The sequence below is a fragment of the Bidens hawaiensis genome, unplaced genomic scaffold (genome assembly GCF_021521415.1).
Source record: "Bidens hawaiensis isolate Kalapana, Puna unplaced genomic scaffold, B.hawaiensis_p1.1 tig00014233_1, whole genome shotgun sequence".
Taxonomy (NCBI): Eukaryota; Viridiplantae; Streptophyta; class Magnoliopsida; order Asterales; family Asteraceae; genus Bidens; species Bidens hawaiensis.
Genome location: NW_027492227.1, coordinates 356,468 through 420,897, shown reverse-complemented (window position 1 = coordinate 420,897; position 64,430 = coordinate 356,468). Strand labels below are relative to the sequence as shown.

At 36.2% G+C, this 64,430-nt stretch overlaps 1 protein-coding gene and 1 pseudogene across 2 annotated transcripts; one reads left to right on the top strand and one right to left on the bottom strand.

The window, feature by feature from the left end:
• Positions 1-29,540: 29,540 nt before the first annotated feature.
• Positions 29,541-32,955, top strand: LOC143546141 (proteinaceous RNase P 2-like; annotated as a pseudogene). Its single transcript, XR_013137562.1, has 6 exons — positions 29,541-30,438; positions 31,249-31,350; positions 31,475-31,647; positions 31,742-31,862; positions 32,183-32,250; positions 32,466-32,955. The product of XR_013137562.1 is annotated as a proteinaceous RNase P 2-like (transcript).
• A 3,875-nt stretch (positions 32,956-36,830) lies between these two features.
• On the bottom strand, positions 36,831-40,723 carry LOC143546140 (alcohol-forming fatty acyl-CoA reductase-like). Its single transcript, XM_077037866.1, has 10 exons — positions 40,397-40,723; positions 40,132-40,235; positions 39,806-40,008; positions 38,980-39,080; positions 38,675-38,870; positions 38,338-38,499; positions 37,978-38,059; positions 37,624-37,893; positions 37,407-37,534; positions 36,831-37,310 (listed from the first exon to the last, which is right to left on the bottom strand). Exons 1-10 carry the CDS (start codon positions 40,473-40,475, stop codon positions 37,157-37,159), a joined length of 1,479 nt encoding a protein of 492 aa, XP_076893981.1. The 5' UTR covers positions 40,476-40,723; the 3' UTR covers positions 36,831-37,156.
• Positions 40,724-64,430: the final 23,707 nt, after the last annotated feature.

Genomic DNA, 64,430 nt, shown 5'->3' with positions numbered 1-64,430 from the left:
TAGAGGGTTTACTTTGTAAACACTGAACCAACATACATCTTGAAGGTTGCCTTATATTGGCATAAATTCTGTATGAAAATCTGGATCAAATACATTTTATTCTTAACATGAAAACGGAGAGAACCAATTTGTTGTTATGATTAGGTTTATTTTTATAGGTGTTTGCTGCTATTTTTTGTTCGTACTTGCTAATTTTCGATTATGAGACTTTATAAGTATTTGCTTATTTATATTTTGTTGTTATTATTAGATGTTTTCTTTTGTTGTTATAAGTATTTGCTGGTATATGCTGTTATTATTTTGTTCTTGATTTTAATTCTTTTGTTGTAATTTTTAGGTTCTTTTCTTTGTTATTATAAGTCATTGCTTATGTAGATTGGTATTGTAGTTTGTATTATTTCTTACGTTCGCATTTTTAAATAAATTGGCATTATTTCCTACGTACTCATGTTAAGATCAAAATGTACATGAACTTTCCCCGTGAAAATATAGCACGTACAAAAATTTGTATAACTTGATTTCAACAATTAACTAAACATATCCCTGGACACATTTATATACAAAAAGAACATAATCCAATTTCACGAAGTGTGTTCGTGTTTAGTCTCGAGCACTTGATCGTCATACGTACACTATCCTATCCATAGACTAACATATGAGGCATATACAAGTTTGATATAATCATGTAATGCTGTATTAGCATGTACTAGCTTTTGAACCCGTATATTACACGGGATTTGTCAAGTGATAAAAATAATAAGGTCGTTATTTCAATTGTCTCAAAATATTTACGAATTAATTTAATGTACGAAGTAAATTATAAATTATTATTTTTTTTAGTTCACGATTTATGAAATATATCTTTTCCATATTTCACTCCATGTACTACACATGATCAAAAATTTGAACTTAATGTAATTTCTCGTGTAACAATATTTAAAAGATAATAATTAATGTGTATAGACAATAATCTAGATCATAATGTCATTAAACAATATAAATGCATACCTTAATATATATTTTCTACGGTTCTAAAAACAACCACCAACTCAATAATTGATTATATTTAGCATCAATTGTTTTAAAGGTGATTATAAATATGAAATTTACAAATCTTTAAACAATGAAGAATTAAGTGTCATTGTTTGTTTATCTTTTTTGTTAACAAAAGTGAATTGGTTCGCTTATTTTTGCTAAAAAAGTGGCTCGGTTTATTTATTTTTGTCAAAAAAAAAGTGGTTCGATTTGTTTGCATGTTCAAGTAGTTCAATTCGTTTGTTTTTGTTAAAAAGGTAGTCCAGTAAGTTTATTTTTTGTTAAAACTGGTTCGGTTCGTTTCTTTTGGTTAAAAAAAGTGATTCGGTTTGTGTTTTTATTAAAGTAGTTTGGCTCATTTATATTTGACCAAATGGTTAAATAAATAAGATAAACAAACACTATTTTATCCCTAATTGAAAAAACAAAAAGGTTAATAAAAAGTACTAAAATATCATGATTTCGGAAACATCGGATGTTTATTTGCATGAAATTTAAAAAAAAAAATATACTAAAGTTGCATAGTTGGTCAAACCCCGGGTATGAAAAGGCACTCAACTCAATGATGAATTAAATCCACACTATGTTATAACCCAATTAACAAAATGATTTTGACCTATGATCCATGAATATCTAGAATGAATGAGATAAGAGATTAGAAATTAAAAGAAATGTAGGGTTAACACATAAACTTCAACATTTTCTTTTATTAGTATCGTAAGATTTGCGAATAAAGATTGCAAACTAAATCAACAATATTTGAAAAGTCAAAGATCAGCCCATAAGTGCTAAAGTGCATATTTAATGTCAATCGTGTAAAATTTGGTGTCCCCTCCGGTCACCATTTTCGGACAGAGAAAATTTAGAAGTAGTTTTTACTTTTTCTTACATCATGTGTAATTAACTCTATAATAAATTATATTGCTTTTTAATTCGTTTTTTAAATTGATTTTTTTATTAAATTATGAATTATCCACTATATATGGTGGCTGTTTTAACAAAATAATTAATTTACGGGCGCCACCGATTATCTGGATACCAGTTTTCCCAACTGTCAATGAGCATGACCCATGTATCTGGATGTCCAAATATGTGACCAGTAGACTCGTCAGTCCACATTTAGCAGCTGATTTCTTTGGTTTAGTCAACATTACATAATAATAATAATAATAATAATAATAATAATAATAATAATAATAATAATAATAATAATAAAAATTATGCACATGTTAATTGTGTTAATTGTGGGTTATAAATCTACAGACGCATTAGTGGTTTGGCAAAACATTAATTAGTGCTTGATGTGATATCCTAGGGGTGTGTTTTTTAACCTACCCGAATAAGGAACTCGAACTGAAGGGGCCTGAGACCCGAATAACCCGATACGAATTCATCCGAACCAATTAAACTCATAACCCAAACCCGAGATAAAATATTCGGGTCGGTGTTTGGGTTGAAATACCCAAATTCGGGTTAACCCGAAGTATAATACATCGATGTATGTATCCCTAATTTTTATATGGTAGTTTAGCGGTGAAGTAACATAGTGATCATATGTATTCTTGTTCGGCTGTTCTCAAGACTCCAATTAATATTAGATCTATCACATTGGATCCCAATGTATTAATTACTATATTCAAAAAACTTAAATAGTATAGTATTTAAACCAATATGTATTGAGCATATTTCTTCAATCTACACAAGTATTGATCCACATGCTACAACACATCATCCTGTTTAATGCATGCTTGCATGATAAATTTCATGATTTGCTAAATATTATAAGTTATTGTTGAATATGGCTGTATATTACAGTTTTATAACGCATTGGAATATGGTGTTTTTTATATTGTTAAAGGTGGATAATTTTTTTTAATTTGTTAAAACCGAAACCCGACCCGTTTAACCCGAACAAACCGAACTTATTTGGGTCGGTTCTTGGGCTAATTTGTTTTGAGCACAAACCCAAACAACCTGACCCAAACAACCCGAAATCCGAATAAATAACCCAAAGAACACCCCTATGATATCCCCTCATTTATAGTTTTCCTGTTCAAGATGTATTTAATTTTCATAAACACACCTCTAGTGCGGAGAATAACAAGAAGACGGTGGGGTTTGTTATGATGATGACGTGTTGGTGTGCTTAAATAGCCCGAAACAATATTATCTTCTCTAATATGCTGCCACCATAGGCAATCGCTAATAATTTGTATTCAATTGCCTTTTCATGTTAGAATATTTAACACAATGAAATATTCTTTTATTTGTTGCTCGATGTGTAAATTTTTGGATTGCACCTTATTAGAAGCAGAAGTGTCGTTAAATGTTGCTAGACATATATGAAACATGCTCTCACTTGCGCGAGTCTCAATTACGTCTTCCATGTACTTCCGATGCCCTTTCTCCATGCAAAAACTCCAAAAGGACATTTGACCTATTATTTTTCTTATGAACGCGTATACGCTCTTCAATTGCATCAACCCAGCCATCACAAGAAAATAGTACAACTCCTTTCCATGGTTGTTGACTACTGCTGCATACGGACAATATATGTTTACACGGTTTGTCAAATAGAGAGAGATATATGACACGACACGAAGAGAGTAGGACCGGGAAATTGCAAATGGATGGAAGGGCTAGGCCGCTTAAGGGTTATGTGGTGACAATTGGCGAAGAACAAAGAGTTATAAAAATTAAACAAATTATTTAGATAATCTAAATAAGAGTTTTCATATGTTGAGTAATGTTGCTAGGCCGGCCCGTAGGCTAGTGAAACCAAGTGAAGGACCGAGGGCTTAAGCGTTCCAAATCCAAAAATTTATATATATATATATATATATTATAATATGCAAACTAAACACAAAATTATGCATTAGTTTGATGGTAACTTGATTGTTGCTAGCTAAGCTACAGGTCACGAGTTTGAGACCTATAATAAGCGTGAGTCCTTCACATACCTACTATATATGTAGGTTTACACAATTTGACAAATAGAGGGAGGTATACGGGAAGACGCGAAGCGAAGAGAATGGGACCGGGAAAGTGCAAATGGAAGGAGGAGCTATGGCGCTTGCGAGTTATGTGGTCGAGGGCGATCATTAGTTTCTTCTGAGGTGACGATCAATCAAAAAGAAACACACGAGGAGGGGTACATGTACAATTTTAAGTATAAAATGTAAGAAGACTATTTTCTAAAAATTAAACAGATCTTTAGATCATTTTGTTTTAAGGACTCAATGTGTAGCTAATAGCTATATTGAATGAAAATTAAAGATTCTTAGTAAATACTGATTTTTTTTATTTTTTATTTTGAAGGGCAAAATATTGTCACCTTGATCATTTAAATAAGAATATATAAATTGCAGAAAAGTCTAGAGTTTAGTATTTAACTGTCAAGTGTCAAACCTACATGTTGCATATTTAAAAGATGCAATTTATTTTAAAGTTGTTGCCAAGAGACTATACGACGGCGATGGAAACCTTCAACAGGAAACCACTGACAAGAAACCACGAACAGGAAACAGCCATAGTTTTCAAACATAAATATACTAGCCAGTCAATGCGTCATATTCCCTAATAAAATAAAGAAAAATCATAAAAGTAATCGATTTAATAGTATTATAATATACGACAAATCTTGTATGTTTAGTTTTATTCATGTTCTAAAATTTAACACGTATCAACTTTCCACATCATTCTATCGTATTCTTTTGATATATAGCCGTTTGTTACTTTGTTTTGATTAATATACAACATGATGCCGCACTGGTTTATTAGTAAAGACAAAACGTTTAAACATCTAGGTTTAAAATGAGAGGTCTTGGATTCGATTCTCAGAGATGATAATCATTAAACGAAATTAATCGTTCAAAAATATATATATCTATACTATATATAAAGTATGAGTGAAGGACCTCTAAAATTTTAAGAGGTACAATTACTAATACATAATATACAATCACTAATGCATAAGATTTTGAAATTTTGAGGGCAATATAGTAGTTTTGACTATGTACGGTTAAGAATATTTACTTTAGAAAATAGTTACAAAAATAACCCTTCAACTTCAATATAACTTTGTTAATTTGTAAAGTAGTTACACATAAACCCTTTATCTTTACCCATTTAATTGACAAATTCATTTTAATTTTTTATTTATTCAATATCTTTTAATATATTGTGTTTTAAACAAAAACGAACTTACCATTGCAATATGTTTATTTTTGTTGAAGTTTCGATATAAATTTTGTTTTATTTTGATGTGTTGATTATAATGTACAAGTCAATTAAGCATAAAGTACAACTCAAATATGCAATTATGAACCTAAAATATAATTACAAATTTCACCCTTCAACTAAACTCAAGTTTTGTAAATTTAATCAGTAATTACTCTTTCATCCCCCTTAAATTTATCCATATAATAATCTATATTCTTTTTCTTTGTTTTTCATTTATATATTTGACTATAATACGTTTTAATAAATTTCAAACATGCAATCACAACGTGTTAATTTTTGTCGGCGTTTCAATGTAAGAATAATTGTGCGCGTGTTATAAACTTATACCAAAATGATTTCGTTTCAATTAAAAAATATATCAATTTTGATTCAAGTCAAAATAACATCAAAATGAGTTTTGATCATTTTCTTTAAAATACTTTTATTGTTTCAGGTCAACGATTGAGGACTTTGACAGGTCGAAACGCCTTCGAGTTATAACTGGATGTAAGCCAAATGAGTTTATGTCAGTATAAAAAAAGTTTAAAATATTGCTTAGGCCAAAACAGACAATAAGTAAAATGAGTTTGAGTCATTTAAGAAAAAAAAGTTGTCAATTTTGGTTATGGTTAAAAAATGTTATAAGCATAATGAGTTCGAGTCATCTTAAAAAATGGTTTTGGTTTGCGTCAAAACAATTATATGCAAAATGAATCCAAGTCATTTAAAAAAAAATTCTGCTTTGGGTAAACATTAAATCATTGGTCGTTTATGAAGGTTTCAAAAGACTCCCTAATAAATGTGACTAACATATAGTAGAATTGGTTCATGTCAAAATGCCTAGCAAAATGAGTTTTCATCATTTTTTTAATATTTTGAATTAACGATCGAGGATTTTAATATGTTAAAATGCGTTCGAGTTATAATGGGATGTAAGCCAAATGGATTTAAGCCATTATAAAAAAAATTAAAGTTTTGTTCAGATTAAGATGGATAATAAGTAAAATTAGTTTGGGACATTAAAAATAAACTGCCAACTATGATTCTGGTTAAAACATGTTATAAGCATAATGAGTTCGATATATCTTAAAAAAAAAGTTTTGGTTTGCGTCATAATAATTATATGCAAAACGAATTTGTATCATTTAAAGGAAATATCAATTTTGCCTATGGGTAAACATTAAATCTTTGGTCGTGCATGAAAGTTTCAAAAAACTTCCCAAATAATCGTGACAACCAGTCTACCATAATAGATTTGGTTCAGGTAAAAATGTTCAGCAAAATGAGTTTCGATCATATAAAACTTATTTTTTTATGATTCGTATAGTAATTGTAAAGTACAAAAAACAACATTTATTTTTTGAAAAAACCGTATCGTGCCATATGTTTAAAAAGTTGTAACTATTAAAAATCTTTTTAAATATATTGTCATCACCGCAACATCGCGCGAGTAAACTACTAGTATATATATACACATGACTTCAAATGATACTCGTTTAATTTCTCAGTGTATGCAAACAGAATTGATACACATAATATTTTAATGTGATATCTAAGACCACTCAAAATTTAAACCAGACTCGCTAAAATTAACCTTCCATTGCTTTTGATTCAAGAATTTCGTTGGTGTGACAGTTTTAGATTATCTCAACTATTAATCTTCTTTAATCAACAGTCTATAACTTCTCTCATATTTCTAAAATAATTTCTTTTATAAATGAAATAATAACAAAAGGAAAACTCTCAAAATGTCCTTTTTAATGAGAGAGAATCCCTATTTTTTTTAGTATCCCCAAAAGATCCATTTAAAATCCGTCGGCGAGACAAGTTTTGAACGAAATCCGTCTTCACATACGAGTTTTGTTTGAGCCAATCAAACATGTTCGTAAGTTGTCTTCGCTGGCAAGTTTTGATCGAAATTTGTTTTGGACAATCATACTTATTTTTTTTCTTTAATATTTCATCATCACGTACTCAGTAAATTATTATTATTTAGTTTTCTTTTATAATATTTAAAATTTAAGATTTTACAAAACTTCGAATATATCGTTGAAACGTGCTTATTTTTAACTACGTGCCGATATATATTTTACTTAAAACCGAGTCAGGTCAAATTTGAATTAAAGAATCTCGGGAACACATTTTTTTTTATTTACGTGCTTATATATCTTTCCCTTAATTTCCTTAAATGAATCTTGGAACACCCATTTTTTTCTTTCCTTCTTTTAATGAAATTCGAGAATACAACAATTTCTTTCCATCCATTCCTTTCTTTTCCATTCCTTCCTTAAATGAAACTCGGATTAGGTTCGGATTTAAGTTCATTTGTATTCGATGGGTGTTTGGGTGAGCTTTTAATTAAAACTTGTTTATTTACTTGTTGAAAAGCAAGATGTGTTTCACAAAATTATTCCAAAAGCTTCAAATTAGAGTTTTTCAAAATGTGATTTTGTTTTTCAAAAAATAAATAAGCAAAAAAACAAATTTAAAAGTTCACCTAAACACCCCCTCAATTCTTTAATTATCTCTTACCAAATCGCTTAAACTTGTGTTGAATTTGAAGTATTAGGTGTTGATTTTAAGTTTCAATAATGGTTGATTTAACAATGATTATGATTTTGATGTAAAGATTAATGAAATTTAAGTTTGTGTATTTCAGTCTTCTTGAGCTCTATAAAATTTAGGTTTAAAAATAAACAAACATTCCTAAGTGAAGAAAACAAGAATATTTTGAACATCTACTTAAACAGTAAACACATATAGTAACCAGTGAAAGTAATTATGACCACTTTCAAGAAGTCCCTATATCGACGATCTTCCATAAGACCATAGGCTTCAATATTAATTTATGAACTTATCCTTAATCTTGTTTGCCACAAACGTAAAGATCCTTTTAATTGTTAAATTAAATAAAAGTATCATTTTCACTATAAATTCTTAACATTTTTGCTCAGCTAGATCATTACAATCGGATGAAAACTTTCAAAGTCTTGGTTTACACCCCAATATAAGAAGCGCTAGTTATCATGATTTCTATAATTCAAGTACTACAAAGTATCTTTACATCTAAACTTTTTCCACCTTTAAAAAACTTATTCATCTTTGTATTTCTCTCTATTCAAGTATTTGTCTCCATTCAACTAAGATAACGTCAAATCATTCTTTATATCTTTCCATTTCCCATTTTTTCTTCCATATTTATGAACTCTTAAAAATATGAGGAGTGGAGTGCCAAAATCCCTAAATTTAGTCTTTTAAATTTCTAAAATGAGAGATGGATAGCCAAATTAGATGAAAAAACATTGTTTTTTTTTCAAGTTGTAGGGATACGGTTGATATCGGGAAAGAGATGATATTATGATGATCCTCGTAACATTCTAGCTCCAGTTGGTTCTATCCACAGTTGCAGACACCAACGATTTGACTTCACGCTTGCATCAATAATAGATATGTTCGTTTCATCACCATAAAAGATAATTAAACGTACGAGGAAGACGACTATATAAAATACTTAAACATTTAAATTAAGACACTTTTTATAGATGTATTAAGTTAAAAATCAAACTTAGTTTTAGGATTTAACTATAGGAACTCACTTTAAAGAAATAGCCGTCAAGTGAAGAGAATTATCTTCAAACTTTGCTCTAATATTATACAAATGATCAAGAAAACATCATTTTTGTTCAAACCACCTGAAATAAATCATAGTTGATGCAATGATGAAAATGATTATTACTTAAAAAGCACCTTGCCAAGTGCATGTGAGCAAGGTGATTGAACCATTACTAAAAGTTAATTTGTTATTAAAAAAGTACTAACTCAAAGGATTATGATTGAGATCATGATCAAGATATATATTTGTATTTTAATCTGATGTGCTAAATACTGTTTTATATGATTCTAAATCTAATCATAACACTTGGTTCATTGAATAAGCATGTTGTTTATTATTTCGATATTATGTGTTCCATTTGGTGTTATTTTCTTATGTTAGGGATAAGTTACTTGGCTGAATATATAGAACGTCTTAAAAGTGTATGGGAAAGCGTTTACTAGCATAGACTTTAAATAATGGACATCTTATTAATCCATTGATCGATAATAATTTATATTAATAATGTAATTAACGATATATAGCCCTAACATTCACTTTTATTGGCAAAGACAATCGATTGTAAATGAGAAGTAACTTTGTGAAAATAAGGTGGGAAGCATCAGCAAACTTCGGTTATTTATTTGTTATCATATTCTAAAATGAAAACGACATTTAAAAAAAAGGTTGAAACACCACAAATTAAAAACGAAGGGAGAAAAACTAATATCATTAGTTGTTACATCAATTAATTAGGTTTTGAAAATAATAACAATAATAATAACTAGGTTATTAACTCGTGCACGACACGGGTGGAAATATAGAAATCGTCAACTAAAGACATATTTAAGATGATAAAAGTTTGTTTCATATGTTTATTGGGAGAATTATTTGATATAATTGCAATTCATATTACTATGTATACAAAGTATTTAAAAACATAATCTTACTAAAAAAAAGATTCATAGTAAATTGTTTGGAAACATAATTTAAAACTTTAAAAATTACAAATATTTTCTTATAAACCATGTTTGTTGTCTTCTTTGTAACTTTATCTTGCTCATACAAAATATGCATTTTAATACAATCTCTACTCTTCACTCTTGATAACACAAAATATAGTTGACCATAAATAAAAACGGGTCTCTCATATATATTCCAACTCTTGCTAGAGATCTGCTTTGAGTTGTTACAATTATATCCACTTATCTTTTGTGTCACAAATATCACCAACGATTAACGCTACAACTTTAGAAGTTTTTGGCATATTGTATGTCGTTGCATCTTTTTGTCTTGTTCCAATAATGCACAACTTTAAATCCATACCGATATCGTTTTTAAAACAATTACTTATCATTCGATATCCTTGAACTATAAGATTTTGAGAATCCAACATTGTCTTCAAGTAATTCATTATTTTTTTTATCTAACACTACCGAAATTGATTCTGAGTCGTTGTGTAAGAAAATGGTTATGTGTTAAAAATAATTTAATTAAATTACTCATAATTTAGATTGTTCATAAAAAATATTAAAAATAGTAAATGATGTTTTAAAGATCCACCTTGAGTCGTGACAATTATGATATAATACATAAATTCAGTTATTTCATATAATAATCTTTATTTATGACCTTTTTAATAAGTTTTTGATATATTTATGCGCTATTAATTTAAAATGACAAACCAAAATTTGATATGATTTATTTTAAAAATAAAACATTCATAACGATATTATTGTATTACATTTTGCGTGTATAAAAATGATGTTTAGAAAAAAAATGTTGTCACGGATTTAAAATATAAATTTACAAAAACAAAGTTTTGGTTGTAAAAAAATAAATTACCTTAAAATAAAAGGAGAAATGTTCAACACGAGTTAGTAAATCAAATAATCGTTTACCACGCATGTGTAAAATATATAATATGTCATATATATATATATATATATTATACACTATAATGAATTGTAAAAAATTTCTAAACAAAATATAATTCTATATGAAATATTAGGTATTTATAAGACTAAAATTACAAGTTCAAATATCTTTATAACTTAAACATGAAACAAAAAATACATTAAGAAAAACATGCAAAATCTATTTAATTCATATGTTACATGCCCAAAAACTTTGTAACATTAAGAAAACGTTCGAAAATATATGCTTTAATATGTTATAGGTTAGTGACATGTGTATTACACTGGAAAAAATAATATAAAAAAACATCAATTATAAATATATGTTAATATATTGAAATATTGTAAATTTTGTATTTATATGAACGAATAATTTTATATAAATGTTATGTTTTTGAAATGTATTCAAAAAATGAAATGCGTAGAAAGCCATGCCTAATAATTATAATATTATGAAACTATTTCATTTACTAAACTACTCACTAAACTTTCTTTAAGAATGATCAAATAAGAATGAAAGCATTGTTATGATCCTTAAACTCTTATTGTTTTAGCCTATCACATTTAAATACAATCGCAGAAAATAATATAAAGAAAGTCAATTTAATGTTTATGAATCCACTTGTTGACCCTGTTACCATGAAAAGAAAATATCAACCACAGAGTAAAAAAATAAAATTAGAAATAAAAAATATATATGTGTCTCAAATTTTGAGAAATTTTAAAATGACTTAATAATTTAATTAATTTTATTTTAATTTTTCTAGAAAGTATTAAAATCCCATGACAATAATATTACATAAGGCGTTTATTAACGTATTAAAAGACGATGACTCAAATATTGATATTGATATATAATTAAGGAAATCATTATTGTTAGTCAATTCAATTATTAAATGCTTGACATAATCACATTAATTATACGTATATATACCTATAAAGAACTACATAGTTATGGTAATAATTTGAATAATTGTCAGAATGTTTAAAAGTTGCAATATAACTTGTTAGTCATTCAAAAAATAACTACAATATAATAAAATTTTATAAGACGTAAAAACAAAATATAAATAATAACGCGATAGTAGCCAAGTTACAAACTCCACATATTGGCTCAAGAGACAAATTTGTTAGCTATACAGTTTGAGAAAATCTTTACTAAATAATTTACATATAATTACAAAATTTAAAATCAAATCGGCTATTTATAAAACTTTCACAAATTATGAAAACGTTTTTGATTTTTGAAACATTAAAATGGGGGGGGGGGGGTTATTTTAGACATTAATTTTGACATTTATGAATGATTAAAAAATGGTTAAATATAAAAAATACAAACTTTTATAAGATTGAAGATATGGAAACTTTTATGAGATTGAAGATACGGAAACCTTTAAAGGTTTGTTTTAGAGTGGTCAAATTCTAAATTTAAAATGTGTTTAATTTTGTTATAAATAATAAGAATAAAGTAACTGTATTATAAAAAAAAGAAAAAATAAATAGATGTACATTTTATTATAAAGGAATTTTTAATTTAACTTTTGTTTTAGATACATTCAATGGCTTTTTAGTTAGATATGTTAAATCAAAACAATAAAGTTATATTCTACTAATATTACTAAATAATTTAGACATAATTACAAATTTAAAATTAAATTGGTTAATTAGAAAACTTTCAAAAATTATAGAAATGTTTTTTTACTTATGAAACATTAAAACGAGGGGTTTATTTTAGACATTAATTTTGATATTTAGGGATAATTAAATAATAGTGAAATAACAAAAATGGAAATCTTGATAAGATTGAAGAGTGTGGAAACCTTTAAAGGTTTGTTGCAAGATTGGTCAAATTTCGTATTTAAAATGAGTTTAAATTTGTTATGAATATTAAGAATAAATTAAGGATATTATATAAAAACAAAAATAAATAGAAGTCGGTAATAAACTGTAAACAAGTTATGCAAAAAGAAAATAAAATAAAATTAACACATACGTGAACAATTGATAGAAGTTTCAAGAGAAGATTCACACGTGCTAACAGTTAAAATAAAGATTGATCATATAAAAATGATTTAATTTACATAAATTGTGTAACCTACATAAATACATAAATAATCGTAACTTAATATCCATGTTGTACAAAAGCAAAACCATTTTTCCAGCAAATACTCCTTCCAGGCAATTTGCTATTTTACAAGTTGGGCCGCTATAAGCTGAAATGAATAAAATTAAATTAATGTTACATGATATATTATTGCGGCTAAATTAAAAATAAAAAAATATATTTTAGTTTAGTAAGAATTACCAATGGCGGATAGATGCAATTAGAGAAATAATCACAACCTAATAAACCATTCATTGTATGGAAGATAAAGCAGTTAGAAAACTTCAACATGTTCATTGAATCTTAGATTTTGATGTAAAACCTAAAACCTATCCGGGCTTTGAATTGTCCTTCAGCCGCCAAAGTTTCAAAATACGCACCTTTAGGATACACTCACTGTTAAGACTATCTGCTATCACAACCCAAACCAACCCAATCATTTATTAAAAAACTAATTTTTTTCTCTTCCACCTATACAACCCAACCCAATTCAATATTTCACTCACTATCACAACCCAACCTAAACCAATATTTTATTAAAAAAATATGCTTCATTTTTTTATCAAATTTATATCAAAATGTTCAATATTTTTTTATAAATAAAACCATGCTGTTACATTTTTTAAAAAAATGTTAAAAATTGTAATTTTTATGAAAAAACCAAGTTAGATGTAAAAGTTTGGTTGCAAACTTAGGTTGCTAGAACAACCTAGGTTGCAACCGGTTGTGGACAAAAATGAATTTACAATTATTTAATTAAAATGTTTTTTTGTCATTTTGTGCCACCTTGCAACCGGTTGTGAGAAATGGTCACCATAGTGGATAGTCTAAGAACATCCAATTGGTTCAACATGGTAATGTTTGTTGGCTCCATCTTGCTAGCTGTGAAAAAAAAATCATTTAGGAACAATATCACTTTAAAGCCAAAAAATGAATACAAAAATGGACGATACACAAACAACACAAATAAAAACCTTAGACACAAAGATAATCGTTTTTGTTAAAGATGGTTTGATGGTGTAAGAATTAAGATCATGATCAAGATATATATTTGTATTTTAATCTGATGTGCTAAATACTGTTTTATATGATTCTAAATCTAATCATAACACTTGGTTCATTGAATAAGCATGTTGGTTTATTATTTCGATATTATGTGTTCCATTTGGTGTTATTTTCTTATGTTAGGGATAAGTTACTTGGCTGAATAATAGAACGTCTTAAAAGTGTATGGGAAAGCGTTTACTAGCATAGACTTTAAATAATGGACATCTTATTAATCCATTAATCGATAATAATTTATATTAATAATGTAATTAACGATATAGCCCTAACATTCATTTTTATTGACAAAGACAATCGACTGTAAATGAGAAGTAACTTTGTGAAAATAAGGTGGGAAGCATCAGCAAACTTCGGTTATTTATTTGTTATCATATTCTAAAATGAAAACGACATTTAAAAAAAAGGTTGAAACACCACAAATTAAAAACGAAGGGAGAAAAACTAATATCATTAGTTGTTACATCAATTAATTAGGTTTTGAAAATAATAACAATAATAATAATACGAGTTCATCATTAATCTTTGACTCAAAAAAATCAACACATAGTCAAACAGTGAAACTATATTTAATGGAATTACTAGAGTACACAGCTGAAATAAGAACAGAAGAAATATTATTATTATTATTATTATTATTATTATTATTATTATTATTAATCCCATTATGTGGTTTTGTATGGTTTAATTTAAATTTGGTTAAGAGGGCAAAGAGTGTTACCGAATTCCCCAATTTCTCATGTTTTCCCCAAAATCAGATGAGAACCCACGGACCACTCCCGACTTCCCATTTTTCTTCACTCTTCTATGCAATCCGGGGAGTAGACCGTTGATCAAACATTTTTAACAGTCAAGATTGCGACAACATTAAGAAGAAGCAAAACTATAGTGTTATTTTTTTAACCGAAACTTCTGAAATTATAGTTTGCTAAAAAGAAAATATTATATTGAATAAGCATAGTCGATATTTTACTATAATGCAAAACTACTATTGAGCCGGGGGTCTCACCGGAAGCAGCCTCTCTATCCCTATAGGGTAGAGGTAAGGTTGTCTACATCTTACCATACTCAGACCCTGCTATAGCTTTGCTATTGGTGAGATATACTGAGTACGATGATAATGATGATGATGATATTTTACTATAATAAAACTTAATTTGAGGTTTAAATATGGGTACAACTTATATTTGAAGAATATATTATGGATGTTAATAAACCATTGAAAGGAAAATTAATTCTTAGATTACATACCATATCAATATTAAGTTAGGTACCATTAATATCAAAGTCAGGCCACTTCGAGCATGATTCATATATGGAAAGAGAAACCAGTAAGTTAACAACCAGTCGGTATAAATACATATGCAATTGGATAGTGAGTAGAATTAGTGGATATGAAGATGTCCTAGCTATGTAACCTTTTTAATAATAAAGTGGAAGTGCATGTACGTGTTTTGTACGGGCGTCTAAGACAAGAGTAGCACCAAGAGTGTTGCTTTGATATTATTTCAGCTGGGGCTTTTGATGAAACTCACAGCATCTTTTATCGGTACCGAGAGACTGTATAACTACCAAAATGATGCTAGGACAAGACAACATATATTATATATGATATAATAAAGAGCCTTGATAACCTGAATATACTTGATCGGGTCCAAGAATGCCACATTGTCGTTTGCAACATAAACAATGATAACATTAAGAGATAAAGTGGTTTAGTGTCAAAGAGATCCACTTCCTTTAAAACCTCCATATATATATATATATATATATATATATATATATATATATATATATATTCTCTAGAAGGTAAGATACTTAAGGTTGATGGCATAACTTCTACACCAACAAATTAGTCAAAAGGATTAAGACCTATTAGTGCTAAAACAATGATGATGATGGTGTGACCATAATTAGTAGCGCAAATCATGTCATCATCATAAACGAACGTGTTTAAAAAAAGTAATACCATTTAGAGTAAATTAATAATGAAGGATTTCTTGTGAATCCTTTAAACCCAAAGTTGTGAAAGTGTGAAGAAGTTTCTAAACCAAACTCTAGTGATCTGTTTGACTTTATGGTTAATTTAAAGAAGAAAAACATGGTAAGGAAAGAAGGAACGAAAAAAATTAAATGTTTATATTAGGTAAACTGTGTGCCATGTGATATACTTTCAGATCAAATTATTTCGATAGTTAACATAAAAATTAAATTGGATACAGCATAATTTGATAGGAACTTAGTATGACGATCATGAGAATTTTGAGAACCAGCAATGCCTTTCGAATGACAAAACGATGAAAACATTCAATGAACGAGATTAGGGTTTGTGCCTTTTGCAAATATCTTTTTTTAATTGCAGTTCTAATTAAAATTGTCCCAACTTTAATGAAGCAACCTATATCGAAATAAAGTGCAAGAAGGATTTTGGACTCTCAAATTAACAAATCAATAGAAATGATAAAGAAGGACGGTATATTATTTTTTAAGTGTGAAATGGTTGGGGTGGGGGGGGGGGGGGTAAAATTGATATAAGACAGAATTACAAATTTTATCATTTAAAAAAAGTCAAATTACGGTTAACGTCCTTTTTTTAGTTTCTTTGCAGACGGTGTCCTTTAAACATTTTTTTCCTACACGTTATATCCTTTACGCTAACTGGGTTAGAAAAACTCAGTTAAATACCCTCACGTGAGGCGCATGTGAGGGCATTTTTGTCTTTTCACACTGCCTCTGTATCTTTCTTTCTTCTCTCTCATAAATTAAAGAAACCAAACCAAACCTGCAACTTTTTGTCCCCATCAAACCCAAACCCTAATTCCAAAAATGACGAAATTCTTGCTGGGTTTTTAAATTCACCCTCGATTACACCCATTCATCATTCATCATCATCATCACCCTAATTCCAAGCTTCCAATATTCACCTTCACTTTCGTATATTCTTCTTAATCTTCAGATCTGATTTCAATTTATTATTATCATTATCATTAGTATCCTATAACTGTACGGAACGTGACACAACAGCTTCCAATCTCGTCGTGTTCTTCTTCAGCATAACGAGCGTCGGCGCCGGTGACCAAAACCGACAAGCTGTTTTTCCGGCGAATCTCCGCCGAGGAAAGAACCTTTTTCTCCTAGTGGGCCCCACGGAACAAGTACTTGTTACCGGAGGCTAAGAAGCTTAAATACGACGCCGTTAAGGCGATTAAGAACAAAGCCCGTAAGAACATGGTGCTTGTGGAGGCGTAACACTGGTGGAAAGTCCGGCGATCAGACTTGATCTTGCCCGGAGTTGACGCCAGCAACTGATTTTCTATTGTTGGTGAAATTGAGAACTGGGTTTTGCAATGGAGGTGTTGAATTGAAGGAAACTGGGTTCAATTTTGGAAATTGGTGGTGATTTGATGGAAAATTTGGTAAGATCGAATTAGGGTTTTCGAGCGTACCTAAAGGAAGAAGAAGATGGTGCGAGATTATATAGGTGGCCGGAAACGGAAGAAGGTGGCCGGAATCCGGAGGTGGGGTTGGTGGTGGATTTTAGGGTTTTGCAAGTGGTGGGAGGGTGATAAACTTTTTGCAGGTGTAGACGAAAAGGCAAAATGCCCTCACATGCGCCTCACGTGAGGGTATTTAGCTGAGTTTTTCTAACTCACGTGAGTTATTCTAACTCAGTTAACGTAAAGTACATAACGTGTATGAAAAAAATGTTTAAAGGGCACCACCTGCAAACCTGCAAAGAAACTAAAAAAATGACACGAACCGTAACTTAGTTTTTTTAAGGACAAAATTTGTAATTCTGTCTTGATATAACCTATAGTTGTTAACTTTTTGAAAGTTCCCTAATTTGTTACACGTTCATAAATTTATTACATGATATATTTTTTTATAAATTACCTATTAAGGATTCAATACAATGTTCTTATAAACAATGTTAAAAAGTTATGAATGTTTAAAAAGTGAGTGAATTTGAAAAAATAAAAGGTAATTGTCACAACCCCATCTAAGGCCTAGGAGCGTGACCCAACAGTTGGTATCGTAGTTGTAAATAAATCAGAGTTATGTTAATTTACGGAATACATATAAAACTTTAAGGGTCGAAAGTGTAATTTATATGTATACATTCAAAAGACGGGATTATAAAATACCCGTTTAAGTTATTACAAAAAATTTATGTGTTTATAATTTACAAACCACCATATTAAGTTATTACAGAATAATCCGAGCCATCGGATATTAGTAGCACTTCGACACTCAAAGTGCTAAACTTGTTCACCTGCAAAATGTAAGAAAATACGTCAGCAACGAATGCTGGTGAACACGCTGACGCAAAAATAACTCTTTTACTTTATTACCCCTCGAGACTACGCCTGCCTCGGCCCAACGTGGCTTAGGAATAACAAATTCAAATAACACATTATAAACTAGAGCCTCTACACTAGGTCACCTAACAAACACCGCAGCGTTCGACTTCATTAAGTACCCGTAAATATACACATACGGTCGTACTCCCTGCAGGAGAGCGTCCTACGACCAAGGGTGGTGCGATCATGCCCATACATCGCATAGTACCACCTATGTAAGGATCCAGACATATGTATACCACAGCCTGAGGGCTAGGTTTATACCCATAGTTATAATGGTTTTAGGAACATATAGTTCCTTGTAAACAATTTCATATAACAAGTTGACTCATTTTGAAAACAAGTTTAAAAGTTTGGGGGCGTATTCACCTTATCTCTTTAGGATCGGCTTCACTCACCGTCCAAGGGTCTTTCCCTTTTCTTTATCTCGAACCTATAGTTGGAGTATAAATATTTGTTAGTCGGATACACGATCCGGCTTAAGAGCTTTAGTCTTATATCTCAATCCTCGATTGAACCTCTAGTTCAATTCTTATTTACTTGGAAACCTCTTGTTTAAAAGTAAATTATAAACCTTTAGTTTATATTCAAAACTCGACGTTTCTTCTTCTCCAAGAAACGTAATCTTTTATTTTATTATTTAAGATTACTCTTTATTCATTAAATAATAATTTCATAACAAAGAATATAATCATATATACTTACACACATATATATGAATTCACAATATTCAATAATAATACTTTTATTCATTTCTTTGTTATGTTTTCTTTTCTTTTATCGAGGTATCGAGTATAACATCAACTTAAGGACAAAGCTTTGAATACAATATTCAATTATATTGAATTCGATATTACGCCTAACCTTAGTGGCGCACCGAAATCCTAAGGACTTGAGCAGCACTCCGACGCCGCTTTACTTCTCGATCGTCAAATGAGTACACCAAACTTCAATACTCGTTGACACGCTTATCGAGATTCATTGCCATTTCAACAACACATTCTTGGTATGTGGGTGGAGGGTGGCACAATTTCTAAAGGAAACGTTGGTACACAAACGATGTGGGATGTGGGATGTGAGAGAGGCTAGAGAGAAGTGAGAGAGCAGATGTGGGATGTGGAAATGATATTCCCTTGGCCGCTATTTATAGGCCTCAAATTGGTTCCCATCGCGGTACGCGATGGGTCCCTCAGCAGACCTATCGCGTACCGCGATATAGTTCTGCTGACGCACAGCGTAGACCTGCCACGTGTTAACACGTGGCTGGCGCCGCTCCACGTGGCGGCAGTGTTGCCACGTGGTGACACGTGGTGCCACTGTGTGCCACGTGGCACACATGTCACAATGTGTCAGGTACCCCATCGCGGTGCGCGATGGGGTTCTCCTCTGACTCATTGCGTAGCGCGATGGGTCAGGAAATCAGAATTTTCAATTTAAACCCTCAAGTTTGGATTTTGGCAAATTTTAGTCCATAAACTTTGGAAAGTTGATACTTTGAACTCGAAATTTTCACGGTGTTACATCCTCCCCACCTTGAAACAAATCTCGTCCTCGAGATTGCTTTACAAGAATAGTTGGGGATATTTCTTTTTCATTTCTGATTCGAGTTCCCAAGTATATTCGGGCCCTCTACGCGAGACCCATTTAACTTTCACAATTTTCAAAGTTCTTCTTTTCAATTTCTATGTTTTCGAATCTTCAATTTTAATTGGACGTTCTACGAATTTTAAATTTTCGTTTATTTCTACGTCTTTCAATGGCATAGCCAAAGATTCATCGGTCAAACACTTACGCACATTCGAAATGTGGAACACATCATGTATTCCTTGCATTTTCTCGGGCAGTCGCAATCGGTATGCAACAATGCCGATTCGTTCGAGTACCTCAAAAGGTCCAACGAATCGAGGACTCAGTTTTCCTTTTTTACCGAAGCGAACAACGCCTTTCTAAGGCGAGACTTTCAACAGAACTTTGTCACCGACATTAAATTCTAACGGCTTACGCCGAACATCGGCGTAACTCTTTTGGCGGTCACGTGCCGTCTTAAGTTGTTCTCGGATTTAGAGAATCTTGTCTGTTGTTTCTTGGACAATATCAGGTCCAGACAACTGATTGTCTCCGGTTTCAGACCAGCACACAGGCGTTCGACATTTTCGTCCATATAATGCCTCGAATGGTGCAGCTTGAATACTTGTGTGATAACTATTATTATACGAGAATTCCATTAGGGGTAAGTGGTCGTCCCAACTTCCACCTAGATCGATCACACAAGCGCGAAGCATATCTTCCAACGTTTGAATAGTCCTTTCGCTTTGCCCATCGGTTTGTGGATGATAGGCGGTTCTAAGGTTCAACTTCGTACCCAGAGCTTGTTGGAAGTTTTTCCAAAAATGAGACGTAAAACGACTGTCTTGATCAGATATTATAGACAACGGTACTCCATGTAAAGCAACAATGTTGTTCACATAAATACGCGCTAGTTTATCCATTGAGTACGACTCATTGATGGGTATAAAGTGTGCGGATTTCGTCAATCGATCCACAATCACCCATATAGCATTGTGTTGTCGAGTCGTTTTCAGGAGTTTAGTAATGAAATCCATAGTTATTAACTCCCACTTCCATACGGGAAGTTCGGGTTGCTGAAGCAATCCTGAAGGCTTTTGATGCTTTAACTTTCAAACAAGTTAAACATTTCGCAACATGCTAAGCGACATCCCTTTTCATTCTATTCCACCAATAGTTCGTCTTTAGATTGTGATACATCTTATCACTTCCGGGATGCATCATGTATTTCGACTTATGAGCTTCATTCAAGATTTTCTTACGCAAACCTCCAATGCTTGGTACCCAAATCCTATTTCCGAGTCTAAGGATACCATCGTCACCCTTGACTAACGAGTCAATGGTGCCATTACGCTTTTCGTCGGAGATTTGGTTTTCTTTGATAGCTTGAGTTTGAGCTAACTTGATTTGTTCAATGAGATCTATTTGGAGTTCTAGACGTAACGCTCGGACTCTTTTGGGCTTCTCATGCTCTTTACGACTTAAGGCATCGGCCACAACGTTTGCCTTACCTTCATGATAAACAATTACGCAATCATAGTCGTTTAGAGTTTCCATCCAGCGTCGTTGGCGCATATTAAGCTCTTTTTGATCAAAGATATGTTTCAAGCTCTTATGATCAGTGTACACAGTAAATCTTACTCCATAGAGATAGTGCCTCCATATCTTTAGTGCAAAGATTATGGCGCCTAACTCTAGATCGTGAGTTGTATAGTTCTTTTCGTGTATTTTGAGTTGTCGAGAGGCGTAAGCAATTACTTTCTTTCGTTGCATTAGTACATATCCCAAGCCTAAGTGAGATGCGTCACTAAAGACAACAAAATCCTCAGTACCTTCTGGCAAAGCCAAGATAGGTGCTTGAGTGAGCTTTTGTTTAAGTATATCGAATGCCTCTTGTTGCTTCGTTCCCCATTCATACTTGATGTTCTTACGAGTTAAGAAAGTTAGAGGAACGGCGATTCGAGAAAAGTTCTCGATGAATCTACGGTAATAGCCAGCCAAACCTAAGAAACTTCGGATCTCGGTTGACGACTTCGGGACCTCCCACTTAGAGATAGCTTCAATCTTAGCGGGGTCTACTTCAATACCGTTAACGTTAATGATGTGACCAATAAATTGCACTTCGTGTAACCAGAACTCACATTTTGAGAACTTGGCGTACAACTTCTCGGTTCTAAGGATTTCAAGTAGGGTTCGAAGATGAATTTCATGATCTGCCTTTGACTTAGAATAAATAAGTTTATCGTCAATAAATACGATAACAAATTTATCCAAGTAAGGCTTGCAAATACGGTTCATCATGTCCATGAACGCGGCCGGAGCATTAGTAAGTCCAAACGGCATAACCATGAACTCATAATGTCCATACCTTGTTCGAAAAGCAGTCTTCGGAATGTCTTCGGATTGAACTTTGAGTTGGTGATAGCCAGAACGAAGATCGATTTTTGAAAAGAAGCTAGCACCTTGAAGTTGGTCGAAAAGATCATCGATACGAGGGAGTGAATATCGGTTTTTGATTGTGACTTTGTTCAATGCACGATAATCGATACACATTCGCATGGATCCGTCCTTCTTCTTGACGAATAAAATTGGCGCTCCCCACGGCGACGAACTCGGTCGAATGAAACCTTTATCCAAAAGCTCATCGAGCTGTTTCTTCAACTCTTTCATTTATGTTGGCGCTAAACGATACGGAGCTTTGGCGATCGGAGCAGTACCAGGAATAAGATCAATTCTAAATTCTACTTCACGATCGGGAGGGATTCCGGGAAGTTCATCAGGAAAGACGTCAGAAAAGTCAGAAACGATAGGGACGTCTTTGATTTCTTTTGGCTTTGATTTTTCAGTGACGTAGGCCATGAATGCGAGGCATCCTTGATTCAAACATTTGTTAGCCCTAATCATGGAGATTATGCTAACTTGGCCAGCGTCTTTGTCCCCTTCACTTTGAATTGTTCGTTTATCGGGGGCTTGGAGTTCAACAGTTTTGCTATTGCAGATGATACGAGCATGGTTATCGGATAACCAATCCATACCAAGTACAATATCAAAACCTGCCAGACTCATGGGTAACAAACAAATAGGCAGAATATAACCAGATAGAAGTATTTTTCCGTTTTCAAGGGATTCGGAGATTTTAACGATTTCGCCACTAGCAGTCTCGACGCTTAGAGTTTTATCTAATTTTGTTAATGGTTCGTTTAATAGACTACAGAAACTATAATCTATGAAACTTAGATTTGCACCAGAATCAAACAAAACTCTAGCATATGTTTCATTGACTGGAAACGTACTGGTTATGGTTTCCGGCATGTCAGCGGCCTTCTTTGTGTTGAGTACAAAGACTCGAGCGTTTCCTTTCTTGTTTTGGCCACTTCCACCCGCACCACCAGCAGCAGGCTTGTTCTTTGGGCATTCAAAACTCAAATGGCCCATTTCCTTGCAATTAAAGCAAGTCATTTTCTTCTTCTAGCAATTAGCAGCATCATGTACCGTACGATTACAGGACTCACAGACTTTAGGAGATGGGGCGAAGTTGCATCGGCCCTTGTGGTATCTCCTACAAGTCTTGCATGGCGTAGAGTTGTTTCGGTTTACGCCTTTGCCTTTAAAACTAGAACTTCCTCCAGTCTTTCCTTGAGCAGCCGTTGGTGTCACCTTCTTATCCTCTTCTTTGTTGTGGACCATGCCGCTCATCAAGTAACCGGACAACTCCATAGCAGAGTCAGCGGTTTGAGGTAGGTGAGACCTTACCATGCCGCGGATTTCCCGCGGCAGTCCCCATATGTATCTTGTGACTTTGCTGGACTCAGGGTTAACCAGCTGGGTAACTAGGCGACAATACTCAAGGAACTTGGTATTGTACTCTCGGAGATTTGTTCCTATGACCTTATGGTTAAGGAACTTGGTTTGAATCTGATCAGTCTCATGCATAGGACAAAATTTCGCCATCACCATGGCCTTAAACTCATCCCAACTCAGACTATACATCTTGTCTATTCCCTTGCTCATCAACAGAGCATTCCACCATTCGTGTGCTTCACCCTTGAACATGAGAGCGGAGTATTGAATTTTCTCCTCCTCAGAACACTTGCTTGTGATAACAAGAGTTTCCATTTCCTCGAGCCACCTCACGGTTGTGATGGTTCCCTTGTCACCATGGAACTCTTTAGGTCCATAGTATTTGAAATCTTTAAACGTACAACCACTAATCTTGAGTTTCTTGAACTCACGTCTAATTTCGCCATTGGTGTTAGATTCATGAACACTCTCTTCAACACGAGATGGGTTTGGATGAGATTTTTCGGATTTTTGAGAGGGATGAACTGAATGATTAACAGTTCGGGAATGCCTAGATTGTCTAGATTGAGATCTAAACGCAGATTCTTCCCTAACCGTATCTTTAATCATCTTTTGGATTCTAGTCATGTATTTCTCAGGAATTTCTTCCTCTCGCTCGTTCTCGGGGCCTTTCCCCTTATCTCTCATCTCTCTTTTTTTTCGAGCGTTATCATTGTTGTTACTTTGTTCAGACATATTTTTCTTTTTCTTTTCAATTTAAGTCTGAAATTTTTAACAATATTTCTTTATTAAACACACATTTTATTTCATATATACATATCTCAAATGGATATGTATATTTCATATTACACACATATATATATATATATATCGTCTCAAAGATATATATAATTCGTCCTTCATTACAAGAGAACGTTTCAGACGTTCTTTATTTATACTTATATTACACATAACAGACAGGACTATTTTACACACAGTCTTCATATGGCCACCATCTTCAGTTCTTCAAGAACTTCTTCACAACCTTCGAAATCTTGTTGCACTTTCGAAGGAGTGTTTCTCCAACTTTCTTCTTTTTCTTCTCTTCCTTGTCTACCTTCTTCCTCCAGTCATCGGTCTCGTGCAATGCGCGATCCAGGTGTTCTTCATATGACTGTGGGATTATGTTTGGGTATCCATACTGCGGAGGTGGGTCACGTTAACCTAGAGTCACCATTTCGTAATGATTCCTCGGTTCTGGATACGGAACATAATCCATGGTGGATGAAAGGTAGAGGTAGGTCTTGGCAGCTTGATTCTGCTCATGGATCTCATCAGCTTGTTCTTGGATTGACGGAATCTCACCTTGAAATGGTGGGAAGCTTGATGAAGCTTGCTTCCTAAGTTTCTCAAGGTGCTGGACATAAGGATCCACAGAACCATAGCTCGCGTTTGGGAAGTGAGTGATCCTTCCATTGGGCTTGCCATTTCGTTGGAGTTCTCAGGATTCTCTTCTTCCGGTTCTTCCTCAGACTCTTCCTCGGGTTCCTCTTCTTCTTCAGGATCTTCCTCCCCTTCTGGTTCCTCCTCTTCCTCTGGTTCCTCCTCTTCTGGTTCATCTTCCTCCATGGGTTGTGTGGTTTCATTGTTTACTGAGATCATTTGGAAGGTCTCATAAGGCATCATTACTCTCATCTTGGGTCTATGGGACGACCCTTCATAGTTGGTTGGTTGGGAGTTAACTTCATTGAGAGTGGAGCTTCCGGCATGCCACTCTTGTTGTTCAGAGAGATACTTCATCCACTCGGAGGATGGTTGAGAGTTTGGTAGGTATCCGGCTGGATAGCATTGTGGTATTTCCGTGGGTTGGTAAGTCGGTACTTCAGATGGTTGATACATTGGTAGGGTTGGTGGATGGTAGCTTGAGTGTCTTGGTGGTTCAATTCCTTGTTTTGGTGGACTATCGGGAACATCTATCGGATAGTGTCGACTTCCGGGGTAGTACACGGGTTTGGACAAGTCTTGTTCCACATCTTGGTTGAAGTATGCTTCTAGTAACCATCGCTCATGTTGTCTTCGGCGTAGGGTTTGGCAATTCCGGCCTCCTTTGCCTTGCGTATAAAGTCTTCAATGTGAGCTTTGAATGACATCTAATATTAGGGGTGGTTTAGAATGTAGAGTGGGAAAGAAAGGTTACCAGCCTATCTTATCCCTAAAACACATAATCAATTATTTCCTAAACTTGGATCGAAGCTTGGGTATTGTTTTGTGATACCCAATTCGCTAAGATCGATGGCTCTGATACCAACCTGTCACACCCCCATCTATGGCCTAGGAGCGTGACCCAACAGTTGGTATCATAGTTGTAAATAAATCAGAGTTATGTTAATTTGCGGAATACTTATAAAACTTTAAGGATCGAAAGTGTAATTTATATGTATACATTCAAAAGACGGGATTATAAAATACCCGTTTAAGTTATTACAAAATATTTATGTGTTTATAATTTACAAACCACCATATTAAGTTATTACAGAATAATCCGAGCCATCGGATATTAGTAGCACTTCGACACTCAAAGTGCTAAACTTGTTCACCTGCAAAATGTAAGAAAATACGTCAGCAACGAATGCTGGTGAACAGGCTGACGCAAAAATAACTCTTTTACTTTATTACCCCTCGAGACTACGCCTGCCTCGGCCCAACGTGGCTTAGGAATAACAAATTCAAATAACACATTATAAACTAGAGCCTCTACACTAGGTTACCTAACAAACACCGCAGCGTTCGACTTCATTAAGTACCCGTAAATATACACATACGGTCGTACTCCCTGCAGGAGAGCGTCCTACGACCAAGGGTGGTGCGATCATGCCCATACATCGCATAGTACCACCTATGTAAGGATCCAAACATATGTATACCACAGCCTGAGGGCTAGGTTTATACCTATAGTTATAATGGTTTTAGGAACACATAGTTCCTTGTAAACAATTTCATATAACAAGTTGACTCATTTTGAAAACAAGTTTAAAAGTTTAGGGGCGTATTCACCTTATCTCTTTAGGATCGGCTTCACTCACCGTCCAAGGGTCTTTCCCTTTTCTTTATCTCGAACCTATAGTTAGGAGTATAAATATTTGTTAGTCGGATACACGATCCGGCTTAAGACCTTTAGTCTTATATCTCAATCCTCGATTGAACATCTAGTTTAATTCTTATTTACTTGAAAACCTCTTGTTTAAAAGTAAATTATAAACCTTTAGTTTATATTCAAAACTCGACGTTTCTTCTTCTCCAAGAAACGTAATCTTTTATTTTATTATTTAAGAATACTCTTTATTCATTAAATAATAATTTCATAACAAAGAATATAATCATATATACTTACACACATATATATGAATTCACAATATTCAATAATAATACTTTTATTCATTTCTTTGTTATGTTTTCTTTTCTTTTATCGAGGTATCGAGTATAACCTCAACTTAAGGACAAAGCCTTGAATATAATATTCAGTTATATTGAATTCGATATTACGCCTAACCTTAGTGGCGCACCCAAATCCTAAGGACTTGAGCAGCACTCCGACACCGCTTTACTTCTCGATCGTCAAATGAGTACACCAAACTTCAATACTCGTTGACACGCTTATCGAGATTCATTGCCATTTCAACAACACCATCTTGGTATGTGGGTGGAGGGTGGCACAACTTCTAAAGGAAACGTTGGTACACAAACGATGAAACGTGGCACGCTTATCGAGGCAAATCGCTTATAGGTTTTAGAGAGAGGCTAGATAGAAGTGGAGAGCAGACGTGGGATGTGGAAATGATCTGCCCTTGGCCGCTATTTATAGGCCTCCAATTGGTTCCCATCTCGGTACGCGATGGGTCCCTCAGCAGACCTATCGCGTACCGTGATATAGGTCTGCTGAAGCACAGCGTAGACCTGCCACGTGTCGCGGTACGCGATGGGTCCCTCAGCAGACCTATCGCGTACCGCGATATAGGTCTGCTGACCCACAGCGTAGACCTGCCACGTGTTGACACGTGGCAGCACATGGTGCCACCGTGTGCCACGTGGCATACGTGTCACAATGTGTCAGGTACCCCATCGCGGTACGCGATGGGGTTCTCCTCTGACTCATCGCGTAGCGCGATGGGTCAGGAAATCAGAATTTTCAATTTAAACCCTCAAGTTTGGATTTTGACAAATTTTAGTCCCTAAACTTTGGAAAGTTAATACTTTGAACTCGAAATTTTCACGGTGTTACAGTAACAAAAGTGGCTATTTCAATAATACCCAACCTCCACCTTTTTTTTGAAACTTGTATTTTAATGATTCAAATTATCCCAATTAACAATGTAACCGATAACAATCCCAACTTTAGTTTCACCATCAATAACAATCTTTGTCTAACAAAGTGTTAACTCGACTGGTATTTCTTTTTAAATTATTGTCAACATAACTAGAATACCTTCATGCAAATAACCAAATTACCTTTACATTAAATATATATAATAAAAAATAATAAATTATTATATTACATGCCGCTTATATAATTAAAGAGACAAACAACCCGAGCCACCCTTCGGAACCCTTCATCGCCTCATCGAAGCACATGCAACACCACTGACCGCCGTCGTCCGGCTATTTGCACCAACATTGGGTATGTCCACCTCCACTTGCAACAACTCCACGACGACCAACCGTCGGGAGGTAACTTAAAAGAAATAACTAATGAAGTTAACCCTCTGAGACAAAGACTGTTATTGATAATGAAAATAAAAATTGAGATTGTTGCCGGTCACATTGTTAGTTGAAATTAATATTAGCTAATGCTTAACAGTTTTTATTATTAAAATCAGTTTTTCCTCTTCTTTTTTTACACTTTGAGCTCAACCATATATTAAACAAAAATGAAAGTATTAATCCCTTTTAGCCTACTTTAGATATAATACAATTTTTAAAGATACCCGTATTTTATAAATTTGGTGTCGGGCTAAAAGTGAGAAAATGCTTTATCTTAGGCTTCTAATAACTAAGGTAAAAAAAGCCCAAGTCTTGAAAATGATCGACATTTTAAGGCTTTAGTGCTTCACAATCTATTCCTTCTCAATCGCAAACCCTACTACCCTAGCAGCCATAGTCAAACGTCAAAGCCAATTCGGTTAAGTCAGCCGAATCACACCGTTCGCCCTCATAATCATCCCATTAAGGGGTCAAGAAACCGAAAAACCAAAAAATCCAAACCGTAAATACTGATTCGAAACAAAAACCGATGGTTTGGTTTTGTGTTTTTATAAAAACCGAACTTCCGGTTAGGTTTTGGTTGTAATAAAACCGAAAAAACCGAACCGAACCGAATTTCTAGATTTTTATATTTTATTCTAAGTAATTTATAAAAATTTGATAAATACGTAACTCGTATATTTTTGGCCAGATATATAATAGTCAATTAGTTAATTATTAACCAAATTATTTTACATCTATATACATTATTTTCGGCATAAAATTTTCAAGTTCAAATGGTAAAAATCGAAACCAAACAGTTTCAAAAATCCAAAAACTGAAGTTTTGGCTTGGTTGTAACCTAAAACCGCACCATGCATACCCTACATTCCACCACTCAAGCGTCGGTGCTTCATAACTCTTCTAGTTAAGCGTCTTCACAATCGCAAACCCTAGTTTCCACACGTTGAATCCGAATCCATTTTCAACATTTTGAATCCGAACCGATTCAAATCTGAACACACTTTCCAAAAATCTCAAACCCGAATAACCCGGTTGCAGCCGCACATAAACCTCTAACTATGCACATTTACTAATAGTCAAGGGACTCCATTTCACCATTTTCACTTCTTAATGGGTTTTTCCGTCTCACGTTAATCACAACAATGAAGAAGAATCCGATCAAAACCCCCAAAAAACCCCAAACTCCGGCATCCAAATTCAACTCTGATTTCAGCATCTGCTCAAAAGCCAAAGACTTCACCGGTTCAATCACTCTATTCGAATCAGCAGTCACCCAAAACCTCAAACTCAATCTCCACCACTTAAACTGCTTCCTATACATATGCTCAAACTCAATCGAATCATACCCAGACATTGCAATTAATAAAGGGTTTGAAATATTCAATCATATGGTGTCGAGTAACATAAACCCTAATGAAGCTACCATTACTGCTGTTTGTAGATTAGCTGCTGGTAAAAACGATGCTGATTATGCGTTTGAGTTGGTTAAGAGTTTGGTTAAGTATAATGACAAACCCAGGTTGAGAACTTACGACCCGTGTTTGTTTTGTTATGTGAAGAATTTGGTGCCGAAAACGCGTATAATGTGGAAAAGGATATTTTGAGTTACGGGTTGTGTTTGGAAGAACCCGAGATTGCGGCGTTGTTGAAGGTGAGTGCGGAAGTTGGGAATGCAGATAAGGTGTATGATTATATGCTTAAGTTGAGAGCGTGTGGGAAATGCATTAGTGAATCGACGGCGGAGGTTGTTGGGAATTGGTTTGGTGGAGAGTTTGGGGAGAGAGTGGTGGGAGAGTTGGATGTGGGTCGGGTTAGAGATGTGGTTGTGAAGAATGGAGGTGGGTGGCATGGGCTCGGGTGGATTGGGAACGGGAAGTGGGTGGTGCGGAGGACGAGTGTGGGTTCGGGTGGTGGGTGTTGTGGGTGTGGAGACGGTTGGCGTGTGTTGATATTGGGAAGGATGATGCGGAGAAGTTTGCTCGGTCGGTTGTTGCGTTGACGGTTGAAAGGGAAAAGAGATGTAATTTCACTCAGTTTCAGGTATATCATGTTTATAAATTAGTCTTTTTGATGTAGTCTGTCGTTGCATATATTTAGTTTGAAGGGTATGTTAGAGCAGAGCAGTTAGCAGTTATAGTTTCTGTTATTATAATCGGTTAATTTGTTCATTTAGTTGGTTTGTTTAGACACCTCTATACATAAGACGTGTCATGCTTCATTTTGACATGTTTAGTAGTTTTTGTAGACCCAATATTACATTTTGACCCATTGATTAACCCGTCACCCGTGTACGTTTTTTCCCCAAAGCAGCCTATTCTTTCAAGAATGGGTCATGATTGCTACCACTAAATTTTTTTCGCAAAATATTTAGTTTTTTTACACTCTTTGGTCCAAACGCCGTTCAGTTTTTTCCAAATGTTGAATTGATGTTTTAGGGCTTTTGATCGGAATGAGGACACGAGTCGATTGATGTAAAACTTACCTCGAAATGGTGCTCCAAACGGCTTGATTTTTGTTAATTGGAAGTTTAAACACCCGAATTGAAGCACTGTCTTGTCGTTTGAACCACAGTTTCGAGGTTAGTTTTACATAAATCGACTCATATCCTCATTCCGATCAAAAGCCCTAAAACATCAATTTAAAATTTGAAAAAAACTTTACCACGTTAAGTGTTTTTTTTAACGGTGGTCCAATGAAAACAATTAGTGTGAAAGTTGGGACCGGTGACATCTATTTATTAAGGTGGGATTATTATCGGTCAACTACAAAAAGGCGGGATTATTAAAATCCAATTTGCCTTCTTTTTACTGGTCGTAAAATGATGAATGTAGTTTTTTTTAATTGTTTTAGAACTGGTTGGATGAACATAATGATTTTGAAGCTATAGTGGATGGTGCAACCGTTGGACTCTACCAGCAAAACTTTGCAGATGGTGGATTTAGTGTTCCTCAGGTTGTGTACGTCTCTAATTTTTTTTAATGCTTATTATGCTTTTTGTTTTCTTTTTTTGAAAAAAAATTAGAAGCCACTTGTTCTAACAATTGAATTTTGTTTTCTGGAAATTGCTATAAAGCAGCTTGAAGCTGTTGTTAACGAACTACATAACCGAAGCAATAAATGGCCACTAGTTATTCTACACGAGAAACGGATAAATGCACTTTTAGCTAATCCGTATAATCGAGGTATACTGGAGGAGTGGATTGAAAAGGGGATTCTCTATGGAACACCGGTTGGTTCAAATGATGATTGGTAAGACCGTATAAGTTATCTTATATCCCATGGTGGTTAAGATGTTAATTCAATTTAAGATATGCTTTCTTATATTTTTTGGTTCTCTGTATAGGTATTGGATTTATGCTTGTGTAAAACTCAATTGTATGCTTGTGACAAATGATGAAATGAGAGATCATATTTTTGAACTTTTGGGGAGTAGTTTTTTTCCTAGATGGAAAGAAAGACATCAGGTATGTGCTATGTATAAACCTTGTTGATATTTAGTTTTATTCTAAGGTTTTAACTATCTATGCATTTTGTAATTCTGTCCATTTTGGGCTTCTTTAGTTGTAGCACATTAACATGTTTTAATTGCCTATTGAAAGGTTTGAACAAACACACAGTTAACCTATAGGGGGTGACACTATGAATCACATAACTTGAGTCGTGTAATCAAACAAAAACAAAATGCCGGTCCTTGATGCTTATTCGGTCTGTCGTTTGTAAATAAACATCATAATAAGGTAACATTAAAGTCAACTTCGTGATGCTATTGCTGTCCACATTGCAGGTTCACTACACATTTTCAAAAGGTCAACTTAAACTCGAGATGCCACCTCATATTCCCTTGTTATTCAGGTATTTTGCTCTCTTAGTTTCATTTTCTTGCTACTTACGATGAAAAAAGAACATTTGTGGCAATTTTCACTAAACAAGTTTTTTTGACCTGTTTGGGATAAAGCGCAAAGTCGCAAACCAAATCAACCCATTCATAATAAATGGGTCGAAATTATGTATAAGCAACAGTATCATGAGGACCAAAATCAGAATATAAAATTTATTAATTTGATCAGGAATCGGAGAGAGGGTCGTGGCATGTACCTATAGCGGGTGAATATTACGATGAGTCGTTAAGACCATGGCTTTGTATCACCCGTCCTGAAATCTGTAAAGATTCTGATGAGTTCTCCAAGTGTGAAGAATCTCGGGAATCTGGGAAGATGATTAACGGAAAAGTTATAAACCCGTGTTCCAATTCTTCAAATAACTCTGAAACTATTTCTATAACGGGTAAAAGAAAGGAAAGATCTGACTGACTTCTGAGACTCCAACCAAGTAGCACTTTCTTGAGATTCACTTGCAAGAGTTAACCCCTAAAGTTTGTTAAATGTTTCAAAATTTTGGTGACCCTGCTGTTGTCTGTCTGATATTGTTATATAATTAAAAAGTAGTATTTAAATTGTTTTCTGTTTTCTTTATTTATGTTAGCGGGTTGGTTTTTATTGATGTTTACAGTTTGCCTGGTTAGTTGCGTCATACACGTCTTTATAACAATATTCGTTTTGCTTACGCCTTATAAGACGTGTTCATTTTTCTCATGACACTACCATTATATAAATGACAGTACGTATGTCTAGTAGTGTGTAGTTGAAACCAAAAGATGATTTACGCAACTTTTTAATTGTATGATTTGTATCAGTTGTCTTAATTCGTAAGTCCCCGATAAGCAAGATACATGAATGATCACAAGATACATGAATGATCACTATATGTGTATAAAACTAACTTGAGAATGATCAATCGGTTTGTTAAAGAATTATTTTGTTGAGATTTCCAAATATTATTTTTACTCTTAGTTTTTATTTAGTTTTACAATTCAAGGAAATTAGAAATATTAAAACCCGCATGCTATTTCCATTGACCTTGAATGTTTCAAGTTTTGATGTGCACTCAGTTTTAAGGTTAGTTTGCCATCACATCAAAGTTAACAATGCACAAACATATGTATATTAGTGGTGTTCATGATTCAGTATAAATCCGTGAACGTGTTCAAATCGGATATCAATTTGGTTTCACGATCGGTCATTCCTTTTTTAATTTTGGCTTTCGGCTTAAAAAATTTCAATTGAACATTTGAACGCTTAGGTTTACGCTTTAGAGTCGAAACTAGTATGAAAATTCCGAACCGGACCGCGAGATGCTGTGCTGCATAATTTTTAATTTTTATTTGTGCTGCAAATATTTTTGAGTTTTTATTTAAGCCACATAAGTTATACTGCTTTAGTTATTACAATGGGGCACTCTACCATAGGACCACTACCACGTAGCCATGTAGGCTTTGGAGAAGAGTTTTTATTTGGGCTTTAATAATTCATAATGGACTAGTACCATTTATAATGGTAGGGAAGCCTGAAGTGAAATACTTCTTTTTTTTGTTTCTTTTTTTTTTGGATAAGGGAAGTGGAGTGGAATGGAATGAAGAGATGGCTATTAAAAGAAAAAGTAAGATTAAATTACAGTGTTTTTCTTTAAACATAGTCAAATTTAAAGATTGAATCGTTTAAAAAGTTAATTTTCACTCTATCATTTAAATGAGACAGTGTCTTGTTTTTTTGGTTCTTTTTTTACTAACAACCATCCATTTTATCTAGAGGTGCATAAATCGGGTATTTTAAGGAAACAGATCCGGGTAGGAACCGGTTCAGTGTATAGTCAACAAAAGTTAAAACTGGGTAGGATAGGAACTGGTTCCGGGTAACGTTAGGTAGTTGACCGGGTTTTCCGTGTTTTTTCTTGGTTGGGTCGGGTATGGTGGAACTGGTTCCAGCATGTCTGAGTCGGTTCAGGTTCCGGGTAGAAACCAAAAGCCCGTCCCTACCCGCAGGTAGTGTAGGGTCAGGACCGGTATTGAATAGGAAACAAAAGTAAACATTTTAAAGATTCTGATTCATAAATTGACTACGTTTAAAACAAATTGTAATTTATTCCAAAAAGAAAAGAAAAAAAAAAGTAATCATGCAAATAGCTTTATTATAAAAAGACGCCAAACGTCCCGTACGTCGATGTCGAGCTATATAGTTGTAGTTGTACTAAGAATAATGACCGCCAAAACAATGTCACTTAAATTAATATTTAATAGCATCACAGTAATATAATTATGGATTTATGTCATAAATAGTGACTTAGATAGAGACAATCCAACAGAAAAATCAACGCACATTGGTATCTTTCAAAGACTAATTAAGCAAATAGCATCACTCGAATACAACAATGCAAATGGCATTGATCTTTAGTAGAATAGACTTTACGATTTAAAAGGGGATAACAGCGTAACTTGTTGCTTGCTTACCCATTATACAAATATAGTTCGGTTTGTGTTTATATGTGTAAGAAATATATTATTAATGCTTTAATGTATAAACACAAACGAGCCATTGTATCAAGTAAAGGATCCATATATAAAAAAAAGTAGCAACACAAATAGCGACAATATTTTACGACGAAAGGCGTCTCCATAGACAAATTTTTAGGTGTTACATGACCTGCTTATACGATTTTAACTTGTGCTAAAATTATTAAACATGACGTTGTAATTGTGTGTAGCATACTAAAATTCTCTCCTTTTAAATCTTTCGCACTTACCGTTTTATGCGCTATTAACCAAAGCAGGAAATTTCTAACTAGATTGTGATTTTAAAACCAAAATGCATTATACATCTCTTCCCCCATCCCAATTCCATCTCATCCCCTATCCCCAATTTCAATCTTAAATAGTTCAATGTAAAAAAAAAAAAAACTAATCTAGAAAGTTAAGTGCTTGATAATTTATGGAAAACAAACTAATCTCCAATATATAACTTCTAGAAAGATAAGAAATAAATTACGAAATTGTAATTTATAGTTAACTTATAGGGTTGCTTGATTGTGATTTTAATAATATAAAAAAAACTTATTAAAAATAGTAAGTGGTTAACTATTAGTAGCTTTAGTCACTAGATATATAAACAAAACTTACGGGTTTGATATATTTAAATGAATAAATTTGAAATGTTGCACGCAAGGGTACATGCTACGTATACAAGAAAGTGCGTGGTGAGCCCAACCCTAAATGGTAACCCTGCCCTAAGTCGGCCCCTATTTTTTTTTCTCCAAGAACTGGGGCCATCCCCTAAATAAGTCCTCGAATTACAAAACACACATGTATAAGTTTACGATATATTTTAAGGAGTTTGGGGGGTGTTTTTGAAGTATACTGTAGGGTTATTCACAGTTCGTTTTCAAGCTGTGAAAACGTCTAAACTGTTCATCGGTTTGGATTCACGGTTGGTTTTTTCAACTACCTTATGATCGGTTGGTTCTTAATATTTTCAAACCGTAATGCACGGATTGGTTTACGGTTTATACCGAAACAAACCGTATAAACCGGGCCGAACCGTAAAATATATTATATTAAAGTTTTGAAATATTTCATATATTAAAATAATTAAAATTGTTTTAAATATATTTTTAGTCAAATTAAATCAAAAGTAAGCAATCCTAGTTTCTTATTCTCATTTCTTATTTCTCAATACAATAAGTAGACTTGCTACGTGTTTAATTTGCAGGTTTTCAAAGTTGTAAATCTCTTATGTTCATGTTATAAAATCCTTATAGACTGTTAATGCCCATAGATTTTGTTTTATGTTATCAGTGTTGAAATCATCTCTCTTCTTTTTGAAATCTCTTATGTATAGCTTATTTTGGACATCTTGTATCAAAGGACAACGAGCCCAAATCGTGAAATGGTTTGGTTTGGTTTGGTTTGGTTCAGTTTAAGAGTAATGGTTTGTTTTTGGTTTACAAAAATAAAAAACCCGTCATAATAGTTTGTTCACGGTTGGACCTAAAAATTGAAACGTGAACACCCCTAGTATACGGTGCATTGTAATTTAATACAATAAGTATAGCCTTGGAAACTTTCTTATTATTTTTTTAAACACAAAAAATGTTTTGCCAATAAAAGTTCAGCTAGCATTAACCATCCTAGCTCAACTATGTGGATGTACCATACACAGTGTATATAGTGTGGCCCTCAGTGGTCGCTATGACATAAGTTGCCATGAAAATTAAATGCATTCTTATGCTATATTAAATACGATTTGATTTATGATACCGGGGGTATAGTGCAATTATTACTTTCTGTATTGGAGTTTCTATATTCATCTATAGAAAATAATCTCTTACAAAATTTATTTATACATATATATATTTCTTTCTATAGTAAAATCTCTGAAATAATTTAGAGATAGATCGAGATAGGAATATGGATGTAGAAGAAAAATAAAAGAAGTCTCTAAAATTTAAAGATGGAGAAGAAAAGAGAAACTCTAGTATGAGTGCTCCTACAATGTGTACCAGACCTTCTAAAACTTATATTTATTACAGAGCAATAACTTTTGTTTTTAAAGAAATGTGATTCAAAAGCATTGAGTTGAAACCTTTTGTGGTAATAGATCGTTTGGTTGAAGTGATCATCAAGGTATTTGAGTGTAAAACATTCAGTTGGTAGTCCTTGTCAATCTACGACTCGAGTTTTGTTTCAAGAGATTTTTTTTAACGATCAACAAAATCCGGCCACCAGGATACACCCGATATTGTTACAAGTGAATTAACTGAAAAATAGAATTTTGATCCACAAAGAAAAGTAACTATATGGCTTGATATATATAAAAAGTTCATAGATCCATTGTTGTTTTGAACTCATCCAGTTTTGACGTCACCCTGATCATTTGAATCCGCGTTCTCTTACTCCAGGAAGGTGTGTATGCTCGAAGTACTCGTTCCAATCGATTATCCTTGGATCAAAATAGAATATATTCTCTTCCTCTCCGCTCTCTCTAACCACTCTCCGTAGCTTTTCAGTATTCATATCATCATAGCTGGCACGTACACATCAGGTTTAATTTGTAACTTAGACGAAAATACAAGGTGAAAAGTTACTAAATAATTTAAACCAAGATTTAGAAGCTACTTACAAGCTTTTAGTGAACAAGTATGGTTTGTAAAGGTCCACTAAACGTAACACAAAGTCGATCTTATATTTAAGATTCTTGTATGTGCCTTCAAAAGCGCGGAAAAGTATAAAATTCACAAGTTGGAGCACCTAATTAATTAAGGAAAATGTAAAATAATTGGTCCCTATATAGATGAGATCAGAATTAGTGACTGAAATGAAAAGATATTAAGACAAACCATGAGCGGAAGCAAATAACGAAGAGCAATGTATCTATGGAAGCTAGCCATTGAATTCAACACGGTAACTTCACCAACAATGATCGGCTTGCCATTCTTTCCTATGCATGGATAATTGGTAAAATACCGGTAGCTACATCTTTGAATTGTGTTGAACTGAAATGGATTTGATACCGAAGATCCAACATGGTAAATTGTTTCAGAACAAGCTAGATTTGCGTGAGCAGCTATTGCTGCAATCATAGCATTCACTACCATATCCGCCGGCACCTAACAGTTTTCAACTCCTCGTCGTTAATTGTTCCAAAAACTTATTCGTAAATGTATATATAGTTTTAAGGAAATGAAACGCACCACATCGTATATACCCTCAGGGTTTCCGAGGAAACATGTCAAACGACCTTTGCCATAACCGAGAACCAAGCTATCAATGGTCCTGTTAATTTGAAATCAGGCTGTTACTGGATCATGAAGTCAATTTTATCATATTTCTTCGAGACACATTCTTATAATAGTAAATTAAATATACCATACTTTTTTGCCAAATTTTTTATTAAGGGTGGAGAAAAGGTATTAAGTTGTGGTTTTACTAGCACCATTAGCTACTCGATTATACACTTATGAACACTTCTAGCTAGTGTAATATATAGGACATTGCTTGTTTGTAGTTGAGTCACGTCTTCTAAAATGAAAAGAAACCCAAGAGTCGTTTACCTGATTCCTTCAACCCAGCCGGGGAAGGGTTCTTTGAAAGTACTAGTGACGATTGTTGGACGAATAATAACCACTGGCATGTCTCCTTTTAAGTGCCCTATAATCATCTCCCCTAGTGCCTTGGTGAAGACATATGTATTTGGCCAACCATAGTGATGCGCCCTATAATAAAAACTTTTATTATCAAGTCCAACACTACTTAAATTTGTGTTAAAAATTTTAATAAATACAAAATGCACTACAATAAGAAGGAATAGTTACGGACGAATGGTTGTTGTCAAAAACAGTCTTTTAAGTGATACTTCTTTGTTTAGTAGTGATGAACAGAGTAAAATACCTTTGCATTCCCAAATCTTTCATGGCTATCTTAATTGATTTATGGCTAGAATTATTATCAGATTTGAGTTCTTTCAGTTTATCTTCAACAATCTTCCTCTCTTCATCTATGTCTAGACCGGGTGTTCCATTGAGTGACTCTCCCAAGTGGTATGGAGTTTCAAGCATCAATCCAGGCTTCTCACCGGAGACATAGGCTGAATATACGCAGTTTTAATTAGACAGTCATTGTACCATAAAAATAAAAGAGATAAATGTCTTTTTTCCTCATGAATAATTCAAAATAATTAGGGTTGGAAAAATAACCAGTGGAAATATGGAGAAGTAGCTTTATGTTGACACACTTCTGAGCGAACTTCAAAACGTTCTTAGCGCCAAATGTATTAATATTTAGGGCTAAGTCATAACTACAACAAACCAAGTAAGCATCAGTACGTTTGTGTTCCAAAGATTAATAACAATATATGCAATATAATAAGAAAACTTGAATTAAGTTCAGATTTTTTGGGTTTTTAGTTAGGAAATGGCCTAAATATCACATTAAGTCGCAACCACGTAAGAATCCTTTTAGATTAACTACTTTGTATTACATAGATAATCTTTAATCAGATGCTTTAATGAGAAAAAAATGAGTATATAATTCTGTCATAACCGTATACTAGAAATTAAGTCAAGACTTGCGTTTTATAGTTGGGAATGATCACAACGTTTTGTTGAAACGATACAAATTTTCTTAATAGAGTATTTTTGTTGATGGTTAGAATTGGTTTCTGAGGCAAGCTTATTGTCAATAGCAGTTGCTAGTGCTAGCTCTCACTTGTTAGTGCTCACAGTTGTTGCTGATTGCATAATTTTAATTGACGAACCAAGTTGCTATATATCATAGTTACCACTAACGATCAGCTAACATAGATGATCAGTTACTACTGACAACAAGTTATTCTTCCTTTGAACTCTTGGGACCGGGTTCGTTGGTGCTAGAAATAACAATATTCCGGAACAAGCATGTAGCACGCATATCTTATCGATCGAGCTTGTATTAATGCTAATTGTGGTTCAACTTTGATGCTAAAGTAAATCAACTAAATTAAAATGTCTTGATAATAATAACAATATATGATCATATATATACCTTTCATCAAAGTTGGTGGTGGCGGCGGCATTGACAACAATATCAACATCTCTCCACATTTCGTCTTTCAAAGTGGAGTCTTGTACTCCCAAATCCTCACAAGTGATGTCTCCGCCAACAGGCGTAACCTTTTCGGACAAAAATTTCTTCAGGTTTGTACCATGTTTCTCTTTCAGAAGCTTAAACAAGTCCTTCCCCACTGCCTATATATACATATTCATGTGAAAAACCTTTCAGCATTTATGACATTATAAAAAAAACATTGACATAAAGAATTTAAGCAAGATAGATAAATAATATGCATGCCACAAAGACATGAATACTACCTCGGTGTTAAACCGTTGCAACGCAGACTTGCCATCCGGAGCTCTAATGAGAAGATAGAGTTTCTTCACATTTGGTTGAACTCTTAATACCTTCTCCACAAAAACTGCATTTATATGTAGGTATCACTAGCCAATTAATACACATGAAAGTATATATATATATATATATATTTATATATATATATATATATATATATATATATTTATATATATATATATATATATATATATATATATATATATATATAGTTCAAAAGATCCTTACTTTTGGCAAGAAAACCAGTGGCACCAGTGATTAATATGACTTTGTTCTCAAGATAGTCAACAATGCTACCCAATTCCATTATTATACAATTAGATGGTAATCAATATAGGCTTAAGTTTGAATATAAGCACTCTATTTCTTGTTCTGGAGATATATAGAGATTTTCAAGGAGTAGTAGGATATGATGGATGAAAATTATACAAATAGTACTATGGTCTAATACTAGAAAAAATATGTGAAATGGAAAGGGTGAAAAGTTGAATAGTGATAGAGAACAAGAAACCGAGTTTTTCTCTTATCGGTCTCTTGTCTTACATATTAATTATATATGTATAAATAGAGAGACCAACCCTTTGGTTGTATTTATTTTTCACAGCATTTTAGTTGGGCATTAATGATAGGTCACTAGCCATAAACCTCTAGTCAGTGTCGAGCCTCTTGTTAGATATATATTCTTGAATCAAGCTTGCTAAAAGTGTGATTTGAGTTGAGCTTATACAAAGTTTGAGCCAAGAAGTAACCTTGTTTAATAAGCAAGTCCGGACTTAAGCATGTATACCATACTAGGCTAGACTCGAGACACTCCTAGAATAAGGGTGACCTAGACACTCATTGTGGGTTTATGTAGCCAAACCAATCACCAACACACGGCAAAGGCTTACTTGTTGTAACCTAAAGCAAAGTACTAAGGTTGAATAAGGTCCTAAAATACAAATACACACACACCAAACCGTCATTAAAGACAGATTACCGACGACTTAAGAAGCCATTGTTAATCTGTCATCAAACACCTACGAATAACCAAAGCAACCAACTGTGGCAATAATAATTCGGTAAGGTCTTATAATAATAATAATTACGATAATGTTACTAACAACTATTACTATTAATACTGTAATTGGTTTTATGTTACTTATGAGAAGTTCTTCAATAAATATAGCTGTATCTTAGCTAAAATGACCAAATTCCCGCTCGTTCTCACTTTTTTCCCAGTCTGCACACCATTTCTTTTGTCTCGAGAACAACCTATGAATACCCACAATCACGTCTATCACCCTACCCACAACCACCATCGTCGTACCATTCGCCACAATCACCAATCACCATTATGTAGCACCTCCAGAGTCCCTCTTGCCACCGTCACGTCACACCACTGTAGCCACCACACCGGCCAGAACCCTAATTCCGGCTACCGAGTGGGACCCCCACCCCCTCTAATTATTTTGATTGGATATTGGTTTTAATATGTCTTTGCTAGCTAGGCATTGTTGTTTATATGTATTGGGGGGTTTTAATATATGTATTGGTTTGCATATGACATTAGTTTTGTCTACGTGTATTTTGCCTTGATCTTGTGTATTGGTTCTTATGTGGCGTCGTATAAGATTAAGATTGTGCAGGGCCTGCCCATAGGGGTGGCGGGGTGGTCGACGGCCATATGCCCGACACCCCGTTAGGCCCAAATATTTTTTTTTTAAATAAATTTACTTTTATTAAAAAAAATATGAATGTTTAATGTTTAAACTCAATTACATGACCACTAGTTTGGTCTAGTGACAAAGGGGTATTAATCTTAACCAAAAGGTTATGGGTTCTAGTCTCATTTATGACATTTTTAATCCTATTTTTATTAATCTTAACCAAAAGGTTATGGGTTCTAGTCTCATTTAGGACATTTTTAATCCTATTTTTATACACAAATTTTTTACACAACCCAAATTATAACCAAGTAAACCCATATAAAAATTTAATTGTTTAAACCAACAAAATACACCTTTTTAAATTAAGGCCCAAAAAAGTTTTCGCCTTCGACTCAAAACTTTTTTTGCTTTCTCGGAGCCGGGCCTGAGATTGTGTATATTGATTGTAATATGACCTAGTTAGGCATTGCGATTTATGTGTATTTTATTTGATTATATATATTGGTTTATATATGACAATGTACGTATTATGTATGTGCAATGGGGTTTGATTGTGTTTTTGACATTTGTTAATTTATTGGTTCAAATATACATTGGTCATGTCTTAATTTGTCACTGTGTACTGGGATTTGATTATATGTATTGGTTCTAATATGGCATTGTGTTCTATGTGTATTGAGGTTTGATTATGTATACGTACTTGTTTGTACAGAAATGGAGGCACAAAGAAAATCACGTTCAATTGGTTAAGGCTATGTATTTAGGTTAAGGTTTGATGGAGAGGAAAGATAAAGAGGTGACGTGAGGTCCACAAGTTTTATAAAAAAATGTCACATAAACATGTCATATCCTTATAAAAATGCCATATCATAATAAAAACTAACAGAGTTAGTATTCTGTTAATTTGAGAATGCCAGAAGAAAATGAGGTAAAAGCAGTGATGCATGGTAAACATTTTGTTAGTTGTGAGTTTTCCTAGCCTAAAATTGTTTAGTTTTCATATTGGTAACCTATTTAGCTAACTTTCAACTAAATAATCTCTTAATTCAAATTTGCAACCACCTCCCTGTAAATTCCGACCAAACCATCTACTTCTAAATCAACAAACTAGTTTTCTCTTTTTTAATTACATAATATGCAAACTGGATTTTATTAATTTAAGCTATGAATCATGGGCCGATTAAAACTCATAGAGATAATATAACGAATGACACACGTAACTTTCACTTTTGTTATACAGTTACTTCTTCATTAGATTAGGATTGCTATTGACAATGAATGTGAGAACTGGGATTGGCATTGGTCACCACAAATTATTAACGTGATACATATAAATATGAAACTAAACAAAGATTACAAATCAACATGAATTAAATGTAGAAAAAAGGTATCAGATCCAATGTTGTAAAACTCGCTAGGCGGCCAGGCCCCTTGTCGGGAGTACTCAGAGAGTACTCGGCTTGTATTCGGACATGATAAATATAACATAAAATAATTATATATATCTATATTTTATGAATAATGATTTGCACCATAAAGTGACATTTGTTACACATGGGCGACATAGAAGCCTAATATAATGATAAAATCAAGACGACTGCCTACATACCGGAAAGTAAGGTTGACTCACTGCCTATACGCTAAAAAATGAGCTCCGTTAAGGCACCATAGCTACCTAGACACAGGAAATTAGGCTCTTTTAGAGGCGACCCAAACATGCACTATTGCTACCTAGACACAGGAAAATAGGTTTGTTGCTGATTTTGAAGTTTTGTATAGTCAACTTGCCTCATTTGAATATTATTCTTAATTCTTTATATATTGTTGGTCAACATGAGCTCACCATGACTCATTTATGCATGTCATGGTACGTAATCACATATTGATGCATCAGATATATAACAGTCATTTGTGAGTTCGATTTACAATTTTCATCTATTTGACTAGGTAAACAGAATAAAAATAGAACTCTTATCTAAAGTCTTTAACTTCCAACTAAATAACTTTCAAACGCAACATGCCTTTGTTGGAACTTACAACCATTTTCGGGACTACTTCAAGTTGGCTTTAGGCTGATCATATGGTCCTTAATAAGCTGTAGTAAATGCCCATGCTATTAGGATGCATGGTGAAGAAACACGGATCCACTCCCCAGGTATGGGTCCTGGATCCAATGAGTCCACATGGTAGGATATGATAATTACAACTAGGATATGAGTATAACTTCCCAAAGTCCAGTGACCGGAACCTGCAAAACAGACACCGTGAGTCTCGTCACAGGAAGGACAAGAGGGGGGGGGGTCTTCCTGTAACCACCCTCCGTCGTGAGAATCAGTAACGTTCGTAATGAAGAAAGTACTGAAGTATATAGACTAAGTATAGTCAGAATATAGGTGAGTGAATGAATACCTCATACCATTTGACAAGGTATTTATAGCCGAAGGATGATGGAAGATGATTGGGGCAGCTGTCCTCTTCTAGAAGATCTTTGATAACCGCCTGGACACGCGTCCTCATGTGATAGGTTGAGCTATACGTCCCATGTGCAGGGGTATAACAACCTGGACATGTGTCGCCAATCGATAGGACGAATCACACCTTGGCCATGTGCACGGTTATAACAACTTGGCCGGGTGTCCTTTGTTCATTGGTTAGTATGTCACTTATTCTCCAAATCATGAGCCTTCTTCTAGAGAGTACTTGAATGGTGACAGCTGTCCTGCAGGTACTGTTCTCTAGTTATTATGCGGACAGATGTCTTGTCCTGCGGATGACTCCTGAGGATGCTCGGATGCTTCCGCGCGTATTATGAGGACGTTCCTCCTCTATCGTGATGTGCGGGTGATCCATGTGCCCCGCGGGTGGTACTTAAGAGGTTTTGGGTGTTTTTGGTACCCTACCTCTACAAGTCCCCTCAGTCCAGTGTTTCTTCCGTGTGAAGTCTTTATGCGGGTGAAATTCTGGACTTAATGTGTGTTGGGGATTTTTGTTTTTCGGAAGTTAGGTAGAAAATATCTTATGTTGGTATGGATAATCATGAAAAAGGACAAGTTGACCACTCTCAGGCGCGTGAACATATGATGGAACGTTTTTGACGGCTGTCACTGTACCCGACTGTACAACTTTTTCCTCTTTTTCAAATTTCCCGCGTGACGTGGCAATCACTGATTGGGTGATGTCTTCCTCTTTCTTCTGTTCATATCCCATCGCATTAATTGCGATGGGTATAAATAGAGAGAGACTCTTTCTTTTTGAAGTTTTATCGCTCTTTTCTTCTGATTATCTTCTTATTTCTCTCTGAACTTTTCATATTTCTTTCAATCCATTATAATGTCGAACGTACAGACTGAAGCCGACGAAATAGAAGTGTCGTGGGATTATTCAGAATATGAAAAGCTGCTGGAGACGTATGGTATTCCTCCTGAATGGGGCCGGAGTTTCCATCTCCGGGTTCTATAGCCAGTTTCCCACCGCCCGGGAAAATGGTTTTGTATGCTGATTATTTTGCTTATGGGAATTTTCGTTTACCCATAACAAAATTTTTTGAGAGGTTTTTAACCGCCTATGGGATCCATTTATCTCAACTGCATCCATGTGCCATGATGCGAATGCGTCACTATGAATTTGTGTGTATAGCACGAGACATGGTGCCTCATATTGACCGATTTCCGGTTTTTTACCGTCTTGCCAACCGGAACGGTTGGTATACGTGTCAGGGATTTTCGGACCGGAGCCTTGGGTATGAAGTTGAAAAGTTGTCCGCTGATTGGCGTAGTAGATTCTTTTGGGTATCTGAGGATGTGGTGCCCCTGTCGATGTGTCACACCCCGACCAAAGGCGGCGGAACATGCCGAGGTGTAAGGATTGCCCATAAGCGCATGACACTATTTAAAGCGACAATATTTAACAAACTCATTTCATTTCACAACATCGAAAATGTCACATAACCAAATATTTATAAGTCAAATACAACAAAATATAGCAAATCAAATATTGTTCATTTTTGCTAATATCCTAACGGTATTTGTGTCATTTTCTTCACCAAACTCCATAATCAACCTAGATGCAAACCTGTAACATTTCATAAAATAAAGTTGTCAACACAAAGGTTGGTGAGAAATTCATAAGTTTGAACAATAGATATATAGTATGAAAAGCCACAAAACTAGTATACAAAACCATAAATAATAGCTATAAACTTGGATAAATTGACAATCGCTAATAGAATTACGTTAGCGCCACCTAGCTACAAGGGATTGCCAAGTAGTCTAGGATTTAATAGAATATCGTTAATTGCATTACGTTAACGACACCTTGCTACAAGGGGATGCCAAGTAGTCTAGGATTTATAGATTCCACCAACCGAAAGCGATAAACACATAGGCATATAAGCATAGAACACCAAATCGAGCAATTATTCAAGTAAAGTATACAACAACGTTTGTGGTTTAAGACTCAAGTATAAAGCATTTGATTTGAATAAGTATGAAATGTCACCCCAAAACAAAATATAGAAAACGGGGTATGAAGTTACTCACGTTCAAGTAATAAACTTGAAAGATTGATTATTTGTAGATTTGCCGGAATGACGAGTTAACGTATGAGGCCTAAATAAAAGAAAGTCTTGGATTTAGAAGGTTGTCTTAAAGATCTTTAAATAAAATAATTGTTGCAAAAAGTAAACAATTTAAAGTTCAAGGTTTAAAATGTAAATATTTAAGAATTTATAATAATAAGCCTTTAAAAATGTGAGTTTGCTCAAAACCGGGTTAAATTATCTAACCTTAATATTTACTTAACCAATGTTAAGTAATAAGGTAAGAAAAATGCTAAAATGCAAGTTCCGTTGGGACAAAGATACTAAAACGGGTTTTTAACGAGTGTTTGGGTTGTCGGTTCGGGTCTTGACAAATGGTCAAACCCAAAGTCAACTTTCCAACATATTAATTGTTATGAGATAACTCATTAAAATATACTAACACTTAACCAAGTATGTAGATCTATTGTTTAGAACTAACAACGCACGTTAAGCGAGTGTTCGGTTTTGTCGGTCCAAACTGTGTGATGAGATCAAGTTGGATCCAACAATTCTAAGTACTTAAGAAAATAATTAAAATCAGTTTGTAAACTATTTTTAAAGAAATATACAAGTCTTGATAGCTAAAAACACACTTGTGTGTCTTAAGCGAGTAAAAGTTGGTATAGTTCGGTTTGGTTCGGTCTCCATCTCACAAATAGTTCATAGATGGTTTCTACATGCCCAAATATCATAGAACTTGTATATTGGTTTATAAATGAAGAAAACTTAAATTTTACAACTAAAAAGTTAACTACAAGTCTTTTAAGCAAAAGTTTTGGTTTAGTTCGGTTTCCATCTCCCAACGAGTTCATAGATGGATTCCATATACTTAATATCAAAGAACTTGTAAAAATGATTTTTGAAACTCAAATCTAGCAATAAACATGTTTAAACAACTATTTTAACAAAACTAGTAAACAAAAGTTCGGTTTCCGGTTTGGACTAGTTTCGGTTAAACCGAGGTTAGTCTTATACAAACCCACACCATGGAACTTGTAAATAAGATGAACAAACTAAAAAGGGTTAGAAGTTAGTCATAAGTGATATGTATAATAAGTTATGTGTGTGTAAATATATATCAAGAACACGAAGTCCTCCATGAAGCCTTGCCTTATGACATTCGAAACTTAACCAACCGGAGTCGGTGAAGTAACAAATAAAGGAATCAAGGGGTGTATATTATATATATGTTGTACCACCATATTCAAGTGTTAGTAATATTAGATGAACAAGTTAATATGAAAGACTATAGTTAGTTGACCTTAAGAAATCAAAATAACAAAATGTTGAAGATGAATACTTGGATTTGAAAGAGATTTTAGAGAAGATGAACAACCAAAATGGTGTATGAAGCCTTGCTTTTATAATGGTAAGAGTTTGGTTCATACAAATAGGGTAAAGATGCATGTGATGGTTGAAATGGTCAAACAAGTTTTTGGTAAATGGCAATAATAGTCCCCAAAGTTTGGTTTAAGTCATTTTAAGGAGTTTTAAGGACCAAAAAGAATGTTTTCAAGACCAAGCAAGTGTAAAACAATATTGTAACATAAAATCCATCATTTTGATTATATCATAAGCTTTGGTTTACAAAATGGGTCGGTTTACATGATAAACGAATACAAAAACGAATACAAACGAGACCCGATATTGACGAATGTCACACGATGGTTCGTCGCCCTGTGAATTCCGCCCTTCCGGAAGTTATCACAGCTGCTCATGAAGGTCAAGAGTGGTATCGTGTTCTTACCATGGAACCTTCTCCCATGCTTGCCTTGCCGGAAGAGGCTTTAGTGTGGGCATGCATGAGTCGTTTGTGGCCAACAGAATTCATGAAACACATTTTCGCAGATCTACATGAGCGTAAGTTTTCTTGCAATTGTCTCTTCTCTTTCCTGAATATTTTGATGATTAAGTTTCTACTTTCTCAGGTCGGATTCCCATGTTTAATGTTCTTTTTGGGGACAGTGGTTGTGTCCGCAAGAGTATTCGTGAGGCGGGGGACCAACCTATTCTTGACAAAACTAAGTCCCAATTTTTGTTTCCGAAGAAAGTTCGAGCTGAACCTATAACTTCGAACGCCACCTTTGAAACAGGTGTGTATGTTCTAAACCCTTCTCTCCTTACTGCCGTTACTTCCGATGGAACGCTTGCTATCCTATCATCAAGTGATGATGATGGGGGTGTTTCTCAGTTTTCCGCTTCGGAAGAAGGAGAGGACTCTGACGAGGGTGCTTCTGAATTTTCTTCTGTCTCATCTTTGTTGGCAGAATTAGAGAAGAAGAGAGCTTTCTTAGCTTCTCAAATGGGTCATCCAGACGTGAAAGCTGCGGATACTGAGGCGGGACCATCAAAGAAAAAAACGGAAAGTACACCGTCCCAAGAAGCCACAGTACAGCTTTGCTGACCGTATTGACACTGTTCAAGGTACATGTCAGCTTTTAAATACTATATTCTTTTTATCAGTATTTTGCTAAGTATAAATTTGTTATGCAGATCCGTTGATCTTTAATGAGGATACATCGGAGAAGCTATCTACTCCGACTCCTCATGCTGAAAAGCCATCACCCCTTTTTTCGAGAGGAGAGGCGGAGGATAAACCATCTACTCTGCCTGATGTTACTGGTATGGCGGACCGGTCAACCTCCCCTTTGGTTGAGGTTACTGTAGATCAGAGGATGCCGACTCCTCCATCTGGTGTTTCAACAGAAGGTCCTGATAACCAGTCCGGCCGTGATACCCGTTTCAATTATCTGTTTCAGGGTGGGGATGGTAGTGGTTATCAGCCGGACAATCCTTTTGTTGAGGAGGAGCATATCCAGACTGAAGAGCTTCCACGTCGACCTCCTCCACAACAATCTTCTTCCACCCCGGCTCGCCTTAAACCTTCAGGTTCCCGTTACTACGGGGATACGGGCTTGGGGGACAAACATGAGCTGTTTGTTCCTCCATGGGGCATTACTAACGGATCCCGGTTCTCCCAAGCTAGACCTTGTATGGATTTCGTTGAGCACTATACACCACCCGCTGAGATGTCACATCAACGTGACCTTTCCCTCCGTGATCTTCACACAAATGTAGCTTATCATTTGGCTAATGTTTTGGCTGGTAGCCAGGAAGTCTTAAGCGAATGGCGTACTTTAAGCGGAAAGGTGGGGGAGGCTCGTCGGGCGACTGAGGTTGCCAAGAAGGAGGCTGAGGAGCATCGTGTTGCTTCCCAAACCGTCAAATGGAAACAATCTGATGCGGAAATCGCCTTGAAAAACGAGCAGGATCGCAATGCTGAGGCAGCCCAGCGATGAAAAGAAGCTTGTGAAAGGCAGAATTCTGTACTTGAAGCTGCTCGAGCGAAGGCTCAGAGGGAAAGAGATCAGTTGGCTCATGCTCAAGAAGCTAACTCTTCATTAGAAAATCAAGTGGCCCTTCAAGGTGCACGGATTCATTATCTTGAAGCAGAGCTAAAGTTGCAGAAGGAGCAGGCCAAACTTAAGGATCAGAGTGATGCTGAAATTCAGACTGCTTATGATTCTCTCCTTCAAGCCCATGAGGAAGCTACTGCGGAAACCAAGGAGTTCCGAGCGCAGGCGGAACGTGCAGAACAAGATCGTCAATGGTTCCTTACTTGGGGGGTTGATGCTGTAAGTCAAACTTTATCATTTGTTGTTTCACTCGTACCTTTGATATTGGGAGCTTATGTTTTTGTCTTGACAGGTCGTCCGCCATATTAAAGGAGGTAAGGAGCTGAATGACAGCTTTGCCAATGCGATGGCTGCTTCTTCCTCACTTGGGCGTGTTGTGGGCTTTCATGAAGGGATGAAGTATGCTCAGAGCAACCGCACATTCAAAGATCATCCTCTTCATGGAGTTGATGTCAAGCAAGCCAGCGTTATACGAGTAAAAGAACATGACGACCTAGTGTTTCCGCTTCAGCAAATGCTTCTAGAGTTTGCATCCGCAGATGATGGTCTACAACTTTTGAAGATCTATCTTGGGGAAGAATCTGAGGATGATTCTTCGGAAGATACGTCTATGAAAGCTCCGGAAGACCCGTCCGCCTCAAACCCTTAGGATAGATTTACCATTTCTATAACTTGTAAATTTTTTCTTTTCCTTCTTGTAATTTTTTGGATCATTAATGAGGAATATTTCTTTTGTCCCTATACTGTTTTCAATATCTCTTGAGAAAATTTTTCTGAGATCGTCGACTTTTTGAAGTGTTTGAAAGTTTTGGATAACTATGATGACGTGGCGGAGAGAGAAAATTATTGAGGACAACTGATAAGACGTTCATGGCGCCTTTGACAGCCTGTTTTCATTATCTTGAATTTCCCGCCTGACGTGTCAGTCATCTGACGGTCCGCGGTTTCTCTCTCCTCTGGCACTTTATGGATCGCATTAATTGCGATGGGTATAAATATGACCTTTGTGGTTTTCATTTAGACTTTATCACTTTCAGATTTATTTTCTTTCAAACGTTTGAAGCTTTTCATCTTTTTCTGAGATTTCTTCATCTTTCTGTGATTTTCTTAATCCTTTTGGAGTTAAAATGGCTAGAGAAAAGAAGGGTACCCCCACTATCAATGAAGTTGAGGTCTGCCTTAAAGAAGAGGATTACAATGACGTTGTTAACGTGTATGGACTAACGACGGAGTGGGAACCGAAGCGGCCTGTGAGTGGTTCTATCGCCACTAGCCCTCCTCCGAAGAAGATGGCTGTCTACGTGGACCATTTTACCACGGGGAACTTCCGGATTCCGATTACTAAGTTCGTCCAATCGGTCTTAACAACCTACAGGATTCATCTTTCCCAGATCCATCTCTTCGGGATGTTGAGAATTCGACACTTCGAATTATGTTGCCAAACTCGCAATCTTGAGCCAGCTGTTGGCATGTTTGCCGTTTTTTATAAGATGACCTTCCGTGATGGATGGTACAGCTTTGCGTCTGTGGAATAGAGGGTTATAGGTACGGAATGGCTCCGTAGTCTCCATGGCTGGAAACCAAAATTTTTCTGGATCCGGGAAGATGTCATTCCTTTCTTGATGCATAAACGAACGGTGAAAGAAGATATGCCGGTGATTACGGCCTCCGCTCATGAAGGTCAGGCGTGGTACCAAACGCTGATCTCCACACCGACTCCCATGCGCCCAATCCACGAAGGCGCAATGGTGTGTGCAAAGATGAGCCGCCTGTGGCCGTTTCCAAATATGGAACCGTACTACGAGAAGACCGACAAGAGTAAGTTTGTTGTTACCTTTGTTCTGTCGTTAAGTATTTTCTAACATTGTTTTCTTGCTTTGTGTAGGTGAAGGTTCTGCTTTTAGCACTCTGTTGAATAAGGAAGGGGGAATGATGGTGCGCCGCCCAATCGATAAAAAGGATGCGTCCTTTCTTGAGCGTACCCGTTCTAATTTTGTGTTTCCCACAGCTTTCCGCCCGGAACCCAAAGTTTCGGAGGCGATGTATGCCAAAGGTGAGGCGTATGTTAAAGAATGCATCCAGAAAGGTGAAGGCATTTTGAAACTCAAACCTGTGACTGCTATTAGTTCCAGCGGAGTGATTGTGCTTTTCTCGTCTAGCGAGGAGTCGTCACTTTCTGGAGAAATATGTTCGATTGATGTTAACAAAGTTGTGGGCTCAACTGCAGGTCTTACTCGTCAACGATCCGCAACTCATCAGGCAACGAGCCATGATGATGTTGACGCTAGTGCGGAAGTTGAGGGTCCGGGACCCGATGATATTACTGCTTAGGGTGAACGTCCGGCCGTTGATGCGGGCACCTCCAAGGCGGCGGGCAAGCGAAAAATTCATCATGTAAAGGATGTTTCTAAGAAGAAGAAGTCCAGAAAGACCAAACCTTCCGCCTTGGAAGCCCGGTTGGAACAACTTGATGAGGAGGACCCTTCGTTGGGTATACAAAGTTCCTACTTCCCTTTTTCTTTTTGTTTGTTGTGAAGTAAAATACTTTCTAAATCATTGTTAGTGTTTTTCAGTGAACCTGGATAACCTTTCTTAAGGTATTTCCGGTTTGAAGGATTCTCCTGTTCGTCCGCCACCACCGTCTCCTAATATTGTTGAGAATCCGGTCGTTGTGACGGATGATTCTCCATTAAAGAAGAAGGAGGATGACACAACTGATCATACTAAGGTGTCACCCTCTCATAATGTTTATCACTTCAAAGATCAAGGGGGCGTGAGCACATTTCCGTATGCTTCTCCGACTTCTCCTCCTCCATGAGGGGAAGACCCCACCCCACACCAACCTAACTGGTCCTTACGTCGGGATTCGATATTCCGTGACGTGGACGTATGCTTTGATTTCTTGGGGGAGTGTCTTCCGCCCGGTGAAAAGGAGAGACGTCGCCTTAGTATTCGCCAAGAGTTGTTGAACTCTCATTCTTATTACTTGGAGAATACTATTTCCACCACCAATGAAATAACCAGGGATTGGTTGGCGATGAACGAACAATGGGATGAACTGGCGACCTCTGCTTCCAATGCTAAAGATGAAGCCCTTAAGGCTATCAACGAAGCTAGGGAGACCGGCCAAGCCCTAGAAGCGGAAAAGGCTGCGTGGTCCGCTGCTGAGGAAGCCAGGGTTGTTCTCCAAAAACAACTGGACGAACAAGCCAAATTGCTAGAGGTCCTGCAGGCTGAATCAGCGGCCAAAGACAAGCGCTTGACTGATCTTAACGCTAGAAACCGTGATCAAGCCTTGGAATGTGCTAAACACAAGATGGAACTCATCCAGGCCAAGGCGGACCAAAAATGGTTATTGGCGGAAGCTATTCCCAAGGTATGTGCCTTATTCTCATCATAAATGTTCCAAGTACTTTTAGAGTTACTTATGTGTAGCTGTTCTATCAGGTCATTGCCGATGTTCGGGCTAGTGACGAGCTTGGGAATTGCGTTGCTATCCTCCTCAAAGCTTCGAAGCAGGCCGGTCGCCAACTGGGTTTCCAAGAAGGTTATCAGTTCGGCTCAACTTCTAGGCTTCCTGAGGAGTATGTTTTGGCTGGCCAAGATACTGTAGCCATCCTTAAACAAAAATCAAAGGACTTTGATTCTTTGAAATTTTCTTTGACGGAGCAAATATCCGAGCTTGCTGACGAGGAGGATAGCATTCAGCGATTAAAGACTCTTCTTGAACTGGATGGAGGAAACGAAGAAGAAGATGAACACGCTGAAGATACGGGAGGAGAAGGTGCGGGGCATAATGATGTTGCACCATAAATTTTTCTGTTCTTGTAAATTGGCCCCTTTTTTTGTGTTGTAATCCCATTTGTGTAAATAAAGAAGGTATCATTTTGTATCCGGTACACTTTTTTATTTTGTCATAATATAAGTGTTTTGTAGGATATTCTTTGTATACCAATAAAGGATTACGTAATAATACAAGTCTCAAATGACTGAAATGAAAATTTTCATAACTGAGGCATAAGCCGAAATTACAAAGTTTTTAACATCTAATTAGGCACATAGGCCAAAAGATAAAACCACTAAATGTAACATTTCTTCAGTTGGGCCCCATTCCAAGTTCTAGGGACCTCTGTCCCGTCCAACCTTTCTAGTTTATAGGCACCTTTAGACAGAACTTTCTGGATTCTATAAGGTCCTTCCCATGTAGGGGCCAACTTGCCCGTAGGATCTTGACCTGAGGCTTCGTTACTGCGGAAGACGTAGTCTCCCGCATCGAATTCACATCTTTGAACCCGCGAGTCATAATATTTTTGCAATTGTCGCTTGTAATTATGCTCGCGGATCAATGCCATTTCCCTCCTTTCCTCGAGGAGGTCAAGATTCATCCGGAGTTCATGATCATTATCTTCAATCATAAGGACTCTGGCGGATGGTATACCAATCTCGGTGGGAATCATGGCTTTCGTGCCATATGTTAAACTGAAGGGGGTTTCGGAATTACTGGAATTCCTTTGTGTGCGGAAGGCCCATAGCACATGGTGCAATTCGTCCACCCACCCTGTTCGTTTTGTTCCCAATCTCATTTTGATTCCTTCTTTGATCGTCCGATTGGTTCTCTCGACTTGACCATTTGCTTGCGGGTGGGCTACGGAGGTGAAGATTTGAGAAATGTGTAATTCTTTTAACCATTCTTGTAGCTCACTGTCCGCAAATTGTGTCCCGTTGTCACTAACGAGCTCTAGAGGGAGGCCAAAACGGCATATAATGAATTCCCACAAGAATTTTTTAACACTTGCTGCTGTTATAGAAGCAACTGGTTTAGCCTCCACCAATTTTGTAAAGTAGTCGATGGCTACTATCAGGAATTTGACGCGTCCGGGGGCTTCAGGGAAAGGTCCCATTATGTCAACTGCCCATTTCTAGAACGGCCAAGCGGAAGTGACTGGAACTAACTCGTTTTTTTGGTCGAAGCGTGTTAGGAGCATGGCGTTGACATGAATCACACTTTCTGATTTCACACACAGCATCCATATGCATCCCCGGCCAGTAATATCCAGCATTCATTACTTTTGCTACAACCATCCGCGGACTCGCGTGAAGACCACAAATGCCTTAATGAACCTCTCTGATTAAGTAATTCGCGTCCTCGGCATCCACACATCGAAGTAGTGGTCCGAGGAAGGAATGTCGGTACAAAACACCATCAAGAATCTGATAGTTCAAGACTTTGTGCTTTATCTTCCGGGTTGCTGCTTTTCCTTCCGGAAGTGCTCCGGATGACAAGTATGCTATAATGGGTGTCATCCAGGATTCTACTCCTGTTTGGATTACTAAAACCTGATGTTGCGGAACAGACGGGCGATCTAATACCTCAATGCGGATGTCCTTGGCGAAATGTTCGAAGTTCGTTGAAGCCAATTTACTGAGAGCATCCGCTGATTTGTTTTCACTTCTCTTTATATGAATGACTTTGCAAGAAGAGAACTGGAGCATCAAATCCTTTGCCTGTGACACATATGAAGCCATGATATCGCTTTTTTACTTCGTATGTGCCATTAATCTGTCCCGCAATCAACATGGAATCTACCCGGGCTTCCAGATATTTAACCCCAAGCTTTTTGGCTATCCGTAAGCCCGCCAAGAAAGCTTCATATTCTGCCTCATTATTGGTACTTTTGAAGTCCAGCTTTATGGCATATATGAACTCATGGCCTTCGGGATTGACTAGCCTGAGGCCTGTGCCACATACCTCGTTACTGGAAGCTCTGTCCGTATATAAAGACCAAATTTGTCTTGCTTCCGGAGGTGCTTGGGGTTGTTGCTCAATCAAACATTCTCGTTCTTTGTGATGTGGGACCTCTGTCACGAAGTCCGCCAACACCTGCCCTTTGATTGCTGGCCTAGGTTTGTATTCTATTGCATGTTCACCTAGCTCGATAGCCCATTTGGCCAGTCGCCCAGATAATTCAGGCTTACTGAGAACGTTTTTGAGCTTGTATCCGATTAAAACATTGATGGGGTGCCCTTGAAAGTACATGCGGAGGCGTCGGGCAGCATAGACCAGTGCCAAAACAAGTTTTTCAAGCATGGAGTACCTTGTTTCCGGGTCCGATAGTGTTCTGCTGACGTAATAGATCGGTGTTTGAATATTCTTTCGATCTGTTAGAAGGACGGCCCTGATGGCAATGTCTGACGCTGATAGGTATAACGTTAAAGGTTCCCCCGCACAGGGTGCTGTTAACGTGGGCAGCTCCATCAAACATTTTTTAACCTCCACAAAAGCTTGTTCCGCCTCCGCGGTCCATTTAAATTGTGCTTTCTTGAGGCAATTTCTTAAAGTTGAAATGAAAGGATGGGACTTGGCTGTGTGGTTTGCTAAAAAACGATTCAAAACAACCAATCGACCATTTAGTGTCTGAACTTCCTTGAGGGAGGACGGGGAAGGCATGTGGGCTATAGCTTGAACTTTATCTGGATTAGCTTTGAAGCCCGCATCCGTGACAATCACTCCCAAAAACTTTCCTTCTTCCATTCCAAATGAGCACTTGGCCGGATTCAACTTCATGTTGATACTCTTCAAAGTGTCGAATGTCTCTTCGATATCTCTCAACATTTGATCTTCCTCAACACTTTTGATTACGAGATCATCCATATACACCTCTAGATTTCGACCGATTTGGCTTTTAAACGCTATGTCCATCAATCGTTGATATTTGGTTCCCGCATTTTTCAGTCCGAAAGACATCATTTTATAGCAAAAGGTGCCTTGATCGGTACGAAATGTTGTTTTGTCCTTATCTCCTGCTGCCATGCGGATCTGATGGTAGCCCTTGTAGGCATCCAGGAAGCACTTGAATTTGAATGGTGCCACAACATCAACTTTGAGATCTATTTCCAGCAAGGGATAACAATCCTTAGGACATGCTTTGTTTAGATCCTTGAAATCTATACACATCCGCCATGCCCCATTGCTTTTGGGAACGATAACTGGGTTGGCGACCCAAGTTTGGTAACGGATTGGACTAATAATCCATGTCTGCAAGAGGTCCAACTTGTAAGGCCCCGTTACCGGTAGCCCTACTTTCGTGTTGGATTTACTCATAAACGCAGTTCTAAATATCAGAGTTAATTAAAACATTCGTGGAACATTAAAAACTTTCATAAAACATTTCGTAACAATCCAAAACTTGTCTTAAACAAACAACTTGTCTTTCAAAAACAAAGTAATTAAAACATATCACGTCTGGGGCCTTCTGATGCCAGCCTCTTATTCAATGCCACGTGTCTCCTCAAGCGAGCTGCCTCATCCTACTCACCTGCGTACATACTAAAAGTCAGCTACGCTGAGTGAGTTCTAGTTAATCATACATTATACAATACACATAAACTTATATTTTTCAATCATACTTTCATACTTTCTTTTGTACTAACTTGCTTTCATATCTTACGTTATAAAGAGCATTACGCCCTACATTCCTCGAGTATTATTAGGGCTCGGTACCCTCCTTCCTCGAGTATTATTAGGGCTCGGTACCCTCTTTCCTCGAGTATTATTAGGGCTCGGTACCCTCTTTCCTCGAATATTAGTAGGGTTCGGTTCCCTAGTTCTCGAATATTAGTAGGGTTCGATTCCCTATTCGTTACCATACAACCATACATCATACCTCGAGTATTATTAGGGCTCGGTACCCTTTTCGTAACCATACAACCATCCCTTCCTTCTTTTATTAACTTTATCACGTTCATACACATAAGCATACATATCATACTTACCTTATATATAGCGTTACAACCTGACAGTACGTGCAATATCCGAAGATCGTTCACGTACCATCAAGCAATCATTCATTCATTTCACATTATTCACATAAGGCATACACTTATCTCTTAGGATAAGCGTATTAACAAACATATTGAGTATGCACACAGCCCCGAAAACATAACACATAAATGGGGCTAGAAACTCACCTGGATCCTGTTACGCTCTCCGTTAATCGTTATTCTCTTCTTGAGCTGCGCACGGCTAACTATATAATATTTACATGTATCAATTAACTATCACTACTCATATCATCTTTCTAGTCTTAGCTAGTACCCACAACGAACGGGGGTCCGGGGGCAGTGCCCCTGGCAGCGGGGTCTAGGGGCGGCAGCCCCTAGCAGGGTCCAAGGGGCAGAGCCCCTGGCTGGGGTCGAGCTGAATAATTAAATCATTCTTTTCTAAGTCCAGGGACCATTCTGTCATTATGTTAAACTTCTAATTCGTCCCAGTCCTTTAACGAATGGGGTTCATAACGAATGAACCCATTCGTTACCTTATAACGAATCAGACCTTATTCGTTTGATCTGGTTAGCGAATTGAACCCTATGACGAATTGAACTCTTAGCGAATCAGTCCATATAACGAATTAGTCCATATAACGAATTAGTCCATCTAATTCGTTCTCTCTTCTAACGAACTGGCTATAACGAATCAAGGGTGATTCGTCATCCCTTTCCCTTAACGAATTGAACACGAACTGTAATCGGTTCGCTATGTTCCCATGGACGAACTAGCTAGCGAATCACTTTTAATTCGCTATATTCCTGTAGCGAACTAGGGTTAGGTCAGGAATGTCAGAACATTCGCTGACAATCCCCCCCTTAACCTCGTACCACTTTCCGGAGCCGTCATTGCCGGAAAGCGGCCGGAAAAACGCGATTTCGCCGGAAAAACGGGTTTTAGCTCGTTTTTCACCGTTTTTCGTCCCGTTCGATCCAGATCTGAGCTAGGGTGACCCCTAAGCTCATCATAGGTTCGGTTTATACCTGATTCCATCAGGATCTCGTGACTTAAACGGTTTAACGGTGTCGGCTCGTCGTTTCGTGACTATATCTAACGGGTTTAAGCTAATAAAACATCATACTAGTATTACCTCGGGTCGGTGCTCGGTTTCCTTCTTGGTTTCGGTGTAGATAGGGAAGAACTAGAGAGAAATCTTAAGTGTGTGTTTTGGGTGATGTATGGAATGTGTGAGAATGAATTAAATGAGGGATTAATGGTTTATATAATTATGGATCATGGGCTTAAGCCCATGGTCCTTTCCTCTTTCTTTCATAATCCAAGTCCATAATCCATATCCGTTTAACCCAACACTAGCCCAACTTGTATTCTATTTCTCTAAACCGATAACGACCCACTATAAAATAGACGATATTTATTCTATTAATAAAACCGAAATTAGGATATTACACTGGACTTGTTCATTCATTGCTTTTGTTTGTTCCGGACCCATCTTACGTTTTTTTTAAACAATTGGCGTAAAGAACGGGTTTACCCTTAGTTTGTGTTCAGCAATGTTCCGCGGGACACCCGTCATGTCCGCAGGTTGCCATGCGAAAACATCGACATTTTTTTTATAACAACTGTTTCAAGAAAGTCCGTACTATTTCGGGGATAGCAGGTCCAATTGTTACAGTTTGATCGGGGAAATCTTTGTTCAAGACCCACTTTTCCGGTTCAGTCCTCAGAGACTGTTTTGGAATCTTGCTAGGTTTTGAACTTTCGGTTGCGAAGCAGTGCCTGTTAACATGAATTATTGCAATCCCAGTACGATTTGGGACTCCCACTGCACCGTGTGCCATGGACGGATGGGCATTGACATCGCCAATCGCTTCTCGTCCAAGGATAATATCATGTCTTGATGTTGCTGGCAAAACCAGAAATTCGACCTCTTCGGTCCTCGAATGAATTCCATCGCTTAGGGTGACTGGAAATGAAATTACACCCCACGGATGCATTATTTCCCCCCAAATCCCGATACTGGAACGTGAATGGCTTTCAATCTTTCTTTATCTTCTTCGTCAATCTGATCAAAGCATTGTTCATACATGATATCTGATGTGCTGCCGGTGTCGAAGAAGACGTAATGAGAACGATAGTGCCCGAAGAGAGCAGTGATGATCAGGGGATTCTTACTGTTCAGCCCCCCTTTAATTCGAGGGAAGATCACTGGCTCATTCTTCCATTCTTCGTCATCAGATTATTTTCTCTTATTCCCTGTATGGAACTCGCCTTGTATCATATTGTTTTGGACAAAAATCAGCTAAGGATCAAGTATCCAAATTTGTAAATTTGAGGTAAGGTGCTAACACAATAATGACTAATGTGTGAGCGTGATATTGATGAACACGATGATTTGATCACGAGAGAAAAAGCCCTTAACCAAGATAGTCTTACTTTGGTCAAAACTTATCGAGGTAATCGTTGGTAAAATAGCTCCGGTCAAGGATTAATAGGATAATCTTTGGTCGAAGTATCTTAGTCAATAACCAACAAGATAACCTTTGGTCTAAGAGTATATGGTTATCTCGGTCTCCGGCACAAAAAACCCCCGGACGGTGAAAACTATCACCGTCAAGTTTATTAATCAACGAAAAGTGGTTACAAATGTTTGTGGAGTATATGATCGAAATTACAATGTAAGCTAGTGTATAGAGAGAATTATTGAATCTACTCTAGTGTGTGTGAGAATACAAGTGTCCTTCCTATTCGATCATTACCCGTTTAAATAATATAACAATAATAACAATATCTCCTAATTACACGGAAGTCCTCCACTAGCCGCTCCATGACTTTGACCACGTGCGTATAGTCGTTCAGTAGCGAGATAAGCGGAAGAATGAGTCACACAGCCGTTGGTGATATTTAAATTTCGATCTTCTAGAGAGTTCGTCCATAACCAGTTGTGTTGAATTAGGATCCTATATCCATGTTCCAGCTATAGGGTGTTCCATGTGGATAATTGATGCAAATACCTCTCCAAGTTGATACACCTGTCTAACACATCACTATATTAAATACAATCATTAGTAAACAAACAATACCGAGGATCGTCGATCCTTTATATCCTGACATATATTTCAAGGATAAACTATCCATAAGACATTTAAGGATAAAGGATCCTCAGTATAAAAATAGTGGCCCAACAATTTCCCCCAAAATGGCGGGTGACAGTGGAACACAGCTGTCACTTTGAAATTCAAAATCCTGCAAAATAATAGATGATTAGACGTGTGTCAGGCGGTTGATATTCACAAACCATAGTTACAAGCCGCCTATATATGTGATCATTGTAATTCTTTTATAATCTCACACTTTAATCGTCTCTCAGGTATCCTTTCATCTTCTTATTTATTTTTATTCGATATGTCGACTGCTTCTACATCTTCTTCTTCTTCTTCCTTTTTTCTTCACGACGAACTGTATTCGCAAAACATTCTTCAATCACCTTCTGCCGAAGTTTGTAAATTCACAGACTCAGAAATCGATGAAATTCGATCATGCTTTCCAATCAACACGGTCTTTCAAACCTTCGATTCCACAGCCCGTAGTGACAGCATCTCGAAAACCTGGGTTTGCTTTCCGGCACAACCGTTCCTCATAGGTTATAAGTATCCATTCCCCAACTTCACTCAAAGGTTCTTCAATTTGGCGGGAATTTTTTATATTCAGACCATGCCAATGTTGTGGAGAGTCCTTCATACCATAGAAAGGATTACCGTGGAGGAGGGAATCGAGTTTGGCCTAGCGGAATTAGCATACCTGTACAACCTTGTTACCCATGGTTCCAAACAGTTCGTTTTTAAATCGAAGCCTAATCAAGAGAACCCCATCTTTAAAGTCACCCTTAAGAATACCCTCTGGAAAAATCAATTCTTCTTCGTGAGACGAGATTCTATCCCAGGCAGAACTAATCTTCCCAAAAAGGGGATACCAAAGGGTAGGATCCGGGATCCTTAGATACATAAGTAGGATATTTTATTCTTTCGGTAACCACTTCCATTATTTGTGTAGTTGAAAACTTCGATCTGCTGATCGATCTTCCAGGAGTTGAAGATAGAGTAAAGAGGTTTTTATCCTTGGATCCTGCAATTAGGACTTTTCAGGAAAAATCTGTTGAAGCTTTTCAAAGACCAAGGCCAGAATCAATCATGTCAAGTAAGGATGATAATTTTAGTAAAAAGCCTTAAAAGTTGAAAACTTATCTGCTATCTGCTATTTATAGGTACCCCAAAGTTTGGAAAATCTGCTTCCAAGTTCTCCCTCAAGGATATTTATTGCATGCTTAACAAGAAAAGGACTTCGAACCCGACTTCAACATCCGAACCTCGTCCAATTACAACCCGAACAAAGTCTGGATCTAAGAGGAAGAAAAGCTCAGAGACAGAGAACCCATTTGACGCCGAAAAACAGATCTTGGATATGTTTTCTTCTGTAAGGATCCTTTATCTTCACCAACTTCCATTATCTCAAACTTTTTCCTTGACTTCTTCTGCTTTCATTTATAGGCCATTGACTCTGCCCGACATCATTATGAGAAGACTGTTGCAGAACATGATAAGACTCTTGCCATGCTGAGATCAACAGCTGCTGCTAATGAGAAGGCCCTCGCTAAGATGACCAAAGAGAAAAGGGAAATAGAGGCGCATGCTACTGCCCTGGCCGTTCAGATGCAGGATGAAATCAACCGGGTAGCCGAAGAGGCGAAGGTATGGCAGCCAAGTCAATCTTAGAGGCCAGAATCAAGCTAGTTACTGAAGCCAACGATCAGTCATTTGATAAGTCTTCATGGGAAATCAAAGAATGGAAGCAGACCTTGATTGACTTAGGTGGAGGCGAGGAGGAGACTGAGGTTGTGATGGTTGACGCGGGCGAAGCAGGAACTAGCGGGGTGAAGGTTTTGGATGGAGCTGAAGGTAGAAACGAGGCAACGACAGGCGATGAAGGATACAAAAGATAAGGCCCAAGCCTGTTTTATTTTGCTTTTATGATGTTTTTATTAACAAGTACTGCGGTCTGTATTAAACAATAGTTATCTAGGGTAAAGGATCTATGATCCTTATGACAATATGCGGGGGTGACAAAGGTGGAGGGATCCTGTGTTTGTGGGGATGAAGCCTTTGTTGCCCCTGTTTTTTTTTTATTTTCCTGCACTTTATGAACTATTAGTAACTCTTACTTAACCCGGATGGATGGTCCATCTTTTCGTATGGTGAAGTCCGGGTTAAGAAATTTTGGATAAGTCCTTCTGGCTTATTTACTTTAATTAACATAAATCTTTTGACTATCTGCTTGCTACTTATTTTCAAAAACTTGTTGTATATAAGTTTAAGCATTGTTTAGAGTTTGGTAAATAATCTTCGAATATTAGATTTTTAGGATATAAGATCTTTAAAAAAAATTTTAGAATAGAATATCCTTAAGTAATCAATAAATTTATATAAGGAAAATTTTAGGATAAAATATCCGGAAATTAGTTAAAGACTTCAGTAATTAAATAACTATTTTTAGAAGATTAGCCTTTCTAGCCGGAATATCCAAAGTTATAATAAATATCAAACTTAAGTTAATCAATAAAGATCATACCAGAATGTCCAAATAGACCTAGGTTACCAGAAGTATCGAACTCCTAATGTTCCTTACAAGAGTAGCTCTAGGATCCGGGATCTTTAGTTTCTTGATCTTTAGTAAGAACTTAGAAAATTCGCTGCAAACAATTCATGTTATTAATTGGGGTTAAACCCGTTAAACTGGGGACAAGCCCAACAAATATTCTGGGGACAAGCCCGTGCAACTGGGGACAAGCCCGTGTAATCTGGGGACAAGCCCAACATACTGGGGACAAGCCCATAAAATAAACTGGGGACAAGCCCAAAAAACTGGGGACAAGACCAAACTGGGGACTGGCCCAAAGATACGAATGTTAATTGGGGTCTCGCTCGAACCGGGATTTAGCCCAAACGTGAGATAACGTGAAAACGTTATAAACCGGAGGTATGGTACGTCTACCATAATTCGTAGGATCCTCCATATAGCCGGAGACAACGAAATTGTCAGCCACTAAGCGTGTACCGGTCCCGCTGCCCCGAACTATATGTTGGATAGCGTGCGCAACTGGCGATCGTGAGAAAGGTGAAAACCTTTAAACCTTAGGGGATATGACCATCGGGGGTCATATCCAAACGTGGGCAATGCCAAAGGAAATAATAAAGTACCTTAAATGCAACGGAGAGGTGGCCAACCTCTTGAACATCAAATGTCCCGTTACAATCCTGCATGGTTATTCAAGACTTGGAAAAGATAAAAGGTTAAGAATATATTATCTTTAAATTAATAATAATAATAATTCGAAGAGAATAATAGATTAGAAAGATGTTACCGCTTTAAGGATCCTTGATCCTTTTACTGGATAATATATCTTCTCAGGATAACGGATCCTGATCAGAAAAAATATTTCTTGCGGTGAATGGCATTCCAAGCTCTTGGTAATTTGTTGCCTTCCATTGTGAGCAAATGATATGCCCCCTTTCCTGCTTCAGACTCAATCTGATAAGGTCCTTGCCATTTGGGTGCTAACTTTCCATCAGCCGGATTTGTGGTGTTTTGGAAGGCTTTTCTTAGTACTAGATCTCCTTCTTGAAATCTTCTGATTCTGATACTTTTGTTAAATGCCCCAGCTACCCTTTGTTGATACGCTGCCATTCTGATTTTTGCTAGGTCTCTGAGTTCTTCTATAGTATCCAAGTCTTCAAGGAGAACTTCTCTATTAGCTTCAGGATCACGGATGCTGGTTCTA

Excerpts from the sequence above, each read along its gene's own strand:
- LOC143546140 (XM_077037866.1), bottom strand. The coding sequence starts at position 40,475 with ATGGAATTGGGTAGCATTGTTGACTATCTTGAGAACAAAGTCATATTA. Across the intron at positions 40,236-40,396 it reads CACTGGTTTTCTTGCCAAAA|TTTTTGTGGAGAAGGTATTA; the intron begins GTAAGGATCTTT and ends ATATAAATGCAG. Across the intron at positions 38,060-38,337 it reads GGCTGGGTTGAAGGAATCAG|GACCATTGATAGCTTGGTTC; the intron begins GTAAACGACTCT and ends TCAAATTAACAG.